Source organism: Mesoplodon mirus, assembly GCF_964341445.2.
Source record: "Mesoplodon mirus genome assembly, chromosome: 14".
In the NCBI taxonomy this organism is placed as follows: Eukaryota; Metazoa; Chordata; class Mammalia; order Artiodactyla; family Ziphiidae; genus Mesoplodon; species Mesoplodon mirus.
The window spans coordinates 4,547,020-4,619,108 of NC_138990.1; positions in this window are offsets into that span (position 1 = coordinate 4,547,020).

Sequence of the window (72,089 nt, forward strand, 5' to 3'; positions counted from 1 at the left end):
TAATAATGAAAACACATGACAGATTTTGAAATATATACTCACTTTAAGGAAACATGAAACCTCATCACTTATGGTTGTTGGCAAGAACAGCCAGAACAAACATATGAGTTACAAGAGAAAAGAATTATCTTAAATCAATAATATTCCATTTAAGTAACACCTTTTCCTACCATGGCAACATGACTACAATGAAATGCTGGAGGACTGATTAAAAATACAAGAGATCACTCAAAAGAATAGCATAACTGGACTTTGTGTGGTAACAGCTTGACAGTGAAATACAAGTGGCTATAGTCTCAAAAGAAAGTTTCTATTGCCATACCTCCAGCTCAAAGTACAGGATCATTTTAAGACCAAAAATTCTAGAGCAATTTTTATCAAAACATGTGTTAAGAGAACTCATCTTATAAGAAGGCTTAGGAAAAAGTTTAGGGTAGCAGTTAAGAGCACAGGCTCTGATTCCAAATTTGTTTATGCCTAGTCCTCACTCTGCTACTTTCTAGCTATATGACTTTGGACAAGTTTCCTATCTTCTTTTACTTGGTTTCCTCATTTTAAAAATGAAGAGTATAAAAAGATAAACCATAATCACGGGTGGCTTTTTTGTATACTGAATGAGTTAATATAAGGAAAGGTCTTAGAACAGTATATGACACATAGTAAATGCTTATTTTCTTTGGCTATTTTCAACTTTCCATTTTTCTTTCTTATCTTGGCCACTTGTCTCAACATCTACATGGTTCCCCTGGCTATCAAGTAACCACAACTACTTACCATGTCCCTCAATTTCCACTTACTTTTTATCTGCAACAGTGAAAAACTCAGACCTTCCTCCAAAGCCCTCAGTGATTCTCAGGTGAGAAGTTCTTGGTTTCATCCATGACCACATTCCTCTTTGGCTTATTCATTGTCCATACCCAGACTTATCTTCAAATTCTCAGGGTTGGAATCAGCTGATCAATCAAACTAATCTCCTATATATGAGCTCAGATCACCTCTATTTCTCATCTTGGACTATCTATTTTCATCATGAGCTCATTTGACTGAAATGTAGACAGTCTCTGCCCAATACAGAATAAGCATATTCACTCATTTGATAAATATTTATCAAATCAGGAAACAGAATTTATGATGAGAAATCAGAGGACAATGAGCCTTCAGTTGCTGGCTAAGGAAGTAGGCATCTGACATTAGATGTATACGTACAGACAGATATTTGAATTGTGTAACCCAACCTCAGAACACTGCCAGAGATATATCCGTATGTAAGGTGAAATTGCCTGGTTCACAACTCCTGCTTCTTAGGAGGCCATGCTTTGCATAGTATGACTTTGGATCTTTGGACACAAACAATTACCCCAGAGACTACCCAAGGGCAGCCAATCCACAGTTTATTTATTTTTTTTTAAATAATGGTCTATGTCATGCAAAAGAGAAAAAGAAAGAAAGAAAGAAAGAAAGAAAGAAAGAAAGAAAGAAAGAAAGAAAGAAAGAAAGAAAGAAAGAAAGAAAGAAAGAAAGAAAGAATTTGGGCCAGTCAGTCTCCCTTGTAAATCTGAACCAAGAATACTTGAATCCATTAGTGATAGGAGGTAAAACGGAAGATGCTGTGAAGGAGAGTTCTGTGCCATGGAAAGCTGTGTTAATTGCACATTAATCAATTGAAGTGCTTGATTGCTAAAAGGAGTCACAGGATTCACAGAGTTTATACTCACACAACAGCTTTATTGCAGGAAAAAAGTATAAGTCAGTAACAGCGAAAGAAGAATATACATTGGGAGGGGTCTGCAGAGCTCAGACACAGGTTTCTTTGCCCTCCCTTTTTTGGATTGGGTCACACGGAACTCAGTCTATCTCCTGGTCCCAACCATCACAGGTGTGCATGCAAAGCAGCACCAAGAAGCCCAATGTCAACACATGGAGGAGATCCCTTAGAATGAACTTTCTGACCAAATTTAACAATTGAGATGCCCTTGACCTAAGTTATAATTCCAATTATTGTAACTAAACAGTGTTGACAGATTGGCACATCCTTCTCATAAATGCCTGATCACAGAACATCATCTATTTTCAGGTAAAACATTCTATAGTATTGGCCAAGTGTCAGTAGCTCTGGAGATAAACATGTGATCAATCAGACCATCTGAGATTAACCCCTGTTATGCAGAAGTTTAAACAACAATTGAGTAGAAACTATGAGTAAACATAGGAAGCTGTTCAATGGAAAGAGGAACAGAGAGGAGATAGAAGCTAAAAGTAAAGAAGAGTGACCAAGAAGTAGGGAGTGGAGGAGACAGAAGTTTCTAGGACTTTCTCCAACTTTGATGATTTTCCAGATCTGATTTCATTTTCTTTTTATTCATGTAAGCTCAGTAAATATTGATTCTTTATAAAGCAAAGAAGATAAAAACAATACTCTAAGTAGACCTTTCTAGACATGACAACTATACATCTCTGATTTGGATTTCTGAAATAAATGTTAAGGTTAACAGAGGCCAGATAACTCACATTCCTTCCACTATGGGCTCTCAATTAATTGAGAAATTTATAAGAGTAAGAGGATAGACATCAACATATTAGTTTCCTGCCAGGAAGCAGGGAAATTAGGATATAGTAGAATTCACACCTTCTCAAGGCAACAGTTCCAAAAGGAAAATTCCAGAAATATTTGAGTTAAGTCTGGTACTTCCCTTTGCTAATCTTAGCAATCCAATACATCAATTCTCCTTTTTTTTAAAGAAACCATGAGTTAGAAATAAAGAAAAGACTCAAAGTATTGTTGTAACTGAAGTCTTCTCACAGATATATGAGAAAAGGGGATTGAGGTTTTCATAACAAAATAATATAACTGACATGATAGAATATATTGGTGATCTGTTAAAACATTACAGATAGGACATTTACCTTTAACTGACATTGAGAGGGAGCAGAATACATGACCCAAAAATATGCCATTTTGGCATGTGTATTACTTTGACCTAAAGATAACCAAGGCCAGACAGACTCAGAGTTTTGTTTTTGTTCTTTGTTTATTTGTTTGCTTTTTATCTCTCTCTTAACTGCCTAAAAGAACTTAGATAAAGGTCCTGTACTAGGAAGAGAGCTAATATCAGAGACACACCAGAAGGACATATCTGCATGGCATAGCAAGAATTTGTTTACCAAATATTTGTTCTTCCTATATCCATTGGATGTACCTTCCTCCCCTTTGAAGCCCCAGACTCCCCAGCTCCTTCCCTTAGCTCTGAATGTCATATAAGTCTCAATTGCTGACTATAAGAGAGCTTCATGTCTTTGGACTCTCATATGTATGAAATTAAATTTGTTTTTCTCCTGTTAACTTGTCTTACATCAATTTGATTATTAGGCCAGACAAAGAACATAGAAGGGAAGGAGGAAAAAGTTTTTCTTCCTACAAAGTTCTCTTTGTTCCTTTCTTCCTTGAGAATTGACCTCCTGGAGTTTCCTCAAATTCATCTACATATAATCATCTATCCTAATAGAAGGGCAAAGAACACCACAACCAATCCAGAGAAATTTACCTTATGTAGCAAAATACTGAAAGTGAAATTCTGGATAATGAGGTGGTGTCATATCCTTCAGGGCAGCTAAAGCTCTTTGAGTTTATATTTGAGAAAGGATTTGCTCCTGGAAGTCAGCCTGCCACTTTGTGCTTTTGCAGCAAATAAAAAACTAGTTCCAAACTCAATTCATTGAACATTCAATAATTAATCAGCTTCCCTTCACATTAGTTTCTTATTTATCTCTGTGCTTCCAAGCTTCTTTCTGACACCACAATTAGGGAAACTGAAATACTGAAATAAGAGCATCTACTATACTAACTTCTCTCCAGTTGACACACAAATTATTAGGGGAAATCTGCCTGCAAAGATGTGTCTTCCAGTCCCTTGTTAAAGACTTTTTTCCTTAAAATATCCCAAGGGGTCCTAATTGCCTCTCCTGGTGCACCCAGCCTTTCACCACACTAGAATTCTTCTGGTTGATGTCCATGTTAAGAAGCAAAGTAAAAAGTTTTGGTTTCAAAAGTGAATGCAAATATGAATAAAGCATATGCACAAAAGAAAATTTATATAATATAAAAACTAATCATTTAAGAATACTCATCTAATACTAAATTCCCAGCTTAACAAATATCTGAAATCAAGATAGGGGTTAAAGAAATGAGTGCTGAAGTCTTCATTGTAAATACATGGAGCTCAAAAGATACTGCTGCAGTCACTCTTAATATGATAATATTAGAAAAATAGTTTAAATATTTTTATTTAAATATAAACATAAAATAAATATCTAACTTTCCAAAATGTATGAAAGTAAACAAAATAGACCATGCAGCAAATTAAAGAAAACAAAGGAGACAGCAAGTCTGATCTTATTGACCCACTTCTTCTGGTGGTGGTTGAAGTTTGGGTGATCTGCAGGGGTAGATGACCTCCATTTCTATACAGAAGATAACCTTCATGAAAAGGTGCCCTTCCATGAGCCTAACTTCAGCTTGCTGAGCCCATCAACAGTAAGGGCACTTACAGGTCTGAAGTTCCCATATCCTACTGCTATAAACTTTCAACTCACCCTCTTCATCTATAGTAATCACTCTTCATTTTCCACCCGGGTTAGAAATATTTAACTCTGCTTGGCACTTTGCTGTTTACTGTAGTTGAATTCTTCTGTAAATAGTCAAGAGTGGCCAGTAGATTTCTCAACTTTTTCCTTTAAACCAGCTGTAACCAACTCAGCCCAAAGCTCATATGGTTCCCACAATCACCTATTTTATCCTGTGTTAGGCCAATCTGCTAATTTTGCATTCATTTACTTTATCTCTAACAAATTTGACAATTTTAACATATTATACTAAATGAACACCCTTTGTTTTGTTGTGTCATTAATTCTACTAAATTATATATTTGATGTTAATTTTTTCCCTCTCCACATTTTTGTTCCCATTCTTTCAGTTATACCATGCTTACTGATGTAATACATGATATGATAAATGCTATAATATAAATCTCCTCTCAGCATTTCCAGTCCTAAGAATTTATCAAATCGTAGGAATTTTTGTTCTGTCCATCTGTCTTGTAGTTGATCTAGATATGCATAGTAGAGCATATGTTCAAACAAAACTGGATACAAGCAGGATATAAAATAAGTAAACAATATACTGAGTTTTGAGATAAAAATGAGTAGAACATACACGTATTAGCATAGAAAGCAGACTGAAAATAACACATTTAAGCATTATCTGTGATGCTGTCCTGGTGAGATTTTTTTAACTCTTGTTCTTTGCATTTTAATAGTTCAATATCTTTTATAGGTATCATTTTTACAATATAAAGTAATGCATAATATAAATGTAAATAGATACAAATTTAAATAAATGCAGTATGTAAATAGATACATATTTCTCAATAAGTCTTGAAATAGGTTAATATAGAAACATAAGATTTATTTAATTATACCAGAAATAGAGTAAATACATTATATAGAATGAACCAGACATATAGAACTTTATAGCCTAAAACAAAGTCACTCCTATGATCTCTCTTTGAACATTCTTTTTTCTTTTCTACCAAAATTCATAGACGAATAAATATACTCAGAGTTTTTTTCTTCTCTGCAAAAATTTTAGGTGTATAAAAATCCTAACTTTATGAATATCATGAAGCATTCCAAAATAGGTACATTCAAATCAGTATCAGGTTTTACCCTTTTAAACCTTGAAAAATGCATAGAAACTGAACAATGTTAACTGAAAAGCCTTTTGAGATGTGGTGATCTTATTAACTGATAAACCACAAGAAAATCTTTAGCTATTGGCTACCTTCAAGTCTAAACAAAGACACTCCATATTGTGATTTAATTTTTTTTTTTTTTTTTTTTTTTTTTTTGCAGTACGCGGGCCTCTCACTGTTGTGGCCTCTCCTATTGTGGAGCACAGGCTCCCGAAGTGCAGGCTCAGTGGCCATGGCTCATGGGCCCAGCCGCTCTGCAGCATGTGGGATCTTCCTGGACCGGGGCACGAGCCCACGTCCCCTGCATCGGCAGGCAGACTCTCAACCACTGTGCCACCAGGGAAGCCCGTGATTTATAATTTTAAGTGGACTAAGCAATTATCCCTCCCAGGAGAGTTGAAATCAAATCCATCACAGACAATTAAGGTAAACATTCAATGCTTCTAAGAAAAATATAAATCCCAGAAGTAGGTCAAAACAGCTCAAGTTCACACATCCAAATGAAATATGTTTACACCTTCTTCTTACTTTGTGGAGACACAAATTTGAATTATCCTTGTCACAAAATATTTTATCATCTAAATGCAAAGGATAAGAAATCTATAAAAAGCAATACAAGAGAATCCACTGTTGCATTTTAATAAACAGCATTAAAAGTAATAGCTGGGTTGTACATATATACATATCAGCCTGTTTTAATGTCAAAGATAAATTGCTATTCCAAATGGACAATAGCTCTACTTCTATCACTAATGGAGAAAGGAAAATAAAAGATATATATAAAGAAAAATAACAGTTATTAGAAGCATTATTTATAAATGTGGAAATAATGTTCAAGTTGAGATTTCTTAAGAGGCTAAGAACAAATTGCATGAGGTTAAGAGAAATAGTCAAACAGAAATACTTTCCTGACTTGGACCTCTTTTTGCCACCAACCCAATCTCTTACTGACCTTGAAGTTCATCCCAGCCCCCAAAACTTTGTTTACATTCCTCTCATTCACCCTGCTCCATCTACTCAAATCTTAGTCATCTTTTATAACAAAGGTTAAGATTCATCTCTTTCCCGAACATGTTCCCTACCATAAACAGAGACCTCTGCTCTCTCTAAGCCCTTATGCACCTCTCATGGGAACATAGTCATCTATATATATGCAGAGATCTTTGGTTCCTACATGTAGATCTTGCTTTGTATGTTTGTAAGCTTCTTGAAGGCAAAAACACTTTATATTTCTCTGAATACCTACGTTGTTGCCTAATAGCCTGTTTCTGACTATATGATAGCCTCTAGCTATAGCTATATCTCCATACCTACTTACCTGTTCTCTTTCAGTCTTTCAATTATTATCAACTGTCCACCATGAGTCAGTGTCCTAGACACCAAAAATTGTCAGGGAACAAGAGAACTGAGGTTACAGTTCAATGAGGGAACTGGAGTCTCAGAGTCTCATAGGAGGGGCTCTCCATCCTAATATGGGGAATGTGATTGGGAAACGAATTTGTGGAGCCTTTAATTTAACACTGGGAAACAAGGAAAACTTTGTAGTAGAAATGTTAGATATTTCCCAGCAAACAGGAAGGAGATAAGAAAGAAAAGTGTTCAAAAGAGAGGTCAAAAGATACAAAATACTGTGATAATAGAGTAGAAAACCCAGCAGCTCTGTGCAGGAAACTGAAAGAAGTTCACCATTGTGGGAATATGAAGGACAAGAAGTGCGATCAGGAGGACATGTCTTGGACAAGGCCCTAGTGCCAAGTCATGAAAGACCTATGTGCTCTTAAGGATTTTGAACTTTATCCTAAAGGAAACTAAACCATCATTCTAGCCACGTTGTGGAAAATGCATTAAATGGAGTAAGGGACAACTGGAAGAAGGTTAAGAGAAATAACCCAAAAAGCGTTACAGGGCTTCCCTGGTGGCGCAGTGGTTGAGAGTCTGCCTGCCGATGCAGGGGACACAGATTCCTGACCCAGTCCGGGAAGATCTCACATGCCACGGAGCGGCTGGGCCCGTGAGCCATAGCCCCTGGGCCTGCGCATCCGGAGCCTGTGCTCTGCAACGGGAGAGGCCACAGCAGTGAGAGGCTCGTGTACTGCAAAAAAAAAAAAAAAAAAAAAAGCATTACAGATTGAGAACAGAAGAGTATCCTGCAAGGAACCATCAAGAATAATTCCAGTAATTAAAGATTGGAAGAGGAAAATGAGGATCCAAAGGAGATTTAGAAAGCAGTCGGAGAGGCAAAGAAAAGAGGGAAAGCATATTGTCACAAAAACTAAGAGAACTGTGTTTCATAAAAAGAAATGCCGAACAACCTAGAGCCTATATCTTGGCTTCTAATATCCATCTCCAATAAAAAGAGTCAGGCTTCTTCGAGAAATGGTTGACTGCAAGGTAGGGGCAGTTAATGTACAAGATGATCCAGGAGCATTTTGTAGTGCCAGAATTTAGGCAAGTTATTTAAATAACACACATTGATGAGCACATGTCAAAGCAATACAGGAGACAACTGAAAGATCTCCCAGTGGCCAAAGCTGGAATATGTTAAGTAAGAAAATAAACTAATTTTGAATTTTGACCCAAAGTATAAAACAAATATCCATAAATTCATATTGATATAAATAAATGATTTAATAATTACATAAATGGTAGAAACTAGAAAAAAATGTCCTATATAGATTTCCAAGTAATTTATGTATATACTCCATCCACACAGAGGCCAAGCATAACTCCCCACTCTTTGGGTGCAGGCTGTATATAGTGACTTCCTTCCAGAGAGTACAATATGAAAAGAGAGAAAATATTATTTAATTTACAGTAGAGAAACCTTACAAACAGTACCCTAGCCAGGTAATTAATGTCAACCTGAACAACGATAAGTCATATTGATAGTATATACCATAATGTGCTGTGATGAAATGGCACTTTACCTCTGTGATCTTCCCAAAGACCCATAACCCCACTCTAAGTATGAGAAATTTCAATTGATAGACATCCTGCAAAATACCTGACCTACAGTTCTCAAAATTTTCAAAGTTTGAGAAACTGTCACAGCTAGGAGGGGTCTAAGGAGGCATGACTAAATAAAATGTAGTATCCTGGGGGAGATCATAGAACAGGAAAGACATTAGGGAATAACTGAAAAAAATCTAAATCAGGTATGGACTTTAGTTAGTAATAATGTATTAGTACTGGTTCTTTAATTATAACAAGTATGTCATACTAATGTAAGATATTAATAATAGGGAACACTGGATGTGAAGTCTATACTATCTTCATAAGAATTCTGTGAATATAAAACTGTTTTAAATAAAAGTTTACTTTAAAAATAGGACATGTTCAACTATGACAAATGCAGCCAAAATAAAAGGAAGATATAGACTTATAAACATCCTCCAGTTTCCAGGCCTTGCTTATCTTGCAAATAGTTGTTCCAAAGTAGTGGAGGGGCAAAAGCAACATTGCAGTACAAAATATGAAGGAACACGTGAAGCACATAAGAAATCATTTCAAGATACCTGATTCTTAAGGAATGAGTGAAAAGAGTAGAAACAGAAAAAGGAAATGAGATTAGGAGAAAATAAAGAAAAAAAATAAGATAGTAGAGAAATACAGCTTTAAGATGAAGTGAAAATATAAAGTGTACAAAGGAGTGAATTCCCAAGATACATTTGGTGTTGGGACTGTTGCACCCCTCCAATGAGATCAGTCACTTTCCTGTTTTATATATTTCTTACTTGGGCGATGGGTTGTTTTCCAAGCAAATGACTCTGAGCCTGAGATTAGCATTTGAACTCAGGATCATTACACACAGGGAGGGAAGAAGAAGTTAGGTTATGGTGAAAGTACAAGGATTTAACCAACCCTGCAGGGAGCTCTGAAATTCAGATGGAGCCTCAAAGGTGTCTCACACTGCAATATGCAAGCCAGACCTTTATACTCACTGATCTATCAGTCACTGGATGCCAGCTATCCCAGGAGGGGCATAACCTTGGGTGAAGCAGCTAACTCTTCACAAGGGCTAACCACAGAGAATGGACAGCTGAGGGCAATCTTTCAGAAGTTCAGGTAAACAGGCCCTTCAGTCCTGAAGGGGAAACTCTGCAGCATATCACACCATCTACTATATTTGGCATTCTTCCTACTCCTGTTTGATCTCTTCTGAATTTGTCTGACTTTCCATTTATATTGATGTTCATGATTGCAGATGTTACCTAGTTTGTTTAAATTTAAATTTTTACTTCTGTTTTTCATTCTCCTTTTTGCTTTGCAGTGGTTTCTGAAAGGAAAAGTAACCAGGGCTTTGTGGGGAGTGAGCTACTCTATTTCCAAGAGAGTGGTGCAAAAGTGTACAATCGCTGAGGACTACCTGAGGATCCCATAGAACAGCATTCCCCAACATTTTTGGAACCAGGGACCAGTTTTGTGGGAGACAATTTTTCCACAGAGCAGGGACGGGAGGATGGTTTTGGGATGGTTCAAGTACATTACATTTATTGTGTACTTTATTTGTATTATTATTACATTGTAATACATAATGAAATAATTATACAACTCACCAAAATGCAGAATCAATGGGAGTCCTAAGCTTGTTTCCACTTGCCACTCACTGATAGGGTTTCAAAGTGAGTCTGCAAGCAATTGATATATTATGGTCTCTGTGCAGTCAAACCTCTCTTCTAATGGTAATCTGTATTTGTAGCCACTCCCCAGTGCTAGCAACACCTCCTCAGCTCCACCTCAGGTTATCAGGCATTCGATTCTCATAAGAAACACGCAACTTAGATGGCTTGCATGTGCAGTTCACAGTAGGGTTAGAGCTCCTATGAGAATCTAATGCCACTGCAGATCTGTCAGGAGGCAGAGCTCAGGTTGTAAAGCAAACAATGGTGAGTGGCTGTAAATACAGATGAAGCTTCACTTGCTCACTGGCTGCTCACCTCCTGTTGTGCCCCCTGTTCCAAACAGGCCATGGACCAGTACCTATCTGTGGCCCAAGGTTGGGGACCCCTGCCATAGAAGGGGGACTAGCACTACATTATCTTGAAAAAATCCCCCACAAAAGAAGTTTTACTCAGAAATCAGAAAAGAATTAGAGGTGTACTTTCAAATAGGAAAGCTGATAGATGGGGAGGGGACACAGGAACATGGGTGGAGGCAGTTAGTAATTATTCAGCCAATAGGACTTGTTACTTATGCCAGAGAACTCAGGCAGAAGTCCCTAGTCACTTTTCTGTGAAAAATCATCCAGCTTTAGTAATCACAGAAACATTAAAAGTTATTGTACAAGGCCAAATTCTTCCAGAAAACACTCTTCCATATAATCTGTTAATTCCATGACCACAAGGACACAATGTACACTTAAAACAAAGGCTTCATGTCCACTCACGGGCACCATGGACTCCATTAGTTGTATTGACATAATAATTTTCTAAAACATACCACTGAGGCGTTTAGAAGTCTATTGACCTTCAAAAATTGAGCCTCCCTCCTCTATTCACTTGCTGATCAGCTATAATGTAGTGCATTTTGGCTCATGTTTCAAGAATAACAGCGGACCTACACTTAAGAAGTAGCTGAAATGTGTAAACAGATGTTAAAAAATTTAAACAAATGTAAAGCAACATTAAAGGTGGAGGCTAAGCACTAGATAACACACCTTGGAAAAATAAATTTATTTTAATGTTACCCAAATTAGTGCATCAGTCAATACCTCTGCTTAAGTGAATAAAAAGTTTAAGGTTAAACTAATAATACAGGCAATAGGATCAGGTTAATCAAAAGCAGGAGTACATGAGCCAGGAAGGGCTTCTCGTCGCCACCATCTCCGGTCCCTCCCAAGGCCCTGTAATTACTTCCAACATTTTGTGTTCTTTTTCTTTTCTTTTCTTTTCTTTTTTTTTTTTAACATCTTTATTGGAGTATAATTACTTTACAATGGTGTGCTAGTTTCTGCTTTATAACTAAGTGAATCAGCTATACCTATACATATATCCCCATATCTCTTCCCTCTTGTATCTCCCTCCCTCTCACCCTCCGTATCCCACCCCTCTAGGTGGTCACAAAGCATCGAGCTGATCTCCCTGTGCTATGCAGCTGCTTCCAACTAGTTAGCTATTTTACATTTGGTAGTGTATATAGGTCCATGCCACTCTCTCACTTTGTCACAGCTTACCCTTCCCCCTCCCCACATCCTCAAGTCCATTCTCAAGTAGGTCTGTGCCTTTATTCCCATCTTGCCCCTAGGATCTTCATGACGATATTATTATAATTATTATTATTTTTAGATTCCATATATATATGTGTTAGCATATGGTATTTATTTTTCTCTTTCTGACAAACTTCGCTCTGTATGACAGACTCTAGGTCCATTCATCTCACTACAGATAACTCAATTTCACTTCTTTTTATGGCTGATAAATATTCCATTGTATATATGTGCCACATCTTCTTTATCCATTCATCTGTCAATGGACACTCACATTGCTTCCATGTCCTGGCTATTGTAAATAGAACTGCTATGAACATTTTGGTACATGACTCTTTGAATTATGGTTTTCTCAGGGTATATGCCCAGTAGTGAGATTGCTGGGTCGTATGGTAGTTTGATTTTTATTTTTTTAAGGATGCTCCATGAAATTCTCCATAGTGGCTGTATCAATTTACATTCTAACCAAAAGTGAAAGAGGCTTCCCTTTCCTCCACACCCTCTCCAGCATTTATTGTTTCTAGATTTTTTTGATGATAACCATTCTGACTGGTGTGAGATGATATCTCATTGTAGTTTTGATTTGCATTTCTCTAATGATTAATGATGTGGAGAATTCTTCCATGTGCTTGTTGGCAATCTGTATATCTTCTTTGGAGAAATGTCTATTTAGGTCTTCTGCCCATTTTTGGATTGGGTTGTTTGTTTTTTTTGATATTGAGCTGCATGAGCTGCTTGTAAATTTTGGAGATTAATCCTTTGTCAGTTGCTTCATTTGCAAATAATTTCTCCCATTCTGAGGGCTGTCTTTTGGTCTTGTTTATGGTTCCCTTTGCTGTGCAAAAGCTTTTAAGTTTCATTAGGTCCCATTTGTTTATTTTTATTTTTATTTCCATTTCTCTAAGAGGTGGGTCAAAAAGGATCTTGCTGTGATTTATGTCATACAGTGTTCTGCCTGTTTTCCTCGAAGTGTTTGACACTGTCTGGCCTTACATTGAGGTCTTTAATCCATTTTGAGTTTATTTTTGTGTATGGTGTTAGGGAGTGTTCTAATTTCATACTTTTACATGAACTTGTCCAGTTTCCCTAGCACCACTTATTTAAGAGATTGGCTTTTCTCCACTGTATATTCTTGCCTCATTTATCAAAGATAAGTTGACCATATGTGTGTGGGTTTATCTCTGGGCTTTCTATCCCATTCCATTGACCTATATTTCTGTTTCTGTGCCAGTACCATACTGTCTTGATTACTGTAGTTTTGTAGTATAGTCTGAAGTCAGGGAGCCTGATTCTTCCAGCTCTGTTTTTCTTTCTCAAGATTGCTTTGGCTATTCGGGATCTCTTGTGTTTCCATACAAATTGTGAACTATTTTGTTCTAGTTCTGTGAAAAATGCCAGTGGTAGTTTGATAGAAATTGCATTGAATCTGTAGATTGCTTTGGGTAGTAGAGTCATATTTACAATGTTGATTCTTCCAATCCAAGAACATGGTATATCTCTCCATCTATTTGTATCATCTTTTATTTCTTCCTCAGTGTCTTATATTTTCTGCATACAGGTCTTTTGTCTCCTTAGGTAGGTTTATTCCTAGATATTTTATTCTTTTTGTTGCAATGGTAAATGGGAGTGTTTACTTAATTTCACTTTCATATTTTTCATCATTAGTGTAAAGGAAGGCTACAGATTTCTCTGCATTAATTTTGTATCCTGCTACTTTACCAGATACAATGATTAGCTCTAGTAGTTTTCTGGTAGCATTTCTCTATGTATAGTATCATAGCATCTGCAAACATTGACAGCTTTACTTCTTTTTTTCTGATTTGTATTCCTTTTATTTCTTTTTCTTCTCTGATTGCTGTGGCTAAAACTCCCAAAACTATGTTGAATAATAGTGGTGACAGTGGGTAACCTTGTCTTCTTCCTGATCTTAATGGAAAACTTTTCAGTTTTTCACCATTGAGGAGGATGTTGGCTGTGGGTTTGTCCTATATGGCCTTTATTATGTTGTGGAAAGTTCCCTCTATGCCTACTTTCTTCAGGGTTTTTTTTTTTTTTTATCATAAATTGTTGTTGAATTTTGTCAAAAGCTTTTTCTGCATCGATTGAGAAGATCATATGTTTTTTCTCCTTAAATTTGTTAAGATGGTGTATCACACTGATTGATGTGCATATATTTAAGAATCCTTGCATTCCTGGGATAAACCCTACTTAATCATGGTGTATGATCTTTTTAATGTGCTGTTGGATTATCTTTGCTAATATTTTCTTGAGGATTTTTGCATCTATATTCATCAGTGATATTGGCCTGTAGTTTTCATTTTTTGTGACATCTTTGTCTGGTTTTGGTATCAGGGTGATGGTGGCCTCATAGAATGAGTTTGGAAGTGTTCCTCCTTCTGCTATATTTTGGAGGAGTTTGAGAAGGATAGGTGTTAGCTGTTCTCTAAATGTTTGATAGAATTCGCCTGTGAAGCTATCTGGTCCTGGGCTTTTGTTTGTTGGGAGATTTTTAATCACAGTTTCAATTTCAGTGCTTGTGATTGGTCTGTTCATATTTTCTATTTCTTCCTGATTCAGTCTCAGAAGGCTGTGCATTTCTAAGAATTTGTCCGTTTCTTCCAGATTGTCCATTTTATTGGCATAGAGTTGCTTGTAGTAATCTCTCATGATCCTTTGTATTTCTGAAGTGTCAGTTGTTACTTCTCCTTTTCCATTTCTAATTCTATTGATTTGAGTCTACTCCCTTCTTTTCTTGATGAGTCTGGCTAATAGTTTATCAATTTTCTTTATCTTCTCAAAGAACCACCTTTTAGTTTTATTGATCTTTGCTCTCGTTTCCTTCATTCCTTTGTCATTTATTTCAGATCTGATCTTTATGATTTCTTTCCTTCTGCTACATTTGGTTTTTTTTTTTTTTTGGTTCTTGTTTCTCTAACTGCTTTAAGTGTGAGGTTAGGTTATTTAAGATTTTTCTTGTTTCTTAAGGTAGGAGTGTACTGCTGTAAACTTCCTTCTTAGAACTGCTTTTGCTGTATCCCATAGGTTTTGGGTCATCGTGTTTTTATTGTTATTTGTTTCTAGGTAGTTTTTGATTTCCTCTTTGATTTCTTCAGTGATCTCTTGGTTATTAAGTAGTGTATTGTTTAGCCTCCATGTGCCTGTATTTTTTACATATTTTTTACTGTAATTGATATCTAGTCTCATAGCATTGTGGTCAGAAAAGATACTTGATAAGATTTCAATTTTCTGAGCTTCCCTGGTGGTGCAGTGGTTGAGAGTCCGCCTGCCGATGCAGGGGACATGGGTTCATGCCCCGGTCCAGGAAGATACCACATGCCACAGAGTGGCTGGGCCCGTGACCCATGGCCACTGAGCCTGCGTGTCCGGAGACTCTGCTCTGCAATGGGAGAGGCCACAACAGTGAGAGGCCCGCGTACCGCAAAAAAAAAAAAAAAAAAAAAAAAAAAAAAAGATTTCAATTTTGTTAAATTTAACAGGCTTCATTTGTGCCCCAAGATATGATCTATCCTGGAGAATGTTCCATGAGCACCTGAGAAGAATGTGTATTCTGTTGCTTTTGGATGGAATGTCCTATATATATCAATTAAGTCCATCTTGTTTAATATATCATTTAAAGCTTGTGATTCCTTATTTATTTTCGTTTTGGATGTTCTGTCCATTGGTGAAAGTGGGGTGTTAAAGTCCCCTACTATGGTTGTGTTACTGTCAATTTCCCCTTTTATAGCTGTTAGTATTTGCTTTATGTATTGAGGTGCTCTTATGTTGGGTGCATAAATATAGACAACTGTTACATCTTCTTCTTGGCTCGATCCATTGATCATTATGTAGTGTCCTTCTTTGTCTCTTGTAATAGTCTTTATCTTAAAATCTATTTTGTCTGATATGAGAATTGCTACTCCAGCTTTCTTTTGATTTCCCTTTTCATGGAATAACTTTTTCCATCACCTCGCTTTCAGTCTGTATGTGTCCCTAGGTCTGAAGTTGGTCTCTTGTAGACAGCATATATACAGGTCTTGCTTTTTTATCCACTCAGCCATTCTGTGTCCTTTGGTTGGAGCATTTAATCCATTTACATTTAAGGTAATTATCAATGTGTATGTTCCTATTCCCATTTTCTTAATTTTTGGGGGTTTGTTATTGTATGTCTTTTCCTTCTCTTGTGTTTCATGCCTAGAGAAGTTCCTGTAGCATTTGTTTTAAAGCTGGTTTGGTGGTACTGAATTCTCTTAGCTTTTGCTTGTGTGTAAAAGTTTTAATTTCTCTACCAAATCTGAATGAGGTCCTTGCTGGGTAGAGTAATCTTGGTTATAGGTTTTTCTCCTTCATCACTTTAAATATGTCCTGCCACTCCCTTCTGGCTTGCAGAGCTTCTGCTGAAAGATCAGCTGTTAACATTATGGGGATTCCTTTGTGTGTTATTTGTTTTCTGCTTGCTGCTTTTAATATGTTTTCTTTGTATTTAATTTTTAATTGTTTGATTAATATGTGTCTTGGCATGTTTCTCCTTTGATTTATCCTGTATGGGACTCTCTGGGCTTCTTGGACTTGATTAACTATTTCCTTTCCCATATTAGGGAAATTTTCAACTATAATCTTTTCAAATATTTTCTCAGTTTCTTTCTTTTTCTCTTCTTCTTCTGGGACCCCTGTAATTCGAATGTTTATGTGTTTAATGTTGTCCCAGAGGTCTTTGAGACTGTCTTCAGTTCTTTTCATTCTTTTTTCTTTATTCTGCTCTGCAGTCATTATTTCCTCTATTTTATCTTCCAGGTCACTTTTCCGTTCTTCTGCCTCAGTTATTCTGTGATTGATCTCTTCTATAGAATTTTTAATTTCATTTCTTGTGTTTTTGATCATTGTTTGTTTGCTCTTTAGTTCCTCTAGGTCCTTGTAAAACGTTTCTTGTATTTTCTTTATTCTATTTCCAAGATTTTGGATTATCTTTACTGTCATTATTCTGAATTCTTTTTCAGGTAGACTGCCTATTTCCCCTTCATTTGTTAGGTATGGTGGGTTTTTACCTTGCTCCTTCATCTGCTTTGTGTTTTTCTGTCTTCTCATTTTGCTTAACTTACTGTGTTTGGGGTCTCCTCTTCTCAGGCTGCAGGTTCGTAATTCCCATTTTTTTTGGTGTCTGTCCTCAGTGGCTGAGGTTGGTTCAGTGTGTTGTGTAGGCTTCCTGTGGAGGGGACTAGTGCCTGTGTTCTGGTGGATGAGGCTGGATCTTTTCTTTCTGTTGGGCAGGTCCACGTCTCGTGGTGAGTTTTGGGGTGTCTGTGGTCTTATTATGATTTTAGGAAGCCTCTCTGCTAATGGATGGTGTTGTGTTCCTGTCTTGCTAGTTGTTTGGCAAAGGGCATCCAGCACTGTAGCTTGCTGGTCGTTGAGTGAAGCTGGGCCTTGGGGTTGAGATGGTGATCTCTGGGAGATTTTCACCATTTGATATTATGTGGAACTGGGAGGTCTCTTGTGGTCCAGTGTCCTGAAGTTGGGTCTCCCACCTCAGAGGCACAGCCCTGACACCTGGCTGGAGCATCAAGAACCTGACCTCCACACAGCTCAGAATAAAAGGGAGAAAAATTAGAAAGAAATAAAATAAAATAAAAAAGATATTAAAATAAAATATATAAAACTAATTATTAAGAAAAATATTTTAAAAAGTAAAAACAAACAAACAAACAAACAAAATACAGAAAAATGGATGGACAGTACTCTAGGCCATATGGTGAAAGCAAAGCTATAGAGACAAAATCATACACTGAAGCATACACATACACATACACACTCACAGAAAGAGAAAAGGGGGAAAAATATATATCATTGCTCCCAAAGTCCACCTCCTCATATTGGGATTATTCATTGTCTATTCAGGTATTCCACAGATGCAGGGTACATCAAGTTGATTGTGGAGCTTTAATCTGCTGCTCCTGAGGCTGCTGGGAGAAATTTCCCTTTCTCTTCTTTGTTAACATAGCTCCTGGGTTCAGCTTTGGATTTGGACTCGCCTCTACATGTAGGTTGCCTGAGTGTGTCTGTTCTTCACAAAGACAGGACAGGGTTAAAGGAGCAGCTGATTCGGGGGCTCTGGCTCACTCAGGCCAGCGGGAGGGGGGGTTATGGATATGGGACGAGCCTGTGGAGTCAGAGACTGACATGACATTGCAACAGCCTGAGGCACTTAGTGTATTCTTCCGGGAAAGTTGTCCCTGGATCACAGGACCTGGCAGTGGTGGGCTGCACAGGCTCCCAGGAGGGGAGGTGTGGACAGTGACCTGTGCTTGCACACAGGTTTCTTGGTGGCAGCAGCAGCAGCCTTAACGTCTTATGCCCATCTCTGGGGTCTGCACTGTTGGCCGCAGCTCACGCCAGTCTCTGGAGCTCCTTTAAGTGAGCTCTTAATCCCCTGTCCTCGTGCATCAGGAAACAAAGAGGGAAGAAAAATTCTCTTGCCTCTTCAGCAGGCCCAGAACTTTTCCCAGACTCCCTCCTGGCTAGCTGTTGTGCACTAACCCCTTCAGGTTTTGTTCACACTGCTAACCCCAGTCCTCTCCCTGCGATCCGACCGAAGCCCGAGCCTCAGCTCCCAGACCCCACAAGTTCTGGCGGGTGAGCAGAAAAGCCCCTTGGGCTGGTGAGTGCTGGTCGGCACCGATCCTCTGTGCGGGAATCTCTCTGCTTTGCCCTCCACACCCCTGTTGCTGCACTGTCCTCCAAGGTTGTGAAGCTTCCCCCATCCACCACCCAGAGTCTGCCCGTGAAGGGTCTTCCTAGTGTGTGGAAACTTTTCCTCCTTCACAGCTCCCTCCCACTGGTGCGGGTCCCATCCCTACTCTTTTGTCTCTGTTTTTTTTCTCTTTTTTTTGCCCTACACAGGTACGTGGGGGAGTTTCTTGACTTTTGGGAAGTCTGAGGTCTTCTGCCAGCGTTCAGTAGGTGTTCTGTAGGAGTTGTTCCACATGTAGATGTATTTCCTTTTTTTTTTTTTTTACATTATTATTGGAGTATATTTGCCTTACAATGGTGTGTTAGTTTTTGATTTATAACAAAGTGAATCGGTTATACATATACATATGTTCCCATATCTCTTCCCTCTTGCATCTCCCTCCCTCCCACCCTCCGTATTCCACCCCTCCAGGCGGTCACAAAGCTGATCTCCCTGTGCTATGCAGCTGCTTCCCACTAGCTATCTACATTACGTTTGGTAGTGCATATATGTCCATGCCTCTGTCTCGCTTTGTCACAGCTTACCCTTCCCCCTCCCCATATTCTCAAGTCCATTCTCTAGTAGGTCTGTGTCTTTATTCCTTTCTTTCTTTTTTTATTAGTTTCTGCTTTATAACAAAGTGAATCAGTCATACATATACATATGTTCCCATATATCTTCCCTCTTGCATCTTCCTCCCTCCCACCCTCCGTATCCCACCCCTCCAGGCAGTCACAAAGCTGATCTCCCTGTGCTATGCAGCTGCTTCCCACTAGCTATCTACATTACGTTTGGTAGTGCATATATGTCCATGCCTCTGTCTCGCTTTGTCACAGCTTACCCTTCCCCCTCCCCATATTCTCAAGTCCATTCTATAGTAGGTCTGTGTCTTTATTCCTTTCTTACCCCTAGGTTCTTCATGACATTTTTTTCCCTTAAATTCCATATATATGTGTTAGCATACGGTATTTGTCTTGCTCTTTCTGACTTACTTCACACTGTATGACAGACTCTAAGTCTGTCCACCTCATTACAAATAGCTCACTTTCGTTTCTTTGTATGGCTGAGTAATATTCCATTGTATATATATGCCACATCTTCTTTATCCATTCGTCTGATGATGGACACTTAGGTTGTTTCCATCTCCGGGCTCTTGTAAATAGAGATGCAATTAACATTTTGGTACATGACTCTTTTTGAATTATGGTTTTCTCAGGGTATATGCCCAGTACTGGGATTGCTGGGTCATATGGTAATTCTATTTGTAGTTTTTTTTAAGGAACCTCCATACTGTTCTCCATAGTGGCTGTACCAATTCACATTCCCACCAGCAGTGCAAGAATGTTCCATTTTCTCCACACCCTATCCAGCATTTATTGTTTCTAGATTTTTTGATGATGGCCATTCTGACCAGTGTGAGATGATATCTCATTTTGGTTTTGATTCACATTTCTCTAATGATTAATGATGTTGAGCATGTTTTCATGTGTTTTTTGGCAGTCTGTATATCTTCTTTGGAGAAATGCCTATTTAAGTCTTCTGCCCATTTTTGGATTGGGTTGTTTGTTTTTTTGCTATTGAGCTGCATGAGCTGCTTATAAATTTTGGAGATTAATCCTTTGTCAGTTGCTTCACTTGCAAATATTTTCTCTCATTCTAAGGGTTGTCTTTTGGTCTTGTTTTTGGTTTCCTTTGCTGTGCAAAAGCTTTGAAGTTTCATTAGGTCCCATTTGTTTATTTTTGTTTTTATTTCCATTTCTCTAGGAGGTGTGTCAAAAAGGATCTTTCTGTGATTTATGTCATATGTAGATGTATTTCTGATGTATCTGTGGGGAGGAAGGTGATCTCTGCATCTTACTCTTCTGCCATCTTGAAGCTCCTCTCTGTGTTCTTTTTCATAAAGAGGGCCCTCAAAGTTGTATTAACCTGACGTACAAACCTAAATACCAGCCCTACTAGAGGCACGCAGACATACAAAAATCTAATATTAAGTGAAAAGTAAAGGAATACATGGTGATTTCCATCTCCTAATCTACAATATTTACACTCTCACTGTCCTGAGATAAAATGTCACATATACGCATGTGTTATGAAATACCTAACCGGACACTGATAAATGTCATCATGGCAGGCAAGCTCGACATGCAGGTTAAAAATTGAGTTCATGTGAAGATAATGTAAGAAAAGAAAAAGTAATTTCCAAACTATTTTTTTTTGTTTGTTTAACTGATATTTAATGGAGCACATACTAAGGGCCAGGCAAAGTATTAGGCCCTTAGCAAATAAACTTCAAGTGATCAGCAGAGCTGGCATGAAAAGAAGTATTTTATGTTTGAAGTGTAAATAGCCAATACACAAGACTACAGTGTCAACAGTTGAGCCCATAGTCTGTGAATTTGAAGGAAATAAAGATTAAAAAGGTGTCTAAAGAACCATCTATATGCCATCAGCTTTGTTCACTATATAATAATAGAAGATTAGAGCTGCATAAGAGTAGTTCTCATATCTTCTATCATTTTGGCCTTACATGTATATCAGCTGCGCTCCTCCTTAAGGGTTAATTACTTTCAAGGCACTGTTCTGCATGGAGAAAGTGTCAAAGGCAATAGATTGTGAGTGGAGTAATAACAAGCAAAACATTCATTCATTCAACAAGTATATGTTGTACACAACACCCACCCACCATGTGTTCATCTTAGTTTGTTCAGGCTGTTATAAAAAAATAACACAGACTGGGTATCTTAACACAACAGAATTTTATTTCCCACAGTTCTAGAAGCTGGAAGTCCAAGATCAGAGTGCCAGCATGGTCAGGTTCTGGTGAAGACCCTCTTCTGGTTTGCAGACTGCTGGCTTCTTGCTGTTGCCTTACATGATGGAAGAAGGGGCCACGGATTCCTCTAGATCTTCTTTTATAAGGCACTAATCTCATTCATGGGGTTCCATGCTGATGACTAAATTACCTCCCAAAAGCTTCACCTGCTAATATCACATTTGGGGGTTAGCATTTCAACATACGGATTTGGTGGGAACACAAACTTTCAGACAATAGCAGTGCTGGACATAGACCAGTGAGAAGGGCATAATCCCATTCTCTAAAGTCCTGTCTGAGAGCCAGAGAATAAAGAACAGTTGAAATACACTGGAATAATGTGTATAAAAGGAATGTGCAGGGTGTTCTGAGGGCACATGGCAGGACTATGAAACCCAGAGTTAATAGACTATAAGTTCAGGGAAGACTTCTGAGAGAAAATATCTAATTTAGATGCAAAAAAGGTGAAAGAGGGTAAAGTATTCCAGGAATTGAAAATTAGTCAAAATGTTCAGAACATAGAATAGAGTGGGAGTGGGTAGGAAGATGGGATAAGAATACAAGTCAGATCACCAAAATCTTGCTTCCCCATTTGAAGGAGTTTGAAACTGACCTAGGACAATAAGAAGGAAGATAACATGGTATTTGGAAGCAGCCCAGACTTCATATCCTATCTTCAATAAAAATTAGATGATTTGGCTGCAGCATATTATTTAACTTATCAGAGCCTCAGCTTTTTCACCTGTAATGAATTAATAACAACTTATTAAACAATGTTGTGTGAAGCAAATAAGATAACACATGGGGAAACATTGTGGAAAAAATGTATAGACGTTCTAAAACTATAAGATGTCATTATTGCATGAATGATTGTAAAGTGTGCTTAGGAAATGACACTAAAACTGAAGACAAAATGCAGCCATAACCAAAGGCTCTTCTACCAGGAGGATCTATGTTTCCTTCAGCACATTTGATGTATGGTCAAGAAGGAAGTTTGACAGCACAGCCAGGGCAGTCAGCACATTCCTCTGCAGCACAGCCCACGGCATAGCAATGCAACTGGGGCTCTTTCCAATTGCAAAAAGTCCCAAGGATATTCAGCAGGACAGTGATTGCTGAATTCACACATTTTGCATTGCATTCATGCATGTTGGAAAGGTTCTACATGTAACCTCTGAAGGTCACTTTTCTGAAGCAAAAGAATAATCCTGATGGCCAAGTTAGGAAATGATAATAAGCATAAAAGCAGATTGAGGACTCCAGGTTTTGAAGGGTTTTCTATGTGTTAGGAACTTTTAATCAAATTGCATACACACACACACACACACACACACACAGAGACATGCATATAGTGATCCTATAAGTTTGAAATGAATATTAGCTACATTTGAGGAACCCAATACCTAGACTAGACAAATAGTTTGCTCAATATCACCAATAAGTGTTAGATTTGGTATCCGAACTACTTATTCATCTGACCCCATTGTGCAGAACCTTACATAATAAGATACCACACCATGAAATATATGGAGACTTGTACTTCTGGGTGAGAATGGTGTCGCCAATGCAACCAGTCCCAAATTATTACTACAACATCAATGAAAACAAGGAAAAAAGACACAAACTCTCAATACTACTAAAATTTAAGATACACAAATATCATAGTGCTAGAATCTAGGAAGAATATGTATTTAATATAAGATTCTATGGAACTTGATTTAGAAAAATTGGCCCATGCCATGCCTGATGGCATATGAAGATGGAGATTTATGAACTGAGTTTGAATTAACCCAAGTTCAGTCAGAAATTATTGTTCTCGGCTTCTTTAAAAGTCTTAAAAATGTATCCTTATGCACCCCAAAGTTGTAGTTTATTTTTTAAGATAATAGGATTGATAGACTAATTCTGTAAATATATATCATTTGGATTTCAGCCAGACATTAGACAAGACTTTTTATTTTAACCTTGTGGATAAGTTGAAGTAACATGAGCTAGTACCTTTAGTTTAAAGTGCAAATAATTTAACTACACTTGGTGGGAAAGGTTTAATGAATTGACAGCCATCTGTACAGCTATTCTGAATTACAGTGGCTCTTCTGCATTGATATCCTGGAAAAGAAAATATTTGCCAAATTATAAAATGGGATCTAGTGAGGAATAATAGTTCACTGGTTTGATTACAGAATCAATGTCTTCCAAGTACCAGATAATATAAAATGTTAATAGGCACAAATAAAATTTCTACTCTAAGATCTACAAACTAAGCACAACAGTACTGGAGCGAGAATCACTGATAGTCAATTAACCATGTCAAGGGCTTCACTTCAGAGAACACAGTTGACAGGAAGCCAATAGACCTCTACAGGCATGGAGCAGAGATATCAAAGTAGACAATACGATTCAGTGCCTCAACAGGATGACAGTGTCTATGACCACAACCAAGGACCCATCTCACTCTCACATACAAGAGTGTGTCCTCATCAGTGTTCCACCTCTGATGACACCACTGAAAACATTAATGATAAGAGAACAGGTTGATCAAGGACTGAATACCAAGTATATAATTAGAATGTCAAGAAATTCTAGTAAAGATTTAAGATCTTTAAAACTGAAAATACCAGGAGGCTCTCCTATTTCTTTCTGTAATAAATATACCTTCTTATTATGTATAAAGGGTTGTCTGGCAAGGATGGAGTCCTAGGAGAAATTGGAAGGATTTGGAGAAGACATTGCAATAGTGTATGAGCACCTCTATAAAATCCCTGAAACTCTCCCTCTGAACAAGGCTTGTGACATCACATTGTTTGCTGTCATGAGGCTCATAGTCTCCAACAGCTCAGTAAAGTCTTCTAAGTTGTACAAATGTCTCTGCTTTTTCTACATTACTCTAAAATCCTAAGGAATCTTGCATATAAAACAAAAGCTCTCTTTATCGGTAAGAAAAAGTATTCAATAAATAGCTGACAAATAAATGAATGAAAGTTATTAATTCTACAAGACAAAAGGGGCAGAAACATTCTTATAAAGCTATCTTAAAATTAAATGAGGAGGGCTTCCCTGGTGGCACAATGGTTGAGAGTCCGCCTGCCGATGCAGGGGACACAGGTTCATGCCCCGGTCTGGGAAGATCCCACATGCTGCGGAGTGGCTGGGCCCGTGAGCCATGGACACTGAGCCTGTGCGTCAGAAGCCTGTGCTCCACAGCGGGAGAGGCCACAACAGTGAGAGGCCCGTGTACCACACACACACAAAAAAAAAAAAAAAAAGAAAGAAAGAAAGAAAGAAAGAATGTACGTATGTGTATAACTGAACAGTAATTAACACAACATAACAGTGTTGTGTTAACTATAGTCAACTATACTTTAGTTTATAAAAAAGAAAAGAAAATACACCCTCGGTAAAAAAATTAAAAAATGCATTATTATCACTTTGATTTTCAGTCTCTGACTCTCCTCCATCTTAGGTAGGCAAAGGCCCTACATTCCTTATTGAAAGACAGAGCCGGGGGGCAAGGAGAAAGGGGGAGCATTGCCTGCAAAGACATTTCAAACATTAGCTGCTTAGACCAGAATGTGTTTTGTGAGGGAAGGGGTCTTTTTCTTTTTTCATCCTCTCAGCAAAGCCTAATACCCACTCTACCTATTGGAGTCTGCCGGTGGACAATTCAGTAGCTTCAATTTGTACACTATATCAAAAACTCCCATTAATCTCTTATATTCTATGGCTACCACTATTTTATTATTTTCCTTTGTGTCATAAATCTCTCAACTTATACTTGGCAGCAGAGTTGAAAACAAAACTGACATTTGATACCAAATACATTGGCTAAAACATTTCCCCCAGGTTACCAAATCAGAAGAATACTCAGGCTCAAAAAAATTCAAAGCCACTTTTATAAAGCTTCCCAACTTTAAGGTTTTTCTCTCAACTGAGTTCCAGAGGGATTTATGCTTGCAAGCTTTATCTTCCTGAACAAAAATTATTGAAAAGTAAGCAGTATCTAAACAGCATGTACAGAAGTGAAAGAAAAACAAACAGAAATTAGGATAACTAAGAAATGAGACTTTCAGGGAAAAAGCTAAGCTCATATGTTATTCAAAGGAAAAAAAGCAGTTGGTGTGCCCCAGAAAAACCTCTTCAGGAATATGAAAGAAAAACTGAGAGCAGTATGTCACACCAGTAGGAAGAAAATACTATTCATAAATGTCCCTGATACTTACTTAGTAAATATTACCTCTTTTGTTCAATTTTAAAAGGTAAATTTATTTAATTTTAAATACATTTTAAAATTTAATTTAATGACACACAGCAGTTAAATTTACATAATATAAAATGCTGTTGATAGGATATTTGGCTTATTATCAATAATGTTCCCAAACATCATTTATTACTTAAAGGTGGATTTCCTAAGAAACTTGGCATGGGAACATTCTAATTAAAAATTAAATCAATATTCAAATAAGCATAATCTAATAACCATCGTAATTCTCTGAAATACATTAACAGCTAGAAGAGTATCTGGTTTTATCACATTAGAAAAAAATCTTATCATCTCTATAGTAAAACTACAATGAAAATACACTCAGAAATTACCTTTATTGGAAGATTATCTGAGTAATACTTTTGAAGTAAAGTGGTTGCATGTGTGCCTTTTTCTTCTTAACAGAAGGTAAAAATTATAACAGTGATAAACCAGCAAGGGAAGTAAGGAGATCCAAAGTGTAGAAGAAGGTTTGGGGTAGGGCTGGAGCAAAGGGTTTCTAAAGTCCCTTGAAGTCTTCAAACACAGTGATTTTAAGAAAACCAAAATAGTTCTTAACATAAATCATCAGAATTACCAAAGCAAGGATATTTTAGGTGAAATAGGGCAAAACAATTATTGAGGGCATAGAGACTCTGGAGCCAGACTACCTGAGTCCAAGACCCACTTCCACCACTTATTAGCTACTGACTTTAGATAAGTTATTTATCCTTTATGTAACTCAGTTATCTTATGAGTAAAAAAAAAAAAAAGAAAGAAAGAATAAGAATATCAACACTTAAAGTGTCATTGTAGGGATTAAATGAGGTAATACATGTAAAAGTCCTGGGTGGCACCTGACACATAGTAAATAGTCAACTGACTTAAGCTGTTATTTGGATGTGAAGCTGCCATACATTAGGGGACTGAACAGGGTCAGAGTGGTAATCCTGAGCCCGCTGCTTACTCCTGTGTGACTTTGGACATATTATTTAACCTCTCTGAGCCCCTACCTTCTCATTTTCAAATAAGGTAACTCAGTATTTATGCCACAAGTTTCTAAGAGTGTTAAATGAGATAATGAGGGCTGAGTTCATAATTAAGGAGTCAGGTAAAGTGTGGACTCCCCCAAGAAGGGACAGATATACCCCAATTGTGACATAAGGCCTTGGTACTCTCTGCTCTGCATTTAACAATGACTTTTAATCATGTACTGCCTTTTTGCACCTAAGCTTATAGCTTATTGGAAATATTTAAGAACGGTATTCTTTTTTTTTTTTTTTTTGCATGAAGTGAAGAGCAAAAGGCAGTGCTTCCAAAGATCTCCCAGTGATATGAGTTGGTTTGTCAAGTACTGCAGCTTTCAGGCACCTAAGTAAAGGGGCCACATGTGTTTATCTCATTTTCTTGTCTGGGTGAATTTAGTTTATGAAATATAGTGAATTAATTGCCTGTGCCTCATGGAAAAGAAATGTAAAGGATCTTGCCCTCTCTTTTTTCCCCCTCACACTACACTCCTTAAAATGGTGACATCATTTAGAACGAGATGCACCTTCTACTAGTTATGGAATATGGCAACAAGTGAAATGACATTTTATCATAGTTCTAAAGACCAGTGTGTCTCAAACCAGACTGACACAGAAAACGCTAGGAAGAGAAATTCTGACTTGGGTGTATGGTGAGGCTTTGACTTGTCTGATCTGACTGTTAATGAGTATAATTCTGAGTCATCTGTGTCATTTGGACACTTTCTCTGCAGAGGAAACACAGCCAGACCTTTCCTCACAGACCAAGTGTCGGCCAGGGGAAAGGATTTCAACTGGCACTGACTTGGACATGTTTCCAAACAGAATCAAAGCAAACCCATTGTGGAATTTGGAAGAGAACCCCAATCTCTGCAGTCTCCCTTGGGACTTCCTCCATCTGTGTCTCCCTTTGATGTGTTCAGGTACATTGAACAGGTGAAAGGACGGGATAGCTTTATCCAGAGGATTTAGGTATTAAGCTAGCCTTAGCAGAGAGCAAGGTGGCAGAAAAATGGATAGGTCAGAGATTGGCAAAGTCTGCTTCTCTCATTTAAAAATATGAAGGCAGTGTCCCAGGCCACTGCTTCTGCCTGAATCACTTACGCTTCACCTGGCTAAAGTCTATCATTCTCCTTTGATGAGACCTTTCTCCACACCTGACCTCCAAGCTAAGTTAGACCTTATGTCTATACACTCTGTTTCGTAGGCAGAAATCTAAGATGCCCCCCAATATTCTCATCCTAACATCTATGTCATGAATAATCCCTGGGACCTTTGAAAATGATGAAGTAGTCTCTTCTGTGATGAGGTTCTGTTCCAGGGCACAATCCACTTTGAGAAGGTAGATTCTCTTGAATGGACATGACTTAATCAGGAGATCCCTTAAAGGGACCAGGGTCTTCCTGAAGAAAGATATTCAAATCACGTGAGATACTTAGCATGAGAGATTATACACTGCTAGCTTTGAAGATGGAAGAGTCCACACACATTGCCTAGGATGTGGGCTCAGAGAGGCCCCAGTTTACAGCCAGCAAAAAAACAAAAAAATGAACCCTTTTTTCCTCCAGCTGTAAGGCACTGAATCAACCATATGAGTCTGGAAAAGAATTCTAACTCAGATGAGAATGCAGCCTAGTGCTGCCTTGATTTAGTCTTATGAGACCCTGGGCAAAGAACCTAGTCCTGCCATGTCTGGATTTCTGACTTACCAAATGGTGACCTAATAAGTGGTTGTTGTTCTAAGCTACTGAAGTTTTGGTAATTATGCAGCAATAGAGAACTAATATGCTCCCATAGGGTCCTGTACTTACCTTTCAGAAACCTATCTAAGTTCTGTGAAGGCAAGGACCCTATCTCTTATTCACTCTTCTGTCCCTAGCACCCAGCCTAGTGCCCAGAATATACTAAATGTTCAATGAATACTTGTTAATGAATAATTGCATATATTAACCCATCCTTTTAAATCACAGTATTTACAATTAAATAAATCAAAGTATTTCTATCATGAAGTTTGAGCGGGATGCTGTTTTAATTTACATTAAATTATATTATTTCCATCACTTTTTTTTGATCTAATGTGTTTTATTGATTACTTTCATTCATTTAAACAAGACAACAAGACTGAGACCATTCACATGCAGAGTCAAGAGGCATAGCCATCATCTATGAAATTCATCATGCTCACTCCTTGTTTACCAGCCCCTAAGTTCTGCACTCAAGTTTTGAACAGCATACAGCATGCATGCAAAATGAGTTTCCATGGGTGCTCCAGGGCACTTGAAACAAAATGATATATGATGTTTCCCTTAAGAAGCCTTTTCTTTTTCCCTCCCTTTCCCTCCTTAACATTCCTTTCTCATCTGCTCTGTGACTGTTAACTCAACCACACCAAGGTATATCTAGCTTCATACTCTCAGCCCTGCCACTGCCCAAGCCTACTCTACATTGTCTCTGATCGTGGGATTGTCCTCTGTCTGTGTGACCTATGACATGTTTGCTGCATGAAAAATGTCATCTCATCCAAGATCCATGTTAAATGCCGACTCTACTTTAAGACTCTCCTAGGTCTTCCTTCATCTTTATTTTATATATAGTACTTCTGTTTCAGTGATGCCTATTCTATAAGAGAGCTAACTGTTTACACACATATGAAATCCCCTCTGGACCATGAGTCCTTCAGGTTTGGGAACAAGCCCCCATACCCAGCAGAGTGCCAGTTCCAATTAAGTGTTTCTATATTCACCTATCATTTTATCTTTGAAAATGATTTAAGGCTAGACTTTCAAAGAGCATTGATGTATTAAATAAGAAACCTTGAAAGCAGTAAGACTTACTCTCTGTTTTAAGGGGAAAACTGCTTGGTGACACTGAGACCTTTACCCACTTTTGAAGGAAGCAAATGAATGGACATTGGTGAGTCTTGTCTGAATTCATTCGTGAGACTTGGGTCCCCTCAGAACTTCCAACAAAAGCTTATTAGCCTCGGAAATACATTTTGAAAGTCAAAAAATATAGTGACATTGTAATATTGCTATGTTATATACCTGATGGGGAGCAGGCAGTGAAATATGGAGACCAGGGAGATAATCGTGACTTGATACAGATGGACATTAATGTATTTGGGCATACAATGTGGAACAAAGGTTTAATTTTATGTTTTTCTAAATAGAAAAAGCAATTTTATTGAAAAAACTATATAATTTTAACTGATAATTACTCTGTGTCAAGTGCATTTCAGGCTTTATTTAATTTAAACTTCATGGCACATCTGAGGTAGGTAAATTATATTACTTCCATTTTATAGGTTAAGCCAGTGAGGCTTGGAAAGTTATAATTAGTCCAAGGTCACATGGCTAGTCAATGTCAGAGCTGGCACTCAAACCCCAGGCTGACTATGCTGTCTACCCATAGGAGGTGAAAAAGATATAACTCTACACTGTTACAGTGGTGTTCCCTAGGTTCGTAAGTCACCTGGTAAAAGACAAAGGGGAAGGGAATTCCAGCTGGAGTGCTGCTTTATGGAATCAGATCCTTAATAAATTCTACCCCTCACCCAGTAAAGAGAACTTGGATTAGCCTCTCTGGGCTAAAAATTGTCAGATAATAAATACTCCATTCTCCTTCCACTGTTCCAGTACAGGGCTTCTCAACTTCGCTTTATTTACATTTTGTTGTGGGAAACTGTCCTGCACACTGTACTCAACTGAAATTTAGCATCATCCACTGTCTCTACACACTAGAAGCCAGTAGCACAAGTAATGACAGTAATGATAACTAAAATGTCTCCAGGTATTGCCATATATCCTTGACTAAGGTGGGATCAGGGTGGAAAAATCACCTTAGGTTGAGAACCACAGTCCAAGTAGAACAAGCACTGAAACAGGAATCAAAAGATTTGGGTTCAAGTTCTCCTGCAAATCATATCTTTCTGAACCTTGGTCTCCACACCCAAAAAAAAATATTGTATATGTTCTCTCTAGATCCTAGAACTCTTGTAAGAGCAAAAATACAAAATTAAAATAATATAATGTCTGTTAAAAGAGCAGCAGTAGGAATAGTATTATTTTAGCTCCCTCCATGAATTATATAGAGTTTAGAAAGAGCTGTAATACAGGAAATGCACTGGACTGGATGTTGGAAAAACTGGGTTCTGTTCCTCTCTCTGCCTCTAGCTGTCTTTTTTGGAAAGGTCACTTCAGGTCCCCTTCCCGAGACTATAGTTAAAATTTGTATTATTATTGTCACTATTGATATTATTAATAATTTGCCTTGAAACTTTCCTTCACAGAGCAGTGCCATGTTTCTTTGGGAAAATTATTTTTCCCTCACTAGATGTACTCACAGTGGGATGGTAAACCCAGGTGCTGCCCCCTATCACAGAAACCCAATAGGCAGATCCTTCCTCTCATCACCTCTGCATGGTTATGGGGCCAACATGTGACCCAAGCTCAACCTATGTGCTGCTCCTGTCCAGAGCTTTGTTTCCTGATCAGGGGAGACATGGATGGAAGTCTTGCTTGAATCCCACTGCACCCTTCCTAGGAGACTGTTCCTATGCTTTTGCCTTCTTGCCTTCCACAGTTGCCTTCTTCCATGCCTGCTTCTCCAGTTTTCCTCTCAATTCCATGAACTCCTCATATCTTTCTGGATCAGAGCATGATGATTGACCCTGACTATGTGTTCTCCCCCTTCCTCCATAGTAATAGTACCCCAATTTTTAGTTTGGCACATTGCCAGCAAGAATAAAACTTTTATATCTCAGGTTATTTAGGCAGGTAGGTTGAGCTGTATGATTCAGTTTTGGTTAATGGAGTGTAAGCAGAAGTGATATGTGCAAATTCCAAAAAGTGTCCTCAAGAGGAAAGGCTATGCTATCTTTTTTCCTTCTTTTTCCCTACTGATTAGAAGGTAGACATAATGACTGGAGTTCCAACAATCATCTTGGACCACAAGGTAATCTTGGGAATGTGGAAAATTTTCATAGTAGAAGGATCTTGATTCCCTGACCAGAGCACTATGCCAGACCTGGATTGGTTATTTCTAAAATTTTTGAACTTGAAGGAAAGAAACCTTTGTCTTGGTTACTAGGGTTAGTACTTCTGTTCCTTGCACTGATCCTAATTAAGTCACACTTTTGCTTCAGTTAACCCTGGTTATTGTCTATTGCTTATGCCTCTTTCAGGTGACAGTGATCGAAAATTCAACTCAAACTGGCTTAAACAATAAGAAAAAAAAAGTTGCTTACAAAACTGCAAAGTTGTGAGCTAGCCCAGGCTTCAGGCAAAATTCAATCAACATTTCATACAGTGTCACTGGAGATCAAGTTTCTCTCCCATGCTCCTCTCCAGGATTTCAGCTTCACTTTCAATTCCCATATGTTGCTACCTTTGCAGCTTCAGCAACTCTTCGTGAACTGGTGAGAAAGGTTGAAACAGTTTAATACCTTACATTTTCACTCCTCCTCATTGGGGAATAACAAAGAGTGTCCCGTACAATAGTCCCTCCAAAAAATGAAAGAGGCTTGCCTTCAAAAAAAAAAAGGAAGAAAAGAAAAGAAACCTCAGGAATATATCTTCTCATTTTAATGGCTCTCACTAGCTTAGGAGCCCATCCCTGAGCCAGTCACTGTGGACAAGGGATTAGAGCTATTGATTGGTTTCTATTAATTAGGCCCCAGTCCCAAGACTGGAAAGTGGGTCATTCCTGCAGAAACCAAATAGCTTAGAAGAGGTGAGGTTGTTCCCAAAGCAAAAGATAGACTTACTTATCTATAAAACAGGAATAGCAATATTTATCCTGCCTACCTGAAAAGGTTAAGGTGATTAAATCCAATAATTCAGGTAAATTTTTTTTTTTTTTTTTTTTTCCGTACGCGGGCCTCTCACTGTTGTGGCCTCTCCCGTTGCGGAGCACAGGCTCCGGATGCGCAGGCTCAGCGGCCATGGCTCACGGGCCCAGCCGCTCCGCGGCATACGGGATCCTCCCAGACCAGGGCACGAACCCGTATCCCCTGCATCGGCAGGCGGACTCTCAACCACTGCGCCACCAGGGAGGCCCCAGGTAAATTTTTGAAAAGTATGAATTACTACATAAATAGGAGTTACTATTATTGGTATTAGACTGCATTGGTCTCTCTCATATGTTTTTTTTCCATTGAATTTTCTCAGAGTTTATGGCACTACAGTTGACCCTTGAACAATGCAGGAGTTAGGGGCACAGGCCCTCCATGCAGCTGAAAATCCATGTATAACTTAGAGTCAGCCCTCTGTATCCATTGTTCCTCCATATACAGGATTCTACATCTGCAGATTCAGCCATCTGCGGATCGCATAGTACTGTAATGTTTACTATTGAAAAAAAATCCATGTATAAATGGACCCACACAGTTCAAACTCGTGTCGTTCAAGGGTCAACTGTACAGTTGAACAATCTACAGTTTTATAGACTTCCTCACTGAGGGAAAACATTTATAATGTTATAATTTAATCATTTCAACTACAAATTGAAAATATCTCCTCCATTTCCTCCTATTGTAGTCTTGTAACTACAGCAGTGGCATGGTCTTTATTTCCCTTAAAACTTTGAATATGGGCTTCCCTGGTGGCGCAGTTGTTGAGAGTCCGCCTGCCGATGCAGGGGACACGGGTTTGTGCCCCAGTCCGGGAAGATCCCACATGCCGTGGAGCGGCTGGGCCCGTGAGCTGTGGCCACTGAGCCTGCGCATCTGGAGCCTGTGCTCTGCAACGAGAAAGGCCACAACAGTGAGAGGCCCGCGTACACCAAAAAAAAAAAAAAAAACAAAAAACAAACAAAAAAAAAAACAAAAAAAAACTTCGGATGTGAGTCACTAACTCAAAGTTTTTGAGATAAGAATATAACCAGAAAGTAAGGGTGAGAAGGTGCTACTGCCCTCTACTCTTTTCCCCTTTTTTAAGCCCAGACTATTCATTTAAGATACAATTACAACCACATTGCACATGGAAATAAAAGTCTTCAATGACTTCCCACAACTTTGGGGTAAATGCAAGCATGGCTCGTGTGACCCTGTGTCAAGTGACCCTGGCTACCCCTCCACAACATCTCACCTCTCTCCCCTTACCCTGTCCTCTGTGGTCAGTCATATTGAGCTCCTCTAGGCTCCTCAATTGTGCCTCAGTCTCTCTTGGGCCAGAACTTAATGTTTCCCATACCTGTGACACCCTTGCCAATCACAAAGAACCTACCAGCACCATCAACAGGTCCACTAATTTGTTACTCCTACTTCCAGACTCAGCTTAGATATCATTTTCTCAGGGCAGCCCCCACTTTGGAGTCATGCGACCTAAGAGGGTCTGCCATTACTTGGCTCATTATCATATTATGCTTCTATTTGAAAAATCCTGGTCGTCATTTGTTTAATGTCTGTGTTTCCTAATATTTCCCCAAAACCCCTGAGTTCAGAGGTTATTTCTTTTTCAACACTGTATCCTCAAAGTTTGCATAGTATTCAAAACATAATGGTACTAAGAAAATATGTATTGAATCAGTTAATCAACGAATCCACAAAGGCTCATAGAGTTTATTTCTAGAACTCAGAACTGTAGTAAACTACATAAGAAAATGAAATATCACAAATGGCCACCTACTAACAGTTAGAAAAATGAATAGGCACTTTGATAAAGCCTTCAGAGGATGAAGAATAGTTGAGCATTGTTATATTTATGACAACTTCAGTTTGATGTGCTGTGTGTACATCTGTGACCCTTACCTTTTAGAATTTGAACCTGTTACAATTTGTTTGATTTCACAATGGTCTCTTCTTTAAAAGTGATTTTTTTCTTATACAAGGGATTTAGGATTATTTCTTCTTTTGTTAACATTTATCAGCATTTCCTGAGATAACTTGATAACTCCCTGGGCTCAAAGTCTCAGTGCCTATACTCACTCAGAGAAATCTTAAAATACCTACAATTCAGCAAGCCAAATCTAGCCCTGGGAGGTGAGGATCCATGACTTGGTTATTCTGTCTCAGGCCTCTATGGAATGGGGGGGGTGTTGGAGAAACACAGCAATGAGATAAAGGTGGGAGGTAGGAACAAGCAGCCCAGAACAGATCATAAAACAACTCTGGGATGTTAAAAGATATTGAAGCTGTCATCAATTTCAGTTCAATATAAGATAGATTTTCTTTGTCAAAGCTCTGCCTCTAAAATGGGACATAAGATTTTTCTAACACTAGGACAGGAATTTAACAATGATGGATGGATGTTCCTAAAAAACCATAAAGAGACAATCTGAATAATAAGGTTGACTCTCAGACTGATTCTTCAGAAGTCTCTTGTGAGCCTTTAAATTTACTTTAAAAGAGTAGCATTTTAAGTTGATTTAGTGAGATGGCTAAAACTTAATTAGTTATCAACTAATTACCTAATGGACCTTTTTTGAGGTATAAGGTTGAGCTACATCTCTAGCTGCAATGAAATTAATTTAAAATTTTATAAGCCATGAAAGGTAATCACATCCTTATGAATCAACTAAGGTATGAAGATAATATTTAGATGCTGCACTGACACCAAGACACCTAAAGCAGGTTAATTGGGTGGCAATTAGTAAGAAGAGTGCTAATCACCATATTAGTCTTCTATTACGCAAATGAAATTACATTTCAATTAACAGTTAAGAAACCAAACAATTCAAAATGTATGGGCAATAACAGCAATTGGCATGCTTCATAGAAGCCAAAGAAAAACTCTCCAGAATGAGACAGTTTAATCTTGCTCTCAATTCAACAAGATTGGCATCATTTTCCCACTTTTTGCATGAATTTAGAAGTACAGCCCAATATTTTAGAATTGACACCTGCCATACCAAATGTAATTTATAATAGTATATTCTAGAATTATATGTGAAAGAAGAAACTCATTTAGTTGAGTTCTCTCCTTTATTAAGAGGAAACTAGGACTAAGAAAGCATGAATGACTTGATTAAGTTCAAATGGTTAGTTAGTGACAAATCCAGATCAAGATTTCAGAGTACTGTTACATGAACACTATATGACTGTCAAGGGTAAAACATTATTTATCATCAATAATAGAATACAAATTTTAAGAGTCTGGCATTTGGAGACATACACATCTGGGTCTTTCACTTACTAGTTGTGTGACTTTGTGCAAGTTATTAAACCTCTCTAAGCTTAAATTTCCTAACCTGTAAAGTGAGGATAAGAGTACCCACTTCATTCTATTGGAGGTGTTTCTTAAAATAAATCAATCAGAGTTTGGCTCAATGACTAGTATATAGTAAGCACCCTCAAAATATTACCTATTATTATTAGCACTGGTTTTATAAGAGAATGCATTGATATAATTTGAGGGCCTCAGAAAAGTAATCCCTTTCCCTCCCAGGAAGTCATATTGCTTAAAATCTTCTCATTAAAGATTTTTTTTTAATTTTTGATTATTAATTAAATGAAAATGTCTTTGGAAGCAATAACACTGCACTCTATTTTCAGCTCACACCTCAGTAGAAATCAAGGTGCTGATGGTAACTAAAGACAAGGGTCCAGTGACTTCAGACTTCTGGGATAGAATGCACGAGTGACTCAACAGGCAAGTAAAATGGGGTACAGAGATGTTGAAAAGGGAAATAGAAGTATACAAAGTAAATGTTACTGTCTTTCTCATTTTGCCAAGGATGTCTCACTGGGAAAATCTAGGTCAAAAGCTTGCCTCTAGGAGTACAACCACTGACATGGGAATTATCAGGTTTGGTGGTTTTGTTTTCAAGCTGTGTAAATATAAGTAAAGATAAATAGTGATTTTAGTTATTTTGACCAATATAAATTACTTGGCTAAAACCAAACACATTTGAGGCAAAGGAAATTGGGTTGGTCATGCTTCTGTTTTTGCCTGAATTATCAGTACAAATACAATTTCCATCATTGGCAGGGATCTGATGTATTATAAAGAACTCTGCACATGAGTGAAAGTGACAGAGGAGAAATGAGCAGCTGAGGCTTTGCAGTGTTTTCTCTGCACACGTAGGAAAGCGGCCATTTGAAAATCTTGTAAAAACCATGGCTTACATGATTGTAACAATGGATCAGATTCAAGAAGGGAAAGAGGGAAGTTGGCTCAAAAACTCCTTAAAGAAAGTAGCACATTTTGAATAATGCATCTATAACTACATTTTCACTCAATATTTACATTGTTCAAGGCCAAATCAAACTAGAAGTTTTAAATGTAGTGTCAGTAGGATTCACTGATGGTTGCTTCCCTGACTTTATTCTACTTTTGCAGCTTTCTTCAGATCCCACCTCTCACCCTCAGTTATTCTTCAGATTCATTCAGTTTGCCTTATGCCAACTTCCTCTCTAGAAATACACCATATCAGATACTCTGCACAACTTTCCTGATTAAAACAACTAAAAAGACCCTAGGGTGACCCCCATGATTTCTGCTTCCTGATACTTATACCTTTGTGTAATCCCCTCAACTTTAGTGTGGACAGGATCAGTGATTTGCTTCTCACCAAAAATCACCTCTGTGATTATGTTACATAAGATTGTAACATTCATGTTGCTAGGAAACAATTTCCCTTGCTGACTTTAATGAAGTAAATAGCCATGTCGAGGAGATCCATGAGGTAAGGAACTGAGGGCTGACTGTAGGCAATGACCAGCTAGGAAGTGAGGGCAGCCTATACTTGAAAACCAGCAGGAAACTGAAGCCCTCAGTTCAGTATCACTCAAGGACCTGAGTCCGGCTAATGACCACAGGAGCTTAGAAGTGGGTCCTGCCCCAGTTGAGTCTTCAGATGAGAACTTGGTTGACAATTTGATTGCAACCTTGTAGAGAATCCAGCTAAGCTAATTTTCTCATGACCTACAGAAACTGTGAGGTAATAAATGTGTGTTGTTTTAATCCACAGATAACTGATATAGTCTATTGAATAAATATTATAAAAATTATTTTTAATGTGTTGCTGAGTGTTAAAAACTAAGGAAACTACAGACCTGAAAAACAAAGTAAAAATAAAAACCTTAGGAGATAAACTATCCTTAAGGCCAGATTTCACTGTGAGGGTTTCATACCCTCAAAATATTGAGTTTTGCTTTGACTATTGCATAGGGCACTGAGGGAAAAAACAAAAAACAAAAAAATTCTAGGGACTTGCCAAATAGGGAAATATAATTTCCCTTGACAAAAGCTAGCTATGTCTGTATGTAAGGAAAAATAAGAAATAAGCAGCCAAAAAACAAAAAAAGAATACAATAAAGAAAACTGTTTTTCTCAAATTTGATATTTAGTAGAATAAATAGAACAAATAATCACTCCTGGCAATTCATAAATTCGAGCCAGTATTATGTGGGTTTGAGGCCTAAATTTATCTTACTTATGTAGTCCAAAAAATATCAAGTGTAAAATTTGGTTTAAGGTAATCAGGATAGGTTATTCAGCCAGAAGATAGAACTGAATGTTAATCCTATTAAGGGAAACTGAACTTAAACCTAGGCACTAAGGAATTGCAGTAGATAAAATTCTGAGGAAAATAAGCAGTACAGAATTAAAAAAATTACAATAATACATAAGGAAATAAAGTACAATGAGGGAGAGCCAGCAGAAACAATATCAGTGTAAATAGAAACACAAAAACTTCAGACATAAGTATTTTCAGTTATAGAAATTAGATAATGATGTTTAATATTTTTTAAAGACTATAAAAACTTGAAAATATAAACAGAGAACAAAAAATTATACAAGCTATTGGGGAAATAACAAAATAGATTTTATAGAAATGAATCACATTAAACATATTAGATGAAGAGAGAATTAGTGAACTAAAAAATAACACAATAAATATTCACATTGCAACCCAGTGAAGAGAAGATGATGGAGTTAGTGACACAGAAAATAGAGTGAGTCAATCTAACCTATTATCATATTATAAAAAAAAAGTAGGATGCAATTAAAGCAGAACTTTAGAAAAATAGATGGCCTTAAACCCTTAAATTACAAAATAAAAATGTTTCAAAATTTATGAACCTAGCATCTAGTATGTGAAGTTATAAAAATTACTTCAAGATAAACCCAAAGAAAGTAGAAAGAAAGATCAAACACAAATTTAGTGAAATTTAAAAAGTAAACATATACTAAAAGGATCATTAAATCCAAAATAAGTTATTTTTAAGAGATAATAAGCCTGATAAAAAATCCTTGAATTTGATCAAGGAAAAAGAACAATACTAGGAATAAGAAAGGGCACATAACTATAGATGTTGCCAGTGCTACACATTTAAAGAATATATATAACTCTCACATTTTTCCAGGTGATAGAAATAGAGGAAATGCTTCTCTGTTCACTGTTATGGGACTAAAATAATTTTTATACCAAAACCAAATAAGAGCAGAACAAAGAAAATTATAGGCCAGTCTAACTCATGGAGTTGCAAAATTCCTTTGAAAAATATTGAAACATTGAAGATAATACATCATTAACAAGTTAGATTAATTTCAGGAATCCAGGAATGATTTAATATCAGAAATCTGAAGAAACTAGTTCAACATATTAATATATTAAATGAGAATAAATATGTAAAAACCTCAGATTGTGTGAAATACACTTTATATAAAATTCAAAATCCACACATGACAAAATCCCTGAAAATTGGATGGAAGAACATTTTCTTAATCAGATGAAAAGCATTTCCAAAAACAAGCACATAGAGTTACAGAAAACACTGTGGTTACTAGCATGGGGGGAGGGGCAGGATAGGAGTAGAAGATTAAGAGTTACAAACTACTGTGTATAAAATAAATATGCTACAGTGATATATTGTACAGCCCACGGCATATATCCAATATTTTATGTTAATTTTAAATAGAGTATAATCTATAAAAATTTTTAATCTCTATGTTGCACACCTAAAACTAATATAATATTGTAAATCAACTATATATTCTTCAATAAAAAAAGAATAGTCATTCATGGCAAACACAACACAATGAGATTCACTTTACACCAACCAGACCAACAAAAAATTACAAAATCAACAATCTAAGTGTTGGTAGAGATGTGGAGAAATGAGAAAACAACACACTACTGATAAATGTACAAATTATAACTATTCCATAAAACATTTTGACATTACCCACTGAAGTTGAGTATGTTCATACTATAAAAGCCAGTAATTCCACTTAGATATATTCCTTAGAAAAAAAAAAAATACTGCCTCTAGTAAGTATATACCTTAGGAGAAATTTTTGCATGCATGTATCAAGTGATACACAAGAATGTCCATAGCAACAATGTTCATAAAAACAAAAACTTGAAATGATTAAAATGACCATCAATAGTAGAATCAATAATTATCTTGAATATTTATTCAGTGGAAAAAGTGAATCAACTGCTAGTACATGCATCAACTTGGCTTAACCTTAAAAAAATGTTCAGACATAAATTTTAAACACTGTTGAACAAAACAAGCCTAAAATACATATAGTAATAGATTTTAAAACAAGCAAAACCAAACAATTATTGTTTAGAGACCCTACATAAGTGTTAAAACTTGTAAAAAGGAGTGTGAAAATCGTTAACACAAAATCCATAATTGTGGTCAAAACTCCAGGAGATGGGGTGAGAGAGTTACACAGGAAGCTGTAGATACAAATAATGTTCTGGCTCTTAATCTGAATAATCAATACTAGACAGTCAATTTGGAATTCGTTTTAAAATAATAAAGACATATTTAAACCTCTTTTATAAGTTCAATATATTTGAAAATTTTAGAAAGTTGTTCTAAAGTTGTATCCACCACCCCTTGGGACAGGTTGCACTCTTCCTTCCCTGACCTTCCTCTTGGGTTACATTTGTATCTAGGTGCTCAGCTCTCTGAGAATGTAACTAGAGGGAAGACTTGACATGATTCCAGATGCTCCAATAACCTGCCTGTCTGTGGGCATCGTGGCCATTTCCCAGGCACTGCTGAGGTGGATGAAAACCAAAGCTGCCCTCTGGACTCTGGTGACTTCCTCACCCATGGCAATGGTGTGGCCTGAACCAAATTCAAAGAATGTCTTTGTCCCCTGTGTACCTGTACTCTGCCCCTTGGGATATCAACAGTGTTGCTTTGCCCATTGAGTTTTAGTACAAATAACACCTGCATTTTGTGCTAACATCCCCTCCTTAGAGTTCTATTCAGAATCCATGGGGTGCCTCAGGGGAACTATCTGAATCCAAAGAACTGAATATACTGATTCCCTTGACATTTAACAGAAACATTTGTTCTCAACTGGACCAAGCCACCCTGTTTAACTCCCTTTTTCCCTGGGATACATTTTCTTCAAAGGGATTTCAGTCTACTCTGACAACACTCTCTTCTTCCATCAAAAATGCCCAGAGCTTTCTAAATATTGGAGCAGAATAAGTCTTTTATTAAAAATAGAAACTTGAAATATATGCAAATTAACCTGATCCATGATTTTCACTAGTAAAACATCAAAAATGTTCCAAACATCAAAGAATGTGGAATTATTGAACTTAATTATGGTATATCCATATAATAGAATTTTTCCACATCAGTATTAGGTAGGAAAGTTTAAATAAATTAAAAGCTGTCAATCATACAGATTTAAGTATAAGTGCAGTTTATACAGTATGAAATCCTGTTTGTATGGCCGTGTGAGTGTGTATGTGTACATGCAAGTATGTGTATGTTTGGAAGAATGCACACAAAGATATTAACAGTAGTTATTTCTGGGTAGTGAGATTATGGGTGATATTTACCTTCTATATAAAATATATAATTAGTTATTTGATTTTTAAGTTCCCTTATAACTGTAACATTTCTTAAAGCTATGCAAGTTGAGTTGCAATTCATACAATCTGATTTATATATTTGGCCTTAATAAACACATAAAAATTAATGTTGGTTTATTTAAGTATAGTTCCTATATCTGACCATTTTTATTAAATGGATGAAAATAGTTGAAAGAAAAACTAACAACATAAAATTCTAAATTGTCAATCATATTCACCTAAAGCCTTACAAAAACCTAATTTTACTGTTGCTCTATAAAAAACGCGATATTTTTCACTATTTAATTAAAAGACAAGAGACAATCTGTGAAAACACTGAGATTAGAATGAAAGCATTGTTTCTACATTTTCTTATTTAAATAAGAACAGTTGTTCATAGCACAAAAAATATTTTATTGATTGTGTTAACATTGATAATCAGGTGTTTTGCCATTATCAAACATACAGAAAAAAAAAAAAGAAGAAGAAGAAGAAGAAGAAGAAGAGGAAGAGGAAGAGGAAGAGGAAGAAGAAAGAAGAAGAAGAAGAAGAAGAAGAAGAAGAAGAAGAAGAAGAAGAAGAAGAGGAAGAGGAAGAGGAAGAGGAAGAGGAAGAAGAAAGAAGAAGAAGAAGAAGAAGAAGAAGAAGAAGAAGAAGAAGAAGAAGAAGAAGAAGAAGAAGAGGAATTAAGCATATCTCCTGTATAACAGTCTTGCTTAGCCAGGACAACTTATGTCATTAATATTGCTTTTTTATAATTTTTCTTTATTCTTCCTAATTTTTTGTTTTATTCTAGCAAGATCTTAATCAAGTCAAATATAGAACTCAAAAGATTCTAAAGAAAAACACATAACTGCAAACATTCAAATACATTATTCTCAGGTCTGGTGGTTCCAAGGATAAACTGAAAAACTTGCAGCTACACATGGACACGTTTGAAATTGTATAAGAATAAAAGGTGCTGATGAACCTAGTGGCAGGGCAGGAATAAAGACGCAGACAGACGATAAAGAATGGACTTGAGACACAGAAGGGGAAGGGGAAGCTGCGACGAAGTGAGAGAGTAGCATTGACATATATACACTACCAAATGTAAAATGGATGGTTAGTGGGAAGCTGATGCCTAGCATAGGGAGATCAACTCAATGCTTTGTGACGACTTAGAGGAGTAGGATAGGGAGGGTGGGAGGGAGGCTCAAGAGGGAGGGTATATGGGGATATATGTATACATGTAACTGATTCACTTTGTTGTACAGCAGAAACTAACACAATATTATAAAGCAATTATCCTCCAATAAAGATATTAGAAAAAAAATAAAAGGTGCCAAGTTAAAGTAGAAAGAAAGAAAAATGAAATAAAATAAACCAAAATAAAATAAAGGAATTGTGGATCTTTGCCCATTGATGTGTGCTTAAGTAAATACATACATTTTGTATATACATCTAGTATATTAGATGTTTGAGCCAAGCAGATGACAATTGTCCATGATCCACTGCAAGCCCTGCCAGAATTTCCCATTAACTCTCAGTCACCGTACACCAAGTATCAAAAAGGATGAATCTGTACATTTTGTTTCCTAATTTTTATTCCCCCAAAACATAGCACACATGTTTACCAAACACAAATGTCTAGTAATCGTAATAAAAAATGACCGAATTTGTCAATATATGGGTAAACTTATCAGAATAATGCATATAATTAGGAAAATAAAACTTTTGCTCCACTGATTATAAACATATAAGCACTAAAGTATAAATTAATAAAAATAAATAATACTGTTCTCATTGTCTCCTGACAGCTACAAAACATAAACTGAAACTAATTTAGATATAGGATATGTACTCCTATAGTTTTAATTACCAGTTTTAAGGAAAGATGTTTTTAAAAAATAAAGCAAGCTATAAGATGTCCAGTTTGGATCATAGTCAATACTTATACAGAAAAATAATTCCATATTCACTAAACCACTCAACAAAGTCGTATTGTCATAGAGAGGGTTTTTTTCCTCTAGTACAGTGGGGAAGACAGATTGTTGCAAATATACAGATTGAAGTCTGTGACATGTATAGCAGGATGAATTTTTTCTTGCTCACTTTACTCCTTTTTTTTCACTTTTCCATCTCCATTGCTCCCCCACTCAGTCATTTTTGTCTGTTTGTGAGAAACTATATTTGATAAGGTAGAAAAAGAACACAGAAAGTTATGGCATAAATAGTGGCTAATATTAGGGAGAGAAGCATTGTTTCTCTTGCAAATAATTCCCTCTGAAAAATCTGAACCAGCACCTCCTCCTACAACAAAACCAAGGAGCTGCTGCTGTCTTATCTCCCTGGTGACTGGACCACGGAGCAGGGCAGGGGTGTATAAAAGATTATATTTTGACAAGATGGAAGCAAAGGAAGGGAGATCTTAGAATGGAACTCAGAGATACCTAGCTAAGGTGTAGGCAACACAGTGACTAATCCCTCTGGTTTCCATGATATAATACAACATATTTTCCTAGTTTTGGATCAAATATTGCAGACAGGTCTGAAGACATCAAATGCCTAATCAGAAAGTAAATAACCAAGACAAAAATTAATGGGGAATAGGCAGAGAAGTCAGGGAGGGTCCCTTGAGAAAGCAGTGTTTCAGCTGAGACCTGAAAGATGAGAAGATCTCATTAGACAAATAACACAAACCGCTCTTTTGCAAAAGTTAGACATGATTTAGTGAAAGACAAATTCTGAAAACAAAAATTGCTGGGAGTTAGGGTCCCAGTGACCAAGATGAGGTCACTGAGTAGGCAGGGGCAAGCCCAAACAGTGCCCTGAGGACTACATGAAAGACTTTATTCTTCACCTTGAGAGCAATGGGAGATTTTGAAGATGGTAAAAAGGGATGTGACAAGATCATTTAGATAATGGTTCAATATGATCATGCCACTGGAGATGAAGAGTACTACAGAGGGATCTATGAGTAGAGGCAGGTAGGCAAAGTGGAAGGTTATCATGTTGTCTAAGAAAGGTAATGGTCACTTAACACTAAACGTGTTAGCAATAGCGCTGAAGAAAAATAGACTCAACAAGTATTTGGAGGTTAATTTTATCAGAACAGGTAGTGAATTGGGGATATGTTGTAAGAGAAAATGGAGACATAAAGAATTTAGATGAATGCTGATGCCGGTGGATAAGATGGGGAAAACTAGGCCAGAGTAGGTTTGTCAAGGAAATTTTCAGGACAAACTTGAATACACTGAGTTAAGATGCCTTTGACATAAGATATCCAAGTAGAAATGCAAAAGAAATCCAAATAGAAATTCTGTGGCAGAATATTCAGGTCAAGATTTGGAGGTACAAGTCAAGAGTGGAAGCAGTTAAACTGGGAAATATTTGAGATCTGGGACATGGACACTGTCCAGGTGGCACCTGCATAGCCTGATGTTTAGACACCAAGTAAGAGGCTAATGGGAGAAGAATCCAAGAGTCGCAACACAGTTTCTACCCTCTCTCCTTATCCCTCCTGTCCTCCTACAATGTCCAGAAGATCTTGCCTGATCACTAAGCCTGAGACTTCCAAGGCACTATTAAAAAAATAAGTAATCAGTTAATTCACCTAAAGTTAGAGGTAGGACTCATTTACTAAATCAAAAATTTGGACCAAAACTGTACAAGAAACTCAGTTAAGGACTGTGGATGATAAAAAGATGTAATAAAAGCAAACATTTTATGAATTGGGTGATTGGGATTGACATGTATACACTGATTTGTATAAAATTGATGACTAATAACCCTGTTGTATAAAAAATAAATAAAATTAAATTATTTTTTTTATAAAAGCAAACATTGGGTTAGTTCCTCTATGAGACCCACTCTTCTGAGTAGTTTATGTATTAACTCATTTAATCATACAAACAACCCCATAAGGTAAGTAAAATTGTTCTGTCCATTTTACAGATGAGAAAATGGAGGAATAGGGTGACTCCATATCTTGTCCAGCTAGTGAGTAACAGATCTGGAATGTGAAACCATACAGATTGGCTCTAGACCCATACTTTTTAAGTACTACAGTATTATGTAAAATAAGACCTAATAGGTCTTATAATCTAGCTAAGAATATAATAAATAAAAAATGTAAAGTGTAAAATAAAATTGCAAAGCACCTAGTTACTCAGATCTAGGAAGCTCTAGAGATTTGTCACAGGTACTAAAATTTAATTTCTCAAATGACTACAGATATGTCAGTCAGGTTAGGCTAGGAAAAGCTTCAATAACAATCAACTCCAAAATATCAGTCATTTAACAAAGCAAATGTTCATTTATTATTAACACTACATCTCCAACATGAGTCTGCAGGGGAGTTGTTCTCATGATTATCACTCAGGGACCCAGGCAGTCAGAGGCTACATCTTTTATTTTTTATTTATTTATTTTTCTTGGTGTTACTTGGGCCTCTTATTGTTATGGCCTCTCCCGTTGTGGAGCACAGGCTCCGGACGTGCAGGCTCAGCGGCCATGGCTCATGGGCCCAGCCGCTCCACGACATGTGGGATCTTCCTGGACCAGGGCACGAACCCGTGTTCCCTGCATCGGCAGGTGGACTCTCAACCACTGCGTCACCAGGGAAGCCCAAGAGGCTACATCTTGAATTGGACTTCCACACTCTCTCAGAAGGATAATAAAAAGTGGAAACACATACACAGACTTTTAAAACATCCACCTAGAACAGACAAACAGATCGCTATAAATCCTGATCATTTCATTGGCCAAAGCCAGTTATTTACATGGCCATACCTAACTTTAAGGGGATGGCGAAGTGGAAGTGAAGTATTTGTCAATATCCCTACAGACCACCTTACTGGACTCACCCTAAACCCTCATGGTAGTGCCTCTCATTGCTAGACCACCCACCGCTGAAGAAGAAAATGATGATTCCCAAGCAGAGTATTCCATTTCACTTCCAGCCACAGCTCGAACAGAAGATCTCAGAGAACCATCACATTGTTAGGTGTCGCTGGAGTTCAGGGATGTTCATCACAAAAGAAAATAGAACTCAAGGCTTAATACTGAATATCAATTCAAAGACAAGAAGAAAAAGACAGGGACAGAAGTAAAATGAATTATTAAAATGCTAAAAGCAACAATAAATGCATCTAAAAAGTGTTTCTCAGTGAAAATGATAAAACATATTTTACTGTTGCCAGCGTCCTTAGGAAGTACTGTAGTAGATTTAAAGGAAAGAGAAACACAGACTGCCTGATACTAAACTTTATGAGAGAGAAATTGTATTCTAACATACTACTTCTCAAACTTTAAAAATCAGAGATATTTGAAGAAAAAGTCCTTCAACTTCTTATTATCTTGGGACACATTGTCCACAAGTACACAAGGATCAGAGCTTTACTGAACATTACAGCCTGTGGTTCCTTCTACCATCTAGTACCAGGAGGTCAGCAAACAATGGTGATGTAACATAAATGCTAAATTGCAACTAGGAAAAAAGTTGAATTAGACTGAGGAAGTGCAGGTTATAATTTAAAAATTTAAAGTTTTTCCTTATAATAAACTTCCAAAAAGCAATGTTAGAGCTCAAAACCATTGTGACAGAAATAAAGAATATCTTTTATGGACTTATTTGTAGGCTGGGTATGGCTGAGTTAAGAACCTCTGAGCTTGAGTACATCTCAATAGAACCCTCCAAATCTGAAAATCAAATAGAATAAAAGGCTGAAAAAAAAGAAGAGAATATATAAATCTTGTGGAACATCTACAAAAGGTATAACACACACACAATGAAAGTATCAGAAGGAGAAGAAAGGAACAGAATAAATATTTTAATATAATATAATAGTTATATTTATTATATATAATTGATATCTATGGACTACTTCATACAATGACAGCAGAATACATATTCTTCTCAAGCTCACAATATAGACCACATATTGGGCCATAAAATACACCTTAACAAGTTTAAAAAGTAGAAAACATACAATGCCTATGCTCAGACAACAATGGAATTAAACTAGAAACAGAAAAATTAACTGGAAATTCCAAAATACATGGAGATTAAGCAATATCTATATTAGAAAAGAAGAAGAATCTAAAATCAGTCATTTAGTTTTCCATCTTAGGAGATATGATTAAGAAGAGCAAATTAAATTCAAAGTAAGCAAAAGACAAGAAATAATAAAACTCAAAGCAGAAATCAATGGAATTGAAAACAGGAAATTAACAGAGAAAATCAATGAAACCAAAAGCTGGGTAATGAAAAAATAAGTAAAATTGACTAGCCTCTAGCCAGGCTAACCTAAGAGAAAAAAAGAGAGAGGGCACAAATTACTAATATCAGAATAAAAGAAGGGATATCATTACAGATCCCATGGAAATTAAAAGGCTAATAAAGGAATGTGAGCACTCTATGCTCACAAAGTTGATGAAATAGACCAATTTCTCTGTTAAATTTAACAAAATATGTACAAAATCTATTGGAAGAAAACTAAAAACTCTCATGAAAGAAATAAGAGAACTAAGTAAATGAAGAAGTATTCCAAATCCATGGATTAAAAACTCTCAAAATTTTCAAGATGTCAGTCCTTTCCAAATTGATCTATAGATTGAATACAAGCCCAATCAAACTCCCATAAAGTTATTTTGTGGGTATTGACAAGCAGATTCTAAAGTATATCTGGAGTGGCAAAAGACCCAGAATACCTAACACAACATTGACTGGGAAGAACAAAGTTGGAGAATGGACACTACCCATCAAAACCTACCATTAAGTACAGTAATAAAAAGTACACTCCTAAAAGATAATGTGATAGAAAGCCAAATGACCTGGGCTATGATAGTAACTTTTCAGATACAATACCAAAGGCAGTATCCATGAAAGAAATAATTGCTGAGCTGGGCTTCATCAGAATTAAAAATTGCTCTGTGAAATACAATGCCAAGAGAATGTGAAGATAAATTAAATACTAGGAAAATTATTTGCAAAACACATATCTCATAAAAGACTTATCCAAAATATAATGAGAATTCTTAAAACTCAACAATAAGAAAATGAACAACCTAATTAAAAATGAGGAAAAGACAGACACTTCAGTAAAAAAAAAATAAAGATAAAATGAACTAGTGAATATAACAAAAAAGAAACAGACTCACAGATATAGAAAACAAACTAGTGACTACCAGTGGGGAGAATGAAGCGGGGAGAGGCAAAATAGGTGTAGGGGATTAAGAGGTACAAACTATTATGCACAAAATAAATAGGTTACAAAAATATATTGTACAACACAGGGAATATAGCCAATGTTTTATCATAACTATAAATGGAGCATAAACTTTAAAAATTGTGAGTCATTAAGTTGTATACCTGTAACTTGTATAATATTGTACAGCAACTATACTTCAATAAAAAAATCAGAAAGAAGAAATAAGATATAAGGATGAAAACTAGACATATGAGGACACACTCTACATTATATGACATTAGGAAAATGCAAATTAAAATAATAATAAGGTACCACTACACATATATCCAATGGCCAAAATCCAGAACACTGACTACTCAAAATGCTGGCAAGATGTGAAAAACTAGGAAGTCTCATTCATTGCTGGTGGGAAGGCAAAATTGTACAAGGATTTTCACTGTCATCACTTTTATTCAACATAGTACTAGAGGTCTCAGCCAGAAAAATTAGACAAGAAAACTAACTAAATAAAAGGCATCCAAACTGAAAAAATAATCTTTATTCATAGATGAAATGATCTTAAAAGTGAAAAGTCCTAAAGATTATGCACACACACACACATGTTACAATTAATAAATGATTAAAGCAAAATTGCAGCAGCAAAATTAATGCACCAAAATCAGTTCTGCTTCTATATACTAAAATGACCAAACTGAAAAATAATTTAAGAAAATACCATTTATTATAACATGAAAAAAAATAAAACACTTAGGAATAAATGTATCTAAGAAGGAGAAAGAGTTATACCTTGAAAATTATAAAACATTGCTAAAAGAAATCAAAGACAATATAAATAAATAGAAAGAAATCCCATGGTTGTGGATAAGAAGACATAATATTGTTTAAATGTCCATATTATCCAAAGTGATCTATAGATACAATGTAATCCCTATGAAAATCTCAATGGCATTTTTTGTAAAAATAGAAAAAAAATTGTAAACTTTGCATGGACTCTCAAAGGAGCCAAAATAGACAAAATGATCTTAAAAAAATATAAAAACAAAGAAGTTGGAAGCATTGTATTTCCCGACTTCAAAACAGACTACAATGCAACAGTAATTACGATCATGTTGTACTGTCATAAAGACATATATATATATATATATATATATATATATATATATGAAACAGAATAGAGAGCCCAGAAATAAACTCTCATAATTATGGTAAAATGATTTTAACAAAGGTGCCAGGAATACACAATGTGGAAAGGACAATCCCTTCAACAAATGGCATTGGGAAAACTGGAAAAGAAATAAGTCAGACCCTTTTGTGACACTGTATACAAAAATTAATTCAAAATAGATTCAAGACATAAAGTAAGACCTAAAACTATAAAACTCCCAGATGAAAACATAGCAGGAAACCTTCAAGATATTGAATTTGGCAATGATTTCTAGCATATGACACCAAAAGCAAAGCCAACAAAATGAAGAACTAGAAAAACGTGACCACATCAAACTTAAAAACTTATGCACTTCAAAGGAATTAATCAACAGCGTGACAGGCAGCATATATAATGGGAGAAAATAATTGCAAATCTTATATATGATAAGTGGTTAATATCCAGAATATATAAGTAACTCCACAATGATAACAAAAATGATCTGATTAAAACTTACCAGAGGACTTGAATAGATATTTTTCCAAAGAAGATATTAAAATGGCCAATAACCACATGAAAAGATGCTCAACTTCACTAATTACTAAGGGAATGCAATTCAAAACTACAACAAGATGTTGCCTCTCATCTATCAGCAGGGCCACTATCAAAAGAATTGAAAATAACGTGAGTTGTCAAGGATATGGAAAAGTTGGAATCTGTGTGCACTGTAGTTGGAGATGTATAATGGTGCATGGAGGTGTAAAATGATATGGAAAACAAAATGGAGGTTCCTCAAAAAAATTTTCTAAATAATTCAAAGCAGTTTCTCAAAGAGAAATTTACACATTCACGATAGCCAAGAGGCAGAAGCAATCCAAGCATCCACTGGCAGATAAATGGATATAGAAAAGACAGTATATACATATAATGGAATATTATATAGCTTTAAAAATGAAGAAAATTTTGATGCATACTACCACATGGATGAGCCATGAGGGCATTATGCTAAGTGAAATAAGCCAGTTACAATAGGACAAATACTGTATAGTTCTACTGATGGTAACTATTTAAAGTAGTCAAAATCATAGTTACAGAAAGTAGAAAGGTGGTTTTTAAGGGCTAAAGGGGAAGGGAAATTAATGTTCAGTGGGTATGGAGTTTCTGTGTTGAAAGATCAAAAAGTTGTAGCGACCTGTTGTACAATAATGTGAATATACTTAACACTACTGAACTACACAAATAAAAATGGCTAAAATGGCAAACTTAATATTATGTATTAAGATGACAGACGAGAAATGAAAACATAATAAAGACATACTATTTGTAATTCAAGAAAAATAAATTTGAAAAGGATGAAAATATTACATTTCCATCTATGTATGTGTATATAGAAAAAATAAGTATATATGCTATATATACATATATATTTACATAGATATACATAAAGTATTAAAATAGACTCAAAAGAGGTAAATATTCTGAATTAGCCAGCTATCTGGAAAGATATTGAAATATTATCATTTTAAAAATATGTATGAAAATCTACTCCTAGAAAGGGATGAAGGCACACATAATTTAATGAGCAATTGCTTTTAAATAGTTATGGACCAACAAATTCCCATCATATATAAATTTATCCAAAGCACAAAAAGAAATAGAGCTTTTCAATTCATTTACTCAAGCTAGTTTAGTAAACCGGTTACAAAGCACAATAAAAGAAAACTGTATACCAATCTCACATCCCAATGTAGGAGTTTTATTTAATATACCAGTAAATCAAATCTAGAAGAATACTAATGGAAAATATACATTATGAAGTGCAACTTATTTTTTAAAAAGAATATTTTAGCAAGAGAATATATATTGATATAATTCAGAGTCAATGTGATCCAGATCACATTGGATGATAGAAAATGGAACTTCCAACACTAGCTCTACCAATTACTGATTTTGTGACTTTGGGCAAATTACCTAATAATTCTGGGTCTCTGTTTTCTCACAGACAAAATTGAGATAAAATACCATCTGCCTCACAGGTCTGTTGTGAGGATTAAGTAAGATAATGTGTATAATGTCTTAACACAATGCCTGGAAAGTCCTCGGTAATTGGCTATTAGTTTTGGACAGGTAGAAAATAATAAAAGGCATTTAATAAAATTTAACATCCATTCCTGATTTTTTTAAAGAAACTAGGAATAAAAGAATGGTATCAGAACATGAGTAATACTATGTTTATCTCAAACTACTAGAATTACACTTAGCAACCAAAACAAAAAAGAAATTCCTGATACACTCAATAATAAAACAGAAGTGACACTTTTGATCCAGAGCTAGCCAAACTGCAAGGTTTAAGGCATAGAACTTCAGACTGTTAAGTCTGCCCAAGACTTATAACACCAACTGCAAATAATCTGGGTCCAATACCAAAGTTTTTAGAAAGAGTCCACATATGATCATTCTCACTTTTGACTACCCCAAGTTCAGCAGGCTCCTAAAACCACCCTTAGTTTCTATAATTTGCTAGATGGATTTACAGAACTCACCAAAAACTACTACACACATAGCTATGGTTAATTACAGAGAGAGTAAGAAAATTAAAATCAGCCAAGGACACTCAGAGGTCAGAATCTGGGAGGGTTCTAAATGGGAAGCTTCTGTTATCCTTAGGATTTGTACCCTCTCTTCATGATGTGTGATAATATACATAGATTATTGCCAACCTGGGAAGTTCATCTAAGCTCTGTGTCCAGGGATTTTATTGGGGTTTCATTATCTAAGCATGATAGATTGATTGACCATATTATTGAGCTCAGTATTTACTCTCCCCACACCCCAAAGTTCAGGCTTTTATTGTATGGACCAAAGGGCCCACCATGAGTCACCTCATTAGCATAAACCATCAGTTGTGTCTAAGGGGCTCACCATAAAAAGCAGATACTATTATCACTCAGGAAATTCCAAGGATTTGGAAGTTACCTCCCAGGAATCACAGACATAAGCCAGACCTCTCTTTAGGAAAAGCCTCATTCTTCACTACGCATTTGTTTTTGCTCTTAACTTTGTTCTGTATGTTCCATCAATAAAATTATCAAGGTATAGTCTAAAATATGCATTATTAGAAGAAAAGAGATAAATGTATTACTCATATATGAAATTATTTTCTACCTCAAAGCCCTAATAAATTCAACTGTAAAATTGAATCAATTTTTTAGACTCAGTTCCAAGAAGAAGTTGTAATAAGTGAACCGGGTTAAAGCAAACAAACAAAAAACTCCTTAGGGTTATTGTATCATTCTCATTAAACAAATATATTAAGTAGAGGAGAACTGATATCTTTAAATCCACATTCTATATCACCTTACTACATAAGTTATCATGAATTTGGTTAATTTTTATCATGCTCAGGGACTGTTTCTCTCTTAATTTACAAAGCATTTTATGAAGACAGATGCTGGTTTTTTTAATAATATATACTTTGGTGACTATTGAAAAGATATTATTTTCATTTGTTGTGATGAATTTAATTAAAAAATTTTTCTAAATATAGTTTATCATTAGTTTCCTTGGGAGGAGAGAAACTAACATAGACATAATGTGCACTCAATTTTTTCCTCTGTCTGCTTTTAAGATTTTTTTCTTTATCCCTTGTTTTAAGCAATTTGATTATTATGTGACTTGCTGTAGCTTTGTTCATGTTTCTTTTACTTGGGATTTATTAAATTTCTTGGGTTTTTAGGTTTCCAGTTATTTTCTGCCAAATTTGAAATTTTTTCAGCTATTATTTTTTCAAACACGTCTTCTGTTTCCTCTTCTTTCCTTCAGGGACTTCAATTACACGTAGACTGTCTGAAGTTGTCTGGCAGTTAGCTAATGTTCTGTTCATTTTTTTAGTGTTTTTCTCAATGTATTTCATTTGGATAGTTTTTATTGCATGTCTTCAACTTCACTTATCAATACTTCTGAAGTATATAATCTGCTGTTAATTTCCATCTATAATTATATATAATTATAATTATATATATAATTATAATTTCCATAATTTCCATCTATAAAAGTGCAGTTTGGGCTGCTTTTATATCCTCTGTGTCTCTACTAAATATGCTCAATCTGCCCTCTACCTTTCTGAATATGTTTTTCATACATTTTGTCCACTGTTTTACTTATATCAGACAAGAGGGAAAATGCAGCTCTTGTTATTCTAAATCCTGAAGCAGAAGTTCTATATAATTAATTTTCATTTTTTTCTATAAAAAATCTTAGATCTCCATTTAGAAGTATAATTGGGTTGTAACCTCTTGCTACTTATGTTCATGTTAATATCATGAAATCAACTTGAAAACTTTACATTTTGAATATTCTAGAACAGTGAGGATCAATGTTAGAGGAACATAATTTCTCCATAGATCAAAATGCCACTAAGTTATAAGATGGTGCTGGAGGAAGATTTATCAAAATATCAAAATCCTAAAATATATTTGAAAAAAATGATATACAAAGAAATATTGAAAAGGAAAAGAGAAATAAGAGAGTTTACCCCTTAAACAGTAAAGTCTGAAATAAGACTATAAAGATCAATCAAATAAGACAGAAAGCCCAGAAACAGTCCCTAGTTAGGCAATAATTTAATGTAGGACAAAGATAATGTCATAAATAGGTGAACTTAAATGGCACTTAAGTGAAGAGTCAACAATAATAAAACTACTATTGCCCTACCTCATACCAGTAACCAAAATAAATACCAGAATGAATTATGTAGTTAAAATTTAATTGGGATGAATACACACACTATTATGTATAAGATAGATAACCAACAAGGACCTACTGTATAGTACAGGGAAATCTACCTAATATTCTGTCATAACCTTTATGAGAAAATAATCCAAAAAAGAATGATTTTATATATATATATATATATATATATATGTATAACTGAGTCCCTTTGCTGTACACCTGAAACTAACACAACATTGTAAATCAATGTTACTCCAATAAAATTAAAATATTTTAAAAAAATTTAAAAGGTAAAATATAAGGAAACCAGTAAAAAATTCAGATGAATATCAGTTATTATAATCTAATAATATCAGTTATTATAATCTAATATACAAATTATTAAAGAAAATTTATCATAGTGTACACAGTGGCTCTCTCCAGATTACGGAAGTGCAGCTGACTTTTATGAAATGATATTACTTATATCATCATAAAATGATTCAACACTGTTACTCTTTAATCTGTTTTTATTTGCACTATAATGCAAGCCTTTACTGAAGTGGTAATGGGGGATCTTTTCAGTAAGAAAATGAAATAAAGTATCCACTCCCCGGCATGCTGGCACCCATTTTAGAATGGCACAAACTCTCCAAGGAACTCTAAGACCCAAAGAATTACTCTTTCTCTCTCTCTCTCTCTGTAAGTCTGTCACTGTGAAGTTTAATCCTTTTGCTGATAGTCAAGCAATTTCCTTACAGACTTCTTAAAGCTGGACAGAGGTAGGGAATAGAATACTTTTCTCTGGACCTACATTCTTCATTATGTCAGTCCCTTTATAGCTACTGCTTCAGGGTGACCTTGAAAGGAAACACCCTGCAGAGGCAGAATTTGGGTAGTGTTCACTAGAGAACGGTATTGCAGGGCTCAGTGTGTAAGGAGAAGTTACTTTATTTCTCAGAGGTGGTTCAGCACCATCTCTGTGCCTATGAAATGAGTAGAGATGCTTATTTGTATGTACACCTTCAAAAGAAGTCCCACCACTGCAGAAAAGTGTACCAACTTCATGTGGTTCTCAAAAATAAATAGGTTAAATACTCAATAAATAACTGCTAAATACTAAATAAATAGCTGCTAAATGAATAAATGGAGAATGAATGAGGTACTTCCATTTCCTTTGCCTGGTGTCTATTTCAAAGCTTTTTATCCTCCATTCCTTCAGCATCACTTGGGGAGTTTTTTCAACTACAGCTTCCCAGAAGCCACCCCCAGAGATATACCTGTATCTGATCTGGACAGGGACATAACAGGGCCTCCACAGAGAGTTGTATAGGCTGTTCACTGGACAAGCATGCCCAGAAATGGAGACAAATGGAGTCTAAAGTCCAGCCTGGAATTTTGGAATAGGCTAAGTTTGCCCAGAAGAAGGAATTATTTTTTTTTCTAATTCACCCAAAGGTGTGACTGATGTCCAAGACATCAGGGCTCAGGGATGCATCTTCTCAGAAGTCATACTTTTTTCTAATCATGAAAAGATGCAGCATACTACCTATAGCCCTGGGTCCAGGCATCAGAATTTTATTTAAAGTTCCCACAGGTAAAACGAACAAACCATTATGGTTGATAACTACAGGGCAACATCAACTATTGCAAGAAATGAGCTCACATTCTTCCCTGCAGAATCTGGTTCCTATATTGTGCCTGTTTATAACTGTCCCTGTCTAATATCTGAGCTTCCCCTCAACCTGCACTCCTGTCCCCAGTCTCACATACATCCCATTCCCACTCTCTGTCCACATTGTTTCTATGAACTATAGGTTCTATATAATAACAAAGTTCAGAGTTTGGAATCACACGCTACAGCTTGCAGGACACTGGACCACCAAGCTGCAGGAAACATGTCAGTTGAGATCTGGAGGGCTGTGACTTCCCTTCAGCTCCACACTTGTCACAATGGCAATGCTGGTGAGTCTGGGGAAGGTGATGGGTGAAGAATCAGCTATACATGACTTTCAAAAGATATTTCATCATCCATAAAATTTAGATAATGATATTTGTTTCAATACAACCAAATATAACATATTTTATAGACTTCCATGTATTAGGAAATCTGGGTAATAAAAATAGGAATGAGACATAGCCCTTACCATCAAGATCCATACAATCTAGAGGTGCTCAAAAGGAAGTAAAGGGCAATGGGATACCTCTATTTAGGAGCTCCCCTCATTTCCTCATCACCATACCAGGGAAGGCTCAGAAAAAAAAAAGACAATATCAAAAACTGGGAGAAATATGAATATATAACAAATGTAAGATAGAAGGAAGAGCAAATTCTCATAGAAAACATCCAGAAGGAGGGAGGAAAGATAGTACAGAAAATTGTCATCTGAGTAATGTCAACTGGAGGAAAGAACAGAAACAGGAAGCATTGTGGTGGTTGTACACACTGTGTTCTGTAGATTTCCAAAACTCATTTTAATAAAAGTGAGGGAAAGAAAAAAGTAAAGAAAGTATCCTTCCATCAGTCATGAGAATGCCAAATATGTTTCTTCAAAACCATGGAACTTGAGCTAAAGTCTGTGCACATCTACCTCTGGGCTATATCTCTAAAGAGGATTCTACATGCATACATGCATATTCTTGGAGATATCAGGTGTTTACCTGTATAACTCAGCAACTTGGCTTTCTGTCCAAGGAAAAGGAAGTGATCTAGAGAGACTTGTTTATAAATACATGCTCACTTTCTGAGATTTTCTTGGAAGTCATTTGAAGAAAGTCTCCCACATTGAAAATGAGCAAAATTAAGAACTGAAAAGATCACTTCTGAATTCAAGATGAGCATGTGAAAAGTTTAAAAATAAATGAAAATGTGACAATAAACCCACAGGTAAATAATTTTAAAACAGTGTGAATCAGAGGAATGAAACATTATCTTACAGCCAAAAAAGAAAAGACTACCTCTGAATAAGTTTGATACAGGAAAGAGAAGAAAACCACTGCAGGGACCCACTAAAATTAAAAAGACTGAGCATACCAACTGTTGATAAGAATGTGGCACAATTAGAACTCTCATCCATTATTAAGGGAGTGTAAAATGGTACAGCCACTTCGACAAAGATCTGGCAGGTTCTTGTCATTTTAAATATACAAGTGCCATATGACTCAGCAATTCCACTCCTACATCTTTAATCCACAGAAATGAGAACATGTTTCTGCAAAAAGACTTGCACTGGATTGTTTGTGGCAGTTCTGCTCATAGTGGCCAAAAACTGGAAACAACCCAAACATCTATTAATAGGTTAATAGACTAATTGCAGTCATAATGTGGGAAACTACTCAGCAACAAAAAGGAACAAACTGCTAATGAAAATAAATGGTGAATGAATATCACACACAGTACACTGAATGAAAGAAGTGTTACAAAAACATTACATGCTGTATGGTTCAATTTGTGCTAATTTTTCTAACAGACAAAACTAATCTGGGATCAGAATAAAGGTTGTCTCTGGGATGAGGTAGAAACTGACTAAACAGTGTTATGAGGGAACCTTTTTAGGATGATGATAGGGATTTGGGTTACTCGATATATGCATTAGTCAAAACTCAATGAATGGCTTACTTAAGATTTTCACATTTCATTAGATGTAAGGTTAGCCTCACACAAAAAAGGAAAGAAATGTAAAATTCTATTTAATTTTCTAATTAGTTATATGCATGTTGAAATGTTTAAGGATAAAGTACTGAATTAGATATCTATTGCTCTGTAAAAATTATCATAAAATGTAGTACCTTAAAACAACAAATATTTATTCATTTTTTTACATCTTTATTGGAGTATAATTGTTTTAAAATGGTGTGTTAGTTTCTGCTTTATAACAAAATGAATCAGTTATACATATAAATATATTCCCATATCTCTTCCCTCTTGTGTCTCTCTCCCTCCCACCCTCTTTATCCCACCCCTCTAGGTGGTTACAAAGCACCGAGCTGATCTCTCTGTGCTATGCGGCTGCTTCCCACTAGCTATCTATTTTAGGTTTGGTAGTGTATATATGTCCATGCCACTCTCTCACTTTGTCACAGCTTATCCTTCCCCCTCTGCATATCCTCAAGTCCATTCCCTAGTAGGTCTGTGTCTTTATTCCCGTCTTACCCCTAGGTTCTTCATGACATTTTTTTTTTCTTAGATTCAATATATATGTGTTAGCATACAGTATTTGTCTTTCTCTTTCTGACTTACTTCACTCTGTATGACAGACTCTAGGTCCATCCACCTCACTACAGATAACTCAATTTCATTTATTTTTATGGCTGAGTAATATTCCATTGTATATATGTGCCACATCTTCTTTATCCATTCATCCAGTGATGGACACTTAGGTTGTTTCCATCTCCTGGCTATTGTAAATAGAGCTGCAATGAACATTTTGATACATGATTCTTTTTGAATTATGGTTTTCTCAGGGTATATGCCCAGTAGTGGGATTGCTGGGTCATGTAGTAGTTCTATTTGTAGTTTTTTAAGGAACCTCCATACTGTTCTCCATAGTGGCTGTACCATTTCACATTCCCACCAGCAGTGCAAGAGTGTTCCCTTTTCTCCACACCCTCTCCAGTATTTATTGTTTCTAGATTTTTTGCTGATGGCCATTCTGACTAGTGTGAGATGATATCTCATTGAGTTTTGATTTGCATTTCTCTAATTATTAATGATGTTGAGCATTCTTTCATGTGTTTGTTGGCAATCTGTATATCTTCTTTGGAGAAATGTCTGTTTAGGTCTTCTGCCCAATTTTGTATTGGGTTGTTTGTTTTTTTTTTTTTTTGTTATTGAGCAGAATGAGCTGCTTGTAAATTTTGGAGATTAATCCTTTGTCAGTTGCTTCATTTGCAAATATTTTCTCCCATTCTGAGGGTTGTCTTTTGGTCTTGTTTATGGTTTCCTTTGCTGTGCAAAAACTTTGAAGTTTCATTAGGTCCCATTTGTTTATTTTTATTTTTATTTCCATTTCTCTAGGAGTTGCATCAATAAGGATCTTGCTGTGATGGAGAGATATACCATGTTCTTGGATTGGAAGAATCAACATTGTGAAAATTACTCTACTACCCAAAGCAATCTACAGATTCAATGCAATCCCTATCAAACTACCACTGACATTTTTCACAGAACTAGAACAAAAATTTCACAATTTGTATGGAAACACAAAAGACCCCAAATAGCCAAAGCAATCTTGAGAATGAAAAACGAACTGGAAGAATCTGGCTCCCTGATTTTGGACTATACTACAAAGCTACAGTAATCAAGACAGTATGGTACTGGCACAAAAACAGAAATATAGATCAATGGAACAGGATAGAAAGCCCAGAGATAAACCCACGCACATATAGTCACCTTATCTTTGATAAGTCACCTTATAGTCACCATATAGTCACCTTAACTTTGATAAGTCACCTTATCTTTGATAAAGGAGGCAGGAACGTACAGTGGAGAAAGGACAGCCTCTTCAATAAGTGGTGCTGGGAAAACTGGACAGGTACATGTAAAAGTATGAGATTAGAACACTCCCTAATACCATATACAAAAATAAGCTCAAAATGGATTAAAGACCTAAATGTAAGGCCAGAAACTATCAAATTCTTAGAGAAAAACATAGGCAGAATAAATATTTATTATATTAAAATTTTGATAGGTGAATAATTTGAGAGTTACTTAGTCAGGTTGTTCTGGCTCAGGATCTCTTAGGAAGCTGCAATCAAAATAGTAGAAGAAGCTGTAGTCACCTGAAAGCTTGACGGATATTGGAGAATTATATTATGAGCTCACTCACATGGCTGTTGGCAGGAGGCCTCAGTTCCTCATCATGCAGGTCTCTCTATAGGGCCTCTCATGACATGATAGTTGGCTTCCTCTAGAGTGAACAGTCGAAGAAAGACTGCAAAGAGGAAGACTTGGTACCTTTTGTGATCTAGCCTTAGAAGCCACACACCATTACTTCTGGTATATTCAATTCTACCAGTCACACTGATTAACCCTGGTACAATGTAGGCAGGTCTACACAAGGGTGAAAATATCAAGATGTGAGGATAATCTCAGAGGCTGGTTACCACAAGGGTAGTGATGTCTACAACCCATGTTAAATGCATTCAGAAAAAGACAAATTGATAGATGGGTAAATTAATAAATATATTGATAGACATGAGATAAAACATGTATAGCAAAATACTAACAATTGTGTAATCTATGTGTTAGGTGTATGTTCATTTGTTGTACACTTTCAATTTTCCATATGTATGAATTTTTTATAATTAAGTAAAATTTGGAGAAAATCCCTTCATCCTAAGGAGGTATGAGAAGACATGGCCTCCTCTAAATACAAAAGGTAATGTTTAAGAAGAGATAAGTCTAATTTGAAGGCAAAGATGTTGAAGGGTGATAGTTAAAATAAGACACAGATGCTGTTCTAAGGGATTGGATTGGAAGAAATGTTTGCATTGGGTGACCGGCAGACAAGCCTGAGAAAGCCGCAGAGTGAACACCTCCATCTGCCCCCAAAATATCATGGTGGACAGCAAGATACTTCCCATGTCTGTAGGTGACACAGATTGTGGCAAAATGGAAGCTGCTTTAGGATTGGGATTCAAGAGAAGATAGCAGTGGCCTGTGTGTCACTGAAAACACATCTGAAGACAAGATGGGAATAAGAAGACTTCAGTGGATGCTGGTTCAGATTAATGACAAACACCTAAATTACATACAAACCCAAACTCACTCCTGGATCCAAGCACAATCCCAAGGAGAAAAGGGTTGGGAGTGATATCAGGGAAGGAACTGAGGAAGAATGGCTAAAAATATAGGAACTCATAATTAGTGCTTAGTGGTTTTCTCAGAACATTGGTGTCTTAAATACCTTTATGTGGGTTTCAAACTTTCAAAAGGAATAAGAAATATTTTTGGCATTGAAAATAATTAATGTAAGGGACATTATAGAAAAACTTGTACACAGAGGGAGTGCTCCTCACTTGGAAATTACTATCTGTGTTATTATAACCATAGTTCTTTCTTTAAAAGGTAATATGACTTTTCCTCAAATAATATATTTCAAATGATTTTCTTAGGAATAAAACAGTTCATACATAAAATAAAACAAACAATGAAGTGCAACTCCAAGGTCTATATTTGACTCTGAGTGTCTATTATTAAAAAAAAAAAAAGTACAGTGAATCATTCCATATGATTAAACCATGTATTAATAGAGACAAACAGAAGCTCAAAAGCACATACACCCGCACACAGACTCAGAGATTGAAATGGGAAGAAAACCAAGCCCAGAACTGCTGAGAAATGGGGAGGGAGCTGCAGAGATACAAGCTAAAGATAGCACTTGGGCTTTTGTCCTGGTTGTGTGTGCTCTGATCCCATGGCCTCTCCAGAGTCTCCACAAGAAATCTTGGGGACAGACAGCAGGAAAAAACATATGCAGACAGATCAATTCAGAACAATAGGTACAGGACACTGTGGAGACTTGGACAGCCCCTCCCCTCTAACTGTTAGGAACTTATATGAAACATCATGAGTCTGGGGTGATGGTAATTTGGGGAGGGAGGGGCTGTCTCAGGATACCTCTAAGTGGCCAACCCAACCCCCAGAGGCCTGTCTGTCACTCCTCAAGGGATTCAGGAGGATTTGGTTACCTTAGTCCAATGCACTTTTGGGAAAGTATAAACATCAAAGGAAACACAACAATCACTGGGTCTGTGTTACTTTTTTGGATAGCTATTTACTTTTAAAATTTTGTTTATAAAATACTTTACTTCTCTTTCTGCTTTCACTTCTTTCTTGTCAAGAGACCTGCATTGTCTCTTTCTGAGCAAGTAGTGGAACCTCAGAGGCTATCCTTTCCCTACTGTACCTTTGATAAAGTGCAGAGCAAGATGGGGTTGGGGGGGAGAAGGTCATCCTGGTACTGACCAGAAGGCAGTGTGCCTACACAGGTGTGAGAAAATTCAATCTCCAACTGGATCTCTTCTCATAATCCATAGTCTCAAGAGGATGGCATTACCCAGGTGTGGCAGGATTTATCAGAGCCCAGTGAGCATGTCCCTGGAATAACTGAGAGAAAAACAAATCCTTACAAATTAAATTAGTCTGTGGAAACAGAAAGACATGAACTATTTTAGAATCTCTTTTTGTTGTTGTTGTTAAAAAGTAGATTCTTGTTGTAACACAACATTCTGGCTTTCATGTGATGGGATTTCTTAAAGCAGAGCCTGCCTGTAGTTAATGATGCCATTTGCTACAGGCAAATCCCACTTTCTCAAACCAAGACAAAAACAAGATCTCCCAAGGAGCATCCCAGCTATGAACTCCAGTGTCTGAGGACACATTAAGGCAGCTGTCTGTTCAGAAGACAAGCAACAAAATATTCTATAAAGACACCAAGTTAAATTTCCAATTAAAATGATTTAGTGCCTTCAGTTTTTAAGTTTTCCCAAGGTTTCCTGATGACTAAAATTATATAATGAAGCTTCCAAGGTCTTAAATCTACAAATTAATCTCTGCACCTTTACAATAACCCAGAGTAATAAAAAGCACAATGAAAAGGAGCAGATTAATGTCTGAGTGGATTAACCCTTAGGAAGCTGGTCTTTTTTCAGGCTTGCCAGCTGAAGGGTTGAAGTGGGTCAGACTATTATTTGGCTCTGCATGGGGGGTGGGGAGCAGAGTCATGAGCAGTCTCTCCTATGGCAGAGGTGTCAGAACTGATTCTGCTTCTACCAAAATCCCTACCATTATGCCTGCTGTGATTCAGGTGGGAGAGAAGGCAAAAGCACTGTGGAGTCCTGAAAGGTAGAACTTTCAGAAACAGAGTTCAGTAAAGGATTGAAATAATTCTGAAAAAGTTCACGGGATGAAACTGTCTAAAGGGGAATTCAGGAAACCCTAGTCTGTGTGATGAACTAATGCAGGTGTAAAGTGGAAAGCCACTGTTAACTAGCCAAACAGGTCTTCGGAGTAGAGAAAGATACTTCAGGCAAAATAACATCCAATGTTTGTGACATGAAGCTGAGTTGTGCTCAAAGGGAATGTTTATTATCCTGGATTAGAGTTAACAAGTGACTCAGGTATATTTGCTCAACTGTGTTACTGTTGTTCACAATGGGTATTTACACTGAGTATGTTATTTATCTATTCACCTACTTGTCCATTATTTACCGATTGACTCTCAGCTTTGAGACCAGCTTCTATGTTGCTCTGGGATGCTGAGGTTGGAGCCTGCAATCTGTATTTCTCAAATTATCTTGCTAGAAACTACTGGCTTCTGCTTAGGGTCTGCTAATGGAAGCTACTGAAGGGAGACTGAAAAGGGTAAGTAACGGAGGAAGAGTTCCTTGCATTTCCCAGTTTCCATCCACATCATGCAAGCAGCAGACACAAGCTACTTATGAATTCGTCTTTTTTTTTTTTTTTTTTTTTTTTTTTTTGTGGTACGCGGGCCTCTCACTGTTGTGGCCTCTCCCATTGCGGAGCACAGGCTCTGGACGCGCAGGCCCAGTGGCCGTGGCTCACGGGCCCAGCTGCTCCATGGCATGTGAGATCCTCCCGGACCAGGGCACGAACCCGCGCCCCCTGCATCTGCAGGTGGACTCCCAACCACTGCGCCACCAGGGGAGCCCATGAATTAGTCTTGATAAGAGCCATAGCTAGGACTGAGACGTGGTTCTGTTTGACTACAAATGTTGTATGCTTTCCTTGTTCCTACTTTGGCTCTCTGGTAGGAAAACTGGGAGAGAGCAATATCACAAAACCCTAAGAAGAATCAAAAGAGTGGTTAGCAGTGCTTTGTGCCACAGAGAGTGTGAGAGCTCAGAAGAGGCTGCTGGACTTGGCAATTAGGAGGGCGACAATGGCCCCAGATCTTTGTCCCATGGTGTTACAATCTTGGTTTTTGGTTAGAACCTGTAATTTGCTTCTGGCCAATATAACATGGCAAAGGTGCAGAGACTTTGCAGATGTAATTAAGGCCTTAGCTGGATTTGAGTTAATCAAGGAGGTTATTCTGAACGGGCCTGACCAAGTTAGGTGAGGCCTTTAAGAGAACAAAGCATCAGAGATGCTGATGTCTGCTGGCCTGGAGGAAGAAGCAAAACTGCCATATTGTGAACTGCCTTTGAAGAGGCATGGCCTCTAGGAACTGAATGTCTCAGTCCTACAACAGAAGGAACTGAATTTTGCCAACAAACATGTGAGTTTGAAATAGCTAAAAACCTCAGATGAGATGACAGCTCTGCGTGACACCTTGATTTCAGCCTGATGAAATCCTGAGTAAAACACCCAGCTAACGTGTGCCCAAAACTCCTGACCCATGGAAACTAAGATTTAATAAATTTATGTTTAAAGTCCCTAAATTTGTGGTAATTTGTTATGCAGTGATAGAACACTAACCCAGGGACGGAAACCAGACTTCAGGCAGACACCCACACAGCCACACTGTTCTTCCAGTCACTGGCAGAACAGAACCCTGATACGAAACAGATCCATTATTTGGAATTGTGTTGTCATTGCCCACCTGCCTAAAACAGCCTACCACTAAAACCCAGCCAGCAGACTGGGTCCCATTAGATAGCAATCTTATCCCAGATCATGTCTAGGTTTATATACCCTTTGAGAAGTTTGTGTTGAATTTCTGGCTCAACCCTCTGTGTTCCAGGCCCATGTTCTTATTACAGTATCAAAAAAAAAAAAAAAAAAAAAAAAAGGTAGTGTGGTCTGGTTATTTTTATTGCTGTTGTTATTTTACTATAAACAAAAGAAAGACTAAGGGAGTTTTTAAATTCAGTCATGGTATAAAGACTCTCACTAAACAATAACAAAATAAAACCTGTGAAAAGAGAAGCAGCAATAGCATTATGGAAACAACAGGTCACCATTATGATTCTGAGGTCTCAGCAATTGAAATGGAAATGAATGTTGTTCATGAAGCTTTCCTAGGTGACTGGTTATTTTGCTTTCCCTACCAGGCAGTACTTCCCCATGCTAGACATGATGACAAAAGCATCTATGACAAATTCACAAAGGGATACATAGCTACCTCTATAATAAACAAGCTGAAATAGAAACTGGTAGCATCGTCATGTACAGCTGAGCTGAAACGCCTTTAAGAAAGCAAACTGAATAACCTTGTCACATCCATTCTCCACACTTTTCCTTTGGCAAGTGCTCAATGTCCCCGTGAAGCCTCATTTCCCAATCTATTGCCAAAGGCTACCATTTCATATCACACATCAAAGTGTGAGAAATGTCAAGGTAATGAAAACTGACACCGTGGCAAGGAGAAGGTGAGCCACAGCCATCGTGGGGAAAGCTGGGTCAAGGTCTTTATCAGACAGCATTGCATCATCCAGGCTCTCCTGCAGCTGTGCTTGCCCAAGAGCTGGACTCTACAACAGGAATACGCCTGTTGAATAACAGCCACAAAATGCAAGGATTCACAATTAATTGGGATTCACAATTAATTCAATGGCAAGATAGCCAAAATGGATTTTATATTCAAAACCAAAATCACTCTTGACCTTGAAAGGTTTGTTATGCCTCTGAAATATCCCTGGCTTATCTTAATAAACTGACTACTGAGCTTTTATCCACACACCTGCCCAAATGTATTTAAATCTTTCTCAAAGAAAATTATATGTTAAATCATGAATTTGGCTTACAAGCCACCTCTTGCAGAAGCAGATCCATATAATTAAAGACTTTGGGAGTCTGAAGGATTTAGTTCTTGTACAGATCAAACACTGATGTACACTGGGTCTTTGGCCAAGTCACAGAATTACTTTCTTCAGTTTTCAACTTCAAAGAGTGAACTCTATTTCAGACCTTGAACTTATTACTAGCCTGACTGCCAGGGATACTGTTTTGCAAAGAGAAATGTTGTCACTGAGTCCCAAAATGACACCAGGACTAGTGATGTAATCGAGGTAATCAGAGATAGTCATTTGGAATTTATTTCAACAGTGAATTCACACACAGCTACAAAGCCTTCCAAGGCTGCACAAGTGCTTAAAACCACTGGTTAGATACTTTTGTTTGCTTAGAGTCAAAATAACTCTGAAGAAAGATAATTTTAAGACTAAGAAGGTTAGTATTTTTATCTGGAGTGAGAAATGCCTCCTGATGGAACATGTAGAGGTTATATCTGGATAACATAGCATGCAGTAGCAGTAGTATAGATAGAAAACTAACCTGCCAAGGAGTATGTGGTTTTTAAAAGAGGGTCCGCTGCCATCCTTTTCACTAGTCTTTTCTTGCAATATGTTATTGGTACTCTATTTGGATTGTAAATAGTACCAAACTCCCTGTCTTGATGCATCCCCTTGTCCTGACCTGGGTTAAGTTGAGACCCACAATCCTATATCCTTAATACTGGATGTAGAACAAGGCACTGGAGAATGCTCCATCCCTTATCATCTACACCAGTTCACCATTTCTATACATGGTCTATGACTTCAGCACTGCCATGCAGACACGTTCATCACATCCCTTCCAAGTCTGAATTAGCCCCTTTCACCAAACACTAAGTTCTTTTTAATTAAATCAACAGTTTATTTTTAGAGCATTTTTACATTTACAGCAAAACTGAAGGGAAAGTATAGAGGTCTCCCATATACTCTCTGCCCCCACACATGCAGAGCCACATTATCAACATCCTCCACCAGAGAAGTATATTTGTTACAATCGATAAACTTACATTGGCACATCAGAAACACCCGAAGTCCACAGTTTACATTACGGTTTATTTTTAGGATTGTGCATTCTATGAGTCAGGACAAATGCATGACATGTATCCATCATTAAGGTCTCATAACAGAGTATTTTCACTGTTCTAAACATCCTCTGTCCTCTGACCATTCATCTCCTCTCTGATAACCTCTAGCAACCACTTATCTTTTACTGTTTGCATAGTTTTGCCTTTTTCAGAATGTCATATAGATGTACTCATACAGTGTGTGGTCTTTTCTGATTGGCTTCTTTCACTTAGTAATATGCACTTAAGGTTCTTCCATGTCTTTTTAGGACTTGATAGACCATTTCTTTTCACTGTAGAATAATTTTCCATTGTCTAGATGTACCATGGTGAACTCATCCATTCACCTACTAAAGAATATCTTCGTTGCTTCCAAATTTTGGCAATTATAAATAAGGTTTCTATAAACACCCATGTGTAGATTTTTGTGAGGACTTAAGTTTTCTAGTCCTTTGGGTAAATGCCAAGGAGCACAACTGCTGGATCATATGGTAACGGTTTGTTTCATTTTATAAGTAATCATCAAACTGTCCTCCAGAGCGGCTGTCTATTTCTCATTCTCACCAACAATGAATGAGCGTTCCTGTTGCCTCCTTCCTTCCCATCATTTAGAGTAGTCAGTATGATGGATTTGTGCCACTTTAATAGATGTAGAGTGATATCTTATTGTTGTTTTAATTTTTATTTCCCTGATGTCATATAATGTCAAGCATCTCTTCACATGCTTATTTGCCACATTTGTATATCTCTTTGGTGAAGTGTATGTTAAGGTCTTTGGCTCATTTTTTTAATTGTTTTTTTTTTGTTTGTTTGTTTTTTATTGTTGAATTTTAAGTGTTGCTTGTATAGTTTGGATAACAGTTCTATATCAGATGTGTTTTTTGCAAATGTTTCTCCCAGACTGTGGCTTGTCTTTTCATTCTCATGACATTGTTATTCACAGAGAGTAGATGGTTGTAAGTTAATGAAGCCCAGCTTATCGATTATTTCTCTCATGGATCATGTCTTTGGTGTCATATCTAAAAAGTTATCATCAATCCAAGGTTATGTAAATTTTCTTCAGTGTTATCTTCTAGGAGTTTTATAGTTTTGTGTTTTACAGTTAGGTCTGTGATCCATTTTGAGTTAATCTTTGAATTTTTGTGAAGGATATAAAGTCTGTGTTTAGATTATTATTATTTTTTTGGCATGTGGATGTTGAATTGTTTGAGCATGATATTTTGAAAAGACTATCTTTGCTTCATTGCATTGTCTTTGTTCCTTTGTCAAAAATCAGGTGACATATATATGGGTCTATTTCTGGGTTCTCTATTCTATTCCATTGATCTCTTTGTCTATTCTTTGACTAATACCACACTTTCTTGAATACTGTAGCTTTATAGTGAGTCTTAAAGTTGGATAGGTCAGTCCTCCAACTTTGCTCTTCTCCTTCAATACTGTGTGTGCTATTCTGGGTCTTTTGTCTCTCCATCTAAACTTTGTAATCAATTTGTCAATAGCCATAAAGTGAATTGCTGGGATTTTGCTTGGGATTACAATTAATTTACAGATCAAGTTTTGAAAAACTGATATCTCAACAATATTGAGTATTTCTACCCAGGAATATGGAATATCTCTCCATTTATTTAGTTCTTATTTGAGTTCATTCATCAGAGTTTTATAATTTTCCTCAAATAGTATTTATATCTTGTTAGGTTTATATCTAAATATTTCATTTTGGGGATGCTACTGTAAATGGTATCATGTGTTCAATTTTATTTCCATTTGTTCATTGCTGTTATTTGGAAAGTGATTTTTTTGATATATTTACCTTGTATCTCATACTTTGCTATAATTACTCATTAGTTCCAAGAGTTTTTTGGTTGGTTCTTTTGAATTTTCTACATTGACCATCATGTCATCTGAGAACAGTTTCATTTCTTGCTTCCCAATCAGTATACCGTTTACTTTCTCTTCTTTTCTTATTAAATTAGCTAATACTTCCAGTATAAAGGTTGAAAAGAGGTGGCAAGAGAGGGCACTATGAATTCTTGATCAAATGATCAGGTGTTCCACCATAACTTACAGAAATTACTACTCTGATCCATCTGGCCTATGAGTGTGCTTTCTTCTTGGGTCCTCAAGTATTCCTTCTGCATTTGCTTGTGTTGTTCTTTCTCCATAACCATAATACCATATGGCTGCTGAATGGCCCTCTCCCTCTACCATCCACAGCAATTTTCTTGCTGCCAAAAGGACTATATCTTTTACTACATCAGTTCACTATTTGCTCTTTTATCTCTTGGCTCAGTGAACTTCCTATGTCTCACCCACTTGATCATATGGGGTTTCTGGTACTTTTTATTCAGCATTGGACAGAAAAAATACTCATCCTAAACATTTTTATTTAAATGAGACCTAAATAGGTAGTCTCAGATGCTCACATAAATGGTAGAGGAGTAAGTCGAAGATAAAATGGAGAACAGAAGAATGATACTAAGGATAAGTGTTTTCATAAGGTGCATATAGGAATGACCACTACCCAAGTAAACTTTGTAAAGAGTAGAGGCCACACAATTGAAGGAAAGAAAAGTGAAGCCTGGGGGCCAAAGCAAGACAGAGGTTACATAAGCTGTTAATGACTACCTTGGCTAAAATTATCTACTAGAGATTGTTTTATTAATTTTTCCAATCCATGAACACAGAATCTCTTTTCATTTATTGGTGTCTTCTTTAGTTGCTTTCAGCAAGGTTTTTAGGCTTTAGTGTACAAGCCTTTTCCCTTTTTAGTTAGGTTTATCCCTGAGTATTTTTTTTTCTTTTTAAAAATTTATTCTTTTTGGTGCTATTATAAGTAGAATTGTTTTCTTAATTTCCTTAATTGTTTTCTTACTTTGGATTGTTCATTGTTAATGTATAGAAACAACTGATTTTTTTGTGTTGACTTTACATCATGTAACATTGCTGAGTTCATTTATTTATTTATTATTTCTAACAGTTTTTATGTGAAATATTTAGGCTTCATACATGCAAGATCATGTCATCTGTGAACAGAGATAATTTTACTTCTTCATTTCTAGTTTTTATGCATTTTCTTTCTTTTTCTTTTCTGATTGCTCCAGCTAGGACTTTTATTACCATACTGAATAGTGGTATCAAAAGCTGGCATCATTGTGCTGTTTCTAATATTAGAAGAAAAGCTTTCAGTCTTTTACTATTGAGTATGATGTTAGCTATTAGTTTTTTTAATGTGGTTTTATTTTATTCTGTTGGGATACTTTTATTCTATTCCTAGTTTACTGAGAGTTTTTGTCATGAAAGTGTAGTGAATTTTACCAAATGCTTTTTTTTACATCATTTGAAATAGTTATATTGTCCCCCCCCTTTTTTTGTTAGTGTAGTATATTACACTGATTTTTGTATGTTGAACCATCTTTGCATTTCAGAATAGATCCAGCTTGGCCATGATGTGTAATCCTCTTAATATGCTATTGAACTCAGCTTGCTAGTATTTTGTTGGATATTTCAGCATCCATATTCATGAGACATAGTGGTGTGTAGTTTCCTTTACTTATAGTGCCTTAGTCTAGCTTTGGTATCATAGTACTAATAGCCTAATAGAATAAGTTAGAAAGTGTCCCCTCATCTTCAAGTCTTGAGAAAAGTTTGAGAAGGACTGATGTTAATTCTTCTTTAAATATTTGGTAGAATTCCCAGTGTAGCCATTTGGCACTGGGCTTTTCATTGTTGGGAGGTTTCTGATTACTGATTTCATCTACTTACTACTCATAGGTGTAATCAGATTTTCTGTTTCTTCATATTCAATCTGAGTAGGTTGTATTTTTCTAGAAATCTGTCCATTTCATCTAGCTTATCTAATTTGTTGGTGTACAATTGTTCATAGTACTCTCGTATAATGAGTTTTATTTCTATAAAATCGGTAGTACTGTCTTTCTTTAATTTTTTTTATTTTAGTTGCTTGAGTCTTCCCTCTATTTTCTAGTCATTCTAGCTAAACACTTGTCAATTTTGTTGATATTTTCAAAGAACCAGCTCTTGATTTCTTTGATTTTCACTATTATTTTTCTATTCTTTATTTATCTTGGCTCTAATCTTTATTATTTCCAAATAGGTTTATTTTATTGTATGAAATTTTATCTCAGTAAAGTTTATTTTAGAGTAGAAAAAAATCACCATATCACTATTCACTAGCTGTATCTAGCTCAGGTCCAGTACACTATTTTCTGTGACTGAGTAAGTGAATGAGCAATCAAGTGAGCAAGTGGCTTGTGTTAGTTAACAAGACATTGTCTTTCTCTGTTCTCAATGGCAAAAGCATTTTCAAGTGTCCCTTGCCCCGCTGGTTGATATAACTGACATTGTTTTATATTAAGCAGATGTTAAATGGTATGTATTGTTCTAGACGCTTTACGAACATTATCTCATTCAATCCCCTCTGAAGAAAACGTTACTGTTCTCACTTTGCTCACAGGCAGAAAAAATAGATCTGAGATGATACATGATCTCAAAAAACTTATGTATGATAGAGGCAAGAATCAAATTTATTTTTATCTGTTCTTCTCCCTTCTACCTTTTTCTGATTTTGTTAGTTCAGGAAATAAAATATCTAGCTATGCGACTCAGTATCAGAATTTTGAGAGAGAAAGATAAAGATTACCATTAGTGATGCAAATCTATAACAGGATACCCAGAAATATGGTTATAGCATACA